This window comes from Lytechinus pictus, chromosome 12 (assembly GCF_037042905.1).
Source record: "Lytechinus pictus isolate F3 Inbred chromosome 12, Lp3.0, whole genome shotgun sequence".
Lineage (NCBI taxonomy): Eukaryota > Metazoa > Echinodermata > Echinoidea > Temnopleuroida > Toxopneustidae > Lytechinus > Lytechinus pictus.
In genome coordinates, this window is record NC_087256.1 from 7,746,794 (window position 1) to 7,818,882 (window position 72,089).

General features: G+C 34.7%; 1 protein-coding gene across 1 annotated transcript; it reads left to right on the forward strand.

Annotated features, from left to right (window-relative positions):
- The first annotated feature begins 868 nt into the window (after positions 1-868).
- On the forward strand, positions 869-38,605 carry LOC129273466 (lateral signaling target protein 2-like). The gene is made up of 12 exons (XM_064107395.1): positions 869-1,366; positions 9,307-9,460; positions 17,119-17,243; positions 17,686-17,835; positions 18,522-18,664; positions 28,188-28,277; positions 28,594-28,695; positions 29,258-30,733; positions 31,732-31,883; positions 32,263-32,610; positions 33,423-33,526; positions 34,713-38,605. The coding sequence occupies exons 1-12, from the start codon at positions 1,331-1,333 to the stop codon at positions 34,827-34,829; spliced, it is 2,997 nt and encodes a 998-aa protein (XP_063963465.1). The 5' UTR covers positions 869-1,330; the 3' UTR covers positions 34,830-38,605.
- The last annotated feature ends 33,484 nt before the right edge of the window (positions 38,606-72,089 follow it).

Consider the following 72,089-nt stretch of genomic DNA (forward strand, 5'->3'; position numbering starts at 1 on the left):
TTGATCATCATTATTTAATTTTTCTACCCTAAATTATTGGGGGGATGATAATACAGGCCACCCCCCCCCCACTTGAAATATTAGGGGGGATATATATCCCCCCATCCCCCCCCCCCCCCCCCCCGGTGATCGACACCCATGTCTTTGACAGTGAAATATGTGAAGAAGACTTTGAAAATGATATATTTACAAGTGCCCACAGTAAAATGTACCGTGATGTGATCCATTCACAAGAATGAGACTTTAATTACATTGTATGAGTCTAAATTTTCAATACCCATACTAAGACAAAATGCCTTTATGTAATTACATGTGTAGATGAAGAAGAATATAAAATATATCATTCAAACATGTACATTAATTGTTCCATCTGAGTAAAGTGGAAAAACTAGTCTGTATTGTTTTGAAGTTTGAAATTTGGTACATTAGCACCTTCTTTCATATATCATGATGGTAACATCATACCCACAGATTTAACCAAGATATGCACATAGAGTGAAATAACTATTATGCATGTAACAGTAATTTCCCAACAATGAAATGTCTATTTGTAGCCTTAAAAGTAATGAACTATCTTAAACTGTCGTATGATACATGTACATGTATTCACATCACATAGATCACGGACGCTCACGTCCCTGCGCTGCATAGATCTACTACATCAATCCCACGTGCACAATGTATGCACACAGCTGATAACGAGTGTGCAAAACGTAAACAACGTTGCACTGTTCGGCGCAGCGAGATTGACAAGTAACTCATGCATATTCATGAGCACTCGTCCGTTCCTTTGACCTCTGACGTCACCGCTGAGCAACTGATCTAGACGATATTTCCTCGGAGTACAGGTTCTCGGTTTTGCGCGCACACTCGGCTGGGCGTACGCACGGAATAGAACGTATATATCGGTGCAAATAAATTCGTTTAATATCGTCTAGAACTAGACTACGTGTATAATTGATTGGTACCGTACACACACACATTATCTGCATCAAGTCTGCGCTTCATGCGCATGCAATATACCGGTTCTGCTCATCACATGCACACCAAAGATACACACCAGGCCATAGATATGACACACACCTAGCCTAGCTAGCTAAGCTACCTATATAGCACTGCATGCACCGCTGATATTCATTAAATTTCATTCACGAATACGGTACCGGTGCATTGTGCGCTATCATTCTACTATATTTTATTTCTACTATTTCTACTGTAGCTGAGCTACTCGACTCAGCTCAGACGACAAATCAGGATAAAATTACACCGTCCAAGCCAAGGAAAGAGATTTATTCGACTTGCCTATCTTTATTCTATTTGATGAATCAGGATGCTTGCTTTACGAAAATGGTTTTATAAACCCAAGGTAAATGTACCGTAATGTAATTTTGCTAAATTAAATAGGGCCTATACCAGTTGACAGACCGTGATCTGACTGAGCTGACTTGAGAGCACTCACACGTATTGCTACCATGCAGTACATGTGACTGAGTTGGTGTTGTTGTTATTTTGAATAGAGGCAAACTAGTCTGTTTTGACTATTGAGTATTGATGCCTTGTTAATTTGCTTTCCTTTTTTTCAAAACAGAATAATTTCTTTGTTGAGTGTGTGTGTCTATTGAATTGAACTCAATCTTGAAAACTGAGTGAAACTAAAAGTAAAAGTGAAATGCAGTGGCTTGATCGACAGTGGCAGTAGCCATGGTAGCCAGGCGGCTTCTAACAAAGTTAGAGAGTAAAAATCATTTACTAACGTAAGGTCACTCTCATACGAAGCCAGGCCTTCTATCCCATAGACCCACACAATGGAAGCCAAAACCTGAATTTCTGAAACTTTCACCCCCGAGATTTCTACTTTCCTTCTAAAAGATCTAGCTCTAAATCATGTACATGGGATAAAACTTCATTTCCGACATTTCTACGCTCTCGTTGTTATTTTTAAAACAAGAATTCATCAAAAAAATGAAAAAATATTGTGAAAAGACGGAAGAGACTTGCCCGATGTTTACGCCGCCATCTTGTTTCTTATTGTACTTCCCCAACGTTACGCGACGCTCGCGTCCGTAACGTTGGGGAAGTACAATAAGAAACAAGATTGTTATATAAATGTCATTAGTGAATTTTCTTGATAGAGATTAGGGGCTCAAGTACATTATCTTCCTTTCCCATTTTCACCTTAGTCACCATAGCTTATTCAAAAGAGGGAATTGCCAGAATGCAAAGAAAAATATGTGGGTTTTTATTTTAATCGGGGACAAGATTTGAAATTTACTTTACTTTAATTTTAAATACAAAATATGTCAGTTTGAAGCAAACTTTAGTCTCTATCTGTTGCTGATGTTTCACTGAGACTGTGTTATTGTCATTTCCTACAAGTAAGCAATTTTATTAGAATTTTTCAAAGACATTTCTCTCTATATCTCTATTTCATATAATTGGGTATTTTCTCATGGTTTACCCTGAGTTGAAACATGTTCAACATCATCAAGCAAGTGGGGCTGGGGAGAGAGGGTTTTTTTCTTTGTATTGTAAGCACCGCTTTACCGATGGCGGCGCCAAACATTGAAATCGTAAAGGAAACCAAAACCCAAGAAGAGAAGCAATCTTATTGTAAAGAGTAAAATGAGAGGAACAATTAAAAAAAAGTTTCATCAAAATCAGTTAAGAAATGTTATGGACATTTAAAAAGTCTTGTTGTACTTTCTATGGAGATCCTCAAATTGGCAAACATGCTTCAAAATGGCTAATTTTGTGGACAACTCTCCATTTGTTTTGTACACAAATTTTCAGATTTTACCCTTTGTTTTACATATTTCACATTATCTCCTCCTGACCTTGACATATATGGTGTGAAATATATTTTCCCATGACATATGTTGTGCTCAGAAGGAGGCAAGATGCAATTTGAAAGATAATGAGGAAAATCTGAAAATTTGTGTACAAAACAAATAGAGAGTTGTCCTCAAAATCAGCCATTTTGAAGCACGTCTACCAATTTGAGGATCCCCATAGAAAGTACAACATATAACTTGCTTATTGCATAACCGATTTTGATGAAACTTGTTTTTAATTGTTCCTCTCATTTTACTTTTTCCAATATTTGCTTCTCTTCTTGAGTTTTGGTTTAATAACCAGAGGTTAAATTTTTTAAATGTCATCATAACGTTGAAAGTATATGGACTATATGGACCTAGTACACGTACTTGTAATGTAGTTCATAAAATTTGGACATAAGGTACATGTAATCATGGACCTATTACAATAGGTCCATGATGTAATCAAGTATTACTGACTGAGTTTCAGGTCACATGACCAAGGTCAAAGGTCAATAAGGGTCAATAAAAAAAATCTTAATCAAATCAAGGTACTTTGAAAGTACATATGAATCTACATGTAGTTCATGAAACTTGGACATAAGGATGATCAGTTATTTCTTAACATTCTGACTGAGTTTTAGGTCACATGACCAACGTCAAAGGTCATTTAGAGTCAATGACCATTTAGGTCAAAGAACTTTTGCCATGTTGTGGGTATATTTTGAACTGGCATCATACATGTACATGTACATGTAGCCTAACTTCGAAAGTAAATGGATCAACATGTACATGTATGTAGTTCATGAAATGTGGACATACATGTATTAAAGGGGAATCAAGTAATATTGATGATCGTCTTGCACAAGTCTTAGTTCACATGATCAAGGTCAAATGTAATTTATGGTCAATGAACATACTGTAGTATTTTATTATCATATGAATGGTGTTAATTGTGAATATACCTGTACATGTACCGTAATTAGAAATCAGCACTGCTGCTATATATTTGAATCACGTAAATGCAGGTAGGACTGCCAGAGGCTTTCCACTTGTTGTCTGACCGTACATTGTAGCTTAGCTTAGAGAGGCTTGAGGTCAACAAAGCTCAGGGTTTTGATCCATGGACTTAATTACATGGACCTCTCAGTCTCAGTTTTAACTTAGAACTCTGAACATGAACATTATATCTTCAGATTCTTTGATGACATGTATACAGTTTAGGCACTCAAAAGTAAATTACATGTTGAATTGAATCAGTCATTAATTTGAGATCTTTTACTATTAAATACTGTCAAAAAGTGACAATACGGTGCATCGAAAGGTATATTGTATCGCTGTGTTAGTCTGCAGGCACAGACCCTGATTGGAACTTTTATCAACAAGTGTGCCTCCACGCAAAGACTAGCACATACTACACTTGCTGTTCCAATACAGGAGCGAGAGAGCCTTCAGTACACAAGGCATGAGTAGGCTGCACATTCAGACCCTTAACTCGAGTGAAGGGTTTGCCCAGCAGACTATCGCTGTGTAGTGACAAGGCCTAGTGAACTACATGTATTTACAGGTATGATGTCACTATTGGTAAAATTCCACTTCTTACCAATGTTGACACAGTAGTTTTCTCTGTGAGAGCGAGAGGTCATGTTTCTAGGACAAAAATTTGGCATGGATGCAGACTTCTATAAGCTTCCTTTTCCTCCTTCTTGGGCCATTATGCAGTCTTTGCAATTTGGTTTTAGGTTTTATCATTTATTAAAGGTCAAGTCCACCCCAGAAAAATGTTGATTTGAATAAATAGAGAAATATCAAACTAGCATAACACTGAGAATTTCATAAAAATCGGATGTAAAATAAGAAAGTTATGGCATTTTTAAGTTTCGCTTATTTTTCACAAAACAGTGACATGCAAATGAGACAGTCGATGATGTCCCTCACTCACTATTTCTTTTGTTTTTTATTGTTTGAATTATACAATATTTCATTTTTTACAGACCACCATAGGGACCAACTTGACTGAATCATATAGTATTAAGCAATGCTAATATCACATGTTCAGGGAGGAATTGATCACTGTTTCACTTGACAATGGCATACCAGCCAGGATGTGCATATAACTGTTTTGTGAAATTAAGCGAAACTTTAAAATGTCATAACTTTCTTATTTTACATCCGATTTTGATGAAATTTTCAGTGTTGTGCTTGTTGGATTTTTCTCTTTTTAATCAAATCAATTTTTTGTTGGGGTGGACTTGTCCTTTAAAGAATCATTTTCTTTATTATTAAACTGTAGACCCTAGTTTTGGCCTAAGTTTGTATGCATGTAGTTGTGCATATTGTACTCTGGTATAGCTGAGTAAAAGGTGCCAGCAAATAAATTTCAATCTTGATTTTTGTTAGTTAATGACTGATGATCATTTCATGGAATGCTATTCAGTTGAATTTATTGTTTCTCATCTTTTTAAATCAAAACAATGATACACTGTATGCCAATTTTCTCATCATTTGCATGAATTTAATTTACGGTACATGTAGACCTACATCACATGTACATTCTGATGTCTTTGCCAATTAAATTCCTACTTGTCATCAGTATTTTTATTGAAGTAAATCATTTGATTATTCAGCTTTTGATAAGTCTATAATTCTACATGTACCAACACAATGTTTTGACAGTATATGAACCTGTCATTTTTCAAGGCTTGAAAAACACATTTTTTATAAAGTTGAATAATACTTGTAGGCCTATACATCAATACATGTATGTATAGTACATGTAGATGAAGAGATTGCTTCATGTTTGATTTCAGCAAGCATACAATATTTATTCTTCAAAATTACATCACAATACAGATGTGTATGAGTAAATTGTAGATCAGTAGACAAGATACTGTATGTTTGTATTGAACAGCCAAAAACTTGAAAGTTAAGGCCAATTTATTTACTAATAAAATTAAGCAACAAAGTCTCATACTTCATCATGGTGATTTAAAATTGTCACTACACATAAATTTATCAATTAATTTTACAATTTTAGCTACATTGTATGGTACAATGTACGTGTATGTATACATGTATTTTAATTATAGACCTTTTTTCCCTTAAAAAATTGTTTCTGGTAAACGAGCATCATGTGCAGGGATCAGTATACATGTAAATTATAATTATTAGTATTATTTTTTTATAGTATCAATGGTGATACATGTATGTAGTCATACATGAAAGAGGTTATTCTGGAAAGAAAAAAAGGAGAGAAAATATTGATGGTTTCTTGGATGGCAAGGCTGTGGTTCAAGGAAAAGGAGATAGATTTTTGACTGTATCAGCAGTATTCCATGAGTCAGAGGAACTGTGTTTCCGTAGAGTACCCCTTTATCAGCCAGCTTTTGCCAAGACCTACATGTAAAGCCAAGGTTAAAAAAAAATAATCAGGGTAATAAAACTAAAACTTAAAGTAATTGAATCAAGACTGTAATGTTGTACATGTAAAGGCCTACATCTAGTATGCACATGTACAGTATGTCTGAAGTTATTTCAATTTTATTTTGCATACAGATGTATCGCTTTGATATTCAACAAATCAATTATTGAAAAAATTTGGCATACAGAATTATTTGTCACCAAAGGTACATGTAACTTGCTGAGTGCTGACAGTTAAAAAAAGTTAGTCGAATCCCGCACAGTTTCAGATTTGCATCAGAAACTAAAAGCAGACTTTATGTATACACCTGCCTCATGAATGTGATAGCTACATGTACATTTTACTGTATTTTAGTTTGCACAATGTTCATGTACGTTGATGTTGTGCTAACCAAACTTATGTACAATGTATGTACTCTGTAGAGATGCTACAGAAATTTACAATGTAGGCCTACTTGTTCATCATGGGGCATACATGTATGTAGTTCTGTACCTGTAGTAAAGTGTACAAGCCCACATTTGAGAATAGAAACACCCACCAGCCTTGAGCAGCTAGGTTTTCATTAATATTAAATCACAATAGCCTAATAGGTGGTTTCAAACCGCCTCGATCACAAGAATCCCCGTTAAATTACGAGAACTTTTTTAGGCTGAAAAATACCCATTAATTATTCCTGCATTCACACCGCCCTGAAACATACCCTTCGGGATAAGTTCCTGAAGTTACGAGCATGCGCAGTATGGTCTGATAAGCAGCAAGGCGCGAAATTCAAAATCACTAGCCCAGCAGCAACCCATGCACGGCGCCGCACCCAACGACACGCTGGGCTAAAAGTTCCCGTAATTTGCTTTCAGACCGCCAAAATACCCACGACCTTGGAAAAATCCCCGCGAAAGTTCTCGTAATTTCGCCAAGTACCTATTATTTATCGGGTATTTTCTTTCGGGGATATTACGCGTAGTTTGCTTTCAGACCGCCAAAATACCTGGTATTTTCTGATCGGGGTAAATTTCCCGATCAGAGAATACCTGGAACTGGCGAACTTCGAGGCGGTCTGAAACCACCTAATGCTTGAGTATTCCACACCTCCATGAATGTTTATCCTTTATTATGGATTCATAAAGCCCACCGCTACCTGGCTTTGTAATTACATGGTTCGTTGCCTGCAGAGGCTGTTGGACTGGCTTCATATTGAAATTTGTGCTAGACCCTACATGTAGTAATGTAATTGCATTTTGAGATGAAATTCATTTGAATTTGAATTGTTTATGATCATTTAATATGGGTCAGCTACTCCAATGTTGCATTTATTATTTAATATTCAGATACTCAGATAAATTGTTGCATACATGTACATTACAATCCTCATGTACAGGGACTTGCACATGATACTGTACATGTACATGTACATTTAAATATTTCCAATTTATTTTTACATTTCCAATATATTCTTTTCTGAAATAAGTGTTAAATATATATCGATGGAGTTAATTGAACTAGCAAAACAAAATAAAATTTTAGATGAAGAAAGCAACTTTTTTTAAATCTGATAATCAAACTTTTAATCATAGGGTTTCACTTCTTTGATTTGATAAAATTCAAATTGTGTCATTTTCATACTGGAGTATTATGCATATACATGTACATGTAATATGGCCCTGAGGTACTGAACACATTTTTACAATGTCATTTGGTAATCGCTACTACATGTAAATGAGGGATCGTTCAGTTTGTCACCTTGTTGATTATCTCGCTAATCTGTGTGGACTCTATTTGACATAAATGACAAGATAATGTGGATTAAACTACTTTGATTATTAAATATAGCTACGTTTTTAACCATTGCACTGTGTAAGAATTTGTTGACCAGTCGAAAGTTATTTTAGTAATTAAAACTTGCACTATCCAGAGGTCATATTAAATTCTGTGACAATTCGAATTTGATATGGATGCCATTTTAAATTAAAGTGATTGCCAGTTTCTTATTCCATTGTTAGTTTATGAATACTTATTCGGAGCTTTAACTTGCATGTTGTTCTAGGGAAGGCAAGTAATTATAGCACAATTATGGCACAAATACATATAATGTAACAAGTTGAAAAAAAGATATCAACACAACTACACAAATGATGGATGGCTGAATATGATCCCGTTTGTGGCCTTCTCCATGTGCATAAAGTTCCTTCACTGAATAGTGAACTGATGTTAAAAACTAAAAATACCACATGTAAGTGTGCATAACTGTTATATGACCCTAAAAGGATGGGCTTGACGATCTCCCTGTCTCAGTTGTTATTATTGGGATGATTTTTCCTGTACACTTCACATGAAGGCTGAATATGTGTAAATGTACATGTGCAGAAAAGTGCAGATTTGCAGATCAGAGACGATTTGTAAATTATGAATGGCCACTGAATATTTCATTGAGGAAGGTCTGGCGAAGACAACAGGAGATAATACAGTGCCTTTGGTCATGCCGGACTTTGATCGGCTCAGTACACACACGCAGACACACATAACAGGGAAATTTCCATCTTATACACTGTTGGCATCTGTGTGATAGCCAACTTGAACTTTATTATGAGTGAAAGTCACTTTGAAATCATGGTTTATCTGTTTGTTGATTAATGGGAAATTGTATGATGATAATATCTTTGAGTGGGAAAAAGAAAGAGAGCAAATTAGCATTGGACGTTTTAACACTCTACATGCCATGATACCAGAAACAATGTACAATGTATTTATAATACATTTGCTATAATGGCCATACATATATATATCAGTATGATTTCCAACCATATTCTAAATCTACAAATGCCAGTATAAATTATTATACTGTACAGCTAGAACTTCTCTTAACAGTTGCAAGGGTGTACAAATGAAGCAATGATTGTATTGATAATGATGATGACGATGATGATAATGATAATGATAAAGGAAAATTATAATTCCACTCAAAATTGCATGAATTATGTGTACATACAGTAGTGCATATTGGGATGATTTCTCTTTACTATAAAGAATGGGGGTAAATAATTTAATCCTTATCTTTCTCCCTTTTTCATTTTACAGAAAAATGACAGTCAGCTACTAGCCCAGTTTTATTATGCCGATGAAGAGCTGAATGGTGTATCACATGAGCTTGATAGCTTTGATGGGAGGCAAGATCCAGACCGGTGTACTGTACTTGTTAACCAACTCAGGATATGTCAAGACAAAGTTCTTGGTCAGTATTCGCATTTTAAAACCCATTCCGGACAATTTGACCATAAATGAATTTTGATGCTAAGCCCTTAAAATCAAGTACATGTACGGTATACACTGAAATAAAGAGTTTGAAATTCTAGACAAACTGTGTCCATATTTATTGCATTCATTGTTCAATGTTTAATGTTATGGAACATACACATTAAAAATCTTAATAATTGGTAATGCATGTACATTCACAAAATATAAAAATCACACTTTTTTCAATACAAATTTGCAAAAATCTTGTAATAACTTGTAAAATACATCTTTTATCAATCTTTATATTTTGTGTATAATTCCATAGGCTTACAGTAATTTGTGATTACTGAAACAAAGTATTGTATTAAAATGTAGGCTTACATGTTTCATACAGAGAGACAAAACTTGTAAAAGCCATAGTATTCTAGTCACAGGTCCTTCTATACTGATGAGATTTGTCTGGTAAGAAACCTTATAAAGTAAGAGTTTGTTTACATACTATATTGCTTCGAGCAAAGATCCTACTTGCATATGTTGTACAGTTTAACTCGATCTGGAAAGAAAGAATTGTCCATTTACGTGACACCATATATAAATGTGAGCAGGCAGACAGTCAAGATGCGGATGATCAAAGTAGCTGTCTGTCCTCAAACCCGCCCACGCATTGCCTCTATGTATAGAACAGATTCTCGGAAAATTGGAATTTATGAACTGTAATATAACCACTGCATACATGTACATGGTTATACTCATTTTAGTGGGCATTCTTAGGGATTTTTTTTAGTAGGGAGCAAATGCTTCCAGTATACATGAACGTGTACATGTACCATTAAGGGGGGGAGTGGATTGTTTTGGTTTACTGGTAGTCGATTCTGTCTAGGTGTAGGGCTCATACATGGAGAAAATAGTGCGTACATGTCATTTGATGTACAAAAAATGCATGCATCGCTCCATATTGCAGTTTATTACTGTTCATTGACAGTGCAGAGTTGTCTGGTATGATTTACTTTACAGGCCTATTTCATATTAAATACATGTACACATATTGCTGATCTGAAAGATGATTTACATACATGTACATGTAGGCCTTCATGTAGTTTGATACAGTGGGTACAAGATACAGTAGTAGGAGACATCCTCTCTCATACAATACATGTACATGCATATAATGTCTTTGGATACTGCTTTACAAGGGGTACTCCAGGCTGAAAATGATATGATTTGAACAGATTAAGAAAACTCAGACAAACAAAACAATGACAATTTGATCAAAATCAGACAAGGAATATTTAAACAAAGTTATGGCATTTCAAGAGTTGCATTATTCGGGTGAAACAGTTCTAGGCATGTCTTCGTAAATATTCAATGAGCAAACTCATGTCATATTCCCACTTGTTCTTTTGTATTTTATTATATGAAATTAGGTTTATTCAAAAATGTTCCTTCAAGAACCAAAAATATTGGAAGAACATCCGATTAAAATTAGATATTCATCACTGCAACTTATTTCATTACAAGGGATACTGTACATATCATTCACACATGTGTGAAATAATGAAACAATCATCAGCCTATCAAATGAATATTCATGACGACCTGGATATATAACTGCTTTCAAAATATATTGCTAAACTTAAGAATTCAATAACTTTGCTATTTGTATAAATCAGTTTTGATGAAATTTTCAGCATTTTGCTCTGAATTTTGCTCTATTTCTTTAGATACACTGTATAATTATTTTCAGCCTGGACCATCCCTTTGAAACCTTTTTCATTACTCAACATGTGAGTGCCATGCTGAAACCAGACCTGCCTATTATTTTCTGAGAAAGAGCGGACTCTTTCAAACTCCGGATGACCTCACTTGAACCTTACTCCAAATGTGATTTCCACACATACTCATGTTTGTTATTTCAGACTTAAGAATTCACGCCTGATGTCACTAAATGATTTTCCTATGGATGAACATCTGGTGCTAGAACAAACAATCCAGCAGTATTGATAGGAAGTCATTTGATGCCACTCATGTTCCTGCTACACTCTTTGCTCAATACAGTTTTTCAAATTTCTCCTAGAGCTCCTTTACATGTATTCATTTCATTTAACTTTGTCTTTTTTTTCATACATGTATGTGCATGCTAATTTGATATTGGAATGTACATTTATGCCTGTTTGTTTAATATACTTCTTGAAAATAATCACTTTGTTTTATTCGTTTTCCTTCAATTTAACGTTACTTCAATTCTCCCCCAAGTTTATTTTTATTTTTGTCTGTCCCATATTTTTTCCCTCTCATTTTTATGGAATTAGGCCTACATGTAAATGCATGTATGTATCTTTATTTTGTTGCTTTCTTTGACTATTTCTGTATAAGGGCATAAATTAACTTTAAACTTGTAAAGTATACATTGCAAGCAAATATATCACAGGTAAAATGAGCTTTATTGCTCTTCGTTTTTTTCCTCAAAATTTGCTGGAACTCCACCCTTCCCTCAAGTCAGACCATGATTAAAAACAAATTAACTTTCACATGTACCTTAGATTACTGTACATGTGTAGGATAGTTTGAAAAAAAAAATCAAATTTGACTAAAATTTGGGTTACTGAATTATCACAATTGTATGGAATTCAGAGAAATATGTACAAAATAGTGACACTAAAATTCAAACAAATTCTGTATGTACATGTATACAGACAGGTGTTTTCATATTTTTTTTAATACACATTTTTTCTTGTATAAATGGGCCTTACAATTTTATTTTGAGATAAATGGAAAAGGGTTGGGTGAAACGAATTCCTAGGCATTTCTGAGAGAGTAAACTTTGATCACGAAGCCAGAGCATGGAAAGTGGAAAAAGTTGGACTACCACAGGAAACAGGGTCAAGAAATGCAGGAAACTTTACTTCTGCATTGATGGATTTACCAAATTAACAATTTCTAATAATAATGAGAATGGTGCCTGTATAAACTAATATTCACATTTTATTGTACATATTTTTAAAGTGTTTTATTATTATTAAACATAACGCCAGTTCCAGCAAGAGGTTCCAAGTATTCTACAAATTTACAGTGTATGTTATTACCACGGACACAACATGTACAGTACATGTATATAATTGTGTACATTGGGGTCTAGTTGGACCGGTACATGGTTGAACTTGTCATTCACATTGTTATACCGAGGTTTTTTACCTGACTGCTAAGAAAGCACGAATGCCTGTGAGCAAGCAACCAGGGGACCAACGGCTTAAGGTCCTCTCCGAGGGACCTGGTAATGAGGATAAATGCCTTACCAAAGGGCACTAGCGCACCAGCTGGGAATCGAACCCGGGTCACCGGAATCCAAAACCCCTGCTCTACCGACTGAGCTATCGCGCCTCCCTTGCAGGGGGGCGTTTCATAATACCAGGACAGCATTCTGTATTGCTCCTCATACACTGTATATTGCAGAGGAATTTATTTTAATTCCCTGTGACCCAATAAACATAAAATGAATTGATCGTACAATTAAATTCTATAATTTATTACCCATACATGTACACGTACACATGCGTGTACAAGTACAATAGTGGACAATAAATTTATCATAAAACAGTTTGAATGTGTGCTGAATTTTATGCAGAGTCCACAGTCCTTCATGTTTATAATTTCGTGGAGCTCAATAAATCGCTCTCCTTATTTTTTGAGGAGCTCAATTGAGCTTAACATCGTCTATATGCAATAGCTGTGTAGCTATTAATTAATCTGTGGTGAAATTAGGCCTGGGTCAATACGTTTACAAAATATCGCGCTCCTGCTTAAAACATTTTTTTTTTAAATACTGTACAAAAAAATTGCTAAAATTTCACATTTTACCTCTTTAAATCCATTTTACACTCGGTAAATATTGTAGTCCCTCATGTAGACTTCCATGGTGTTGCCATGAAAATCTACAAATGGGACTACAATATTTACCGAGTTTAAAATCAAATCAGAGTCGGGAAAGAGGTGAATATTCTTCATTTTTTCGGTAGTTTCCAACTAAATCAAAATAATTTTAAGGAATTATGGAAAACAGATGCCTATTTCGTGAATATAAAGAGGTAAAATGTGAAATTTCAGCAACTTTTTGTGAAGGCTTTTTTTTTTTTTTTAGGAGCGCGATTTTTTGTTCTTATTTTTTTTAAGGAGCGCCAGTGCGATCACGCTCATAAAAAATGAAGGTCTGAGTCCAGGGTAACATCTCTCTGAACAAGCTTTAAAGATAAATGCCAGTTGTGGTGATGATTTCAAAATGAGTTCGTACAGAATCCAATGAAATAACCACCAAAGTGTCTGTTTGTATTTATAAATAAAAAACATGTGCCAAAGGATTCTGGAAGAAATTGTGTAATTGCTGAGAAATTAGCAAATTAGCACGGGATCCGGGTCAAGCGTCAGGCCGACATTCAAAGCAATAATAATACACTGTCCCACGTGCGCTTATCTGTGTTGGTGATCTTGAGTGTGAACATTTTTCAGCGTAGATTTCAAGATTTCACAAAGTTTAGTTAATGTTACTGTACCAGATCTAGATCCTCGATGATATAGTGACAATTAAGCCTGGTTTTACTGACTTTCTCGTGAAATTGGTGTTTACTGCGCAACTACTTTAATTTATCTTTCATACAAGCAGTAGTTTTGAATCACCCATGCTGCTTGCCTTTCCCTATTAATTATTGAGCCCCCTTTTTAAACATAGGTCTACATATGTGCATGTACATATACATAACATGTAGCCTACACCTTACCCCTGTTGTTTCTTCTATAAAATAACCCATACCAGAACTATTGAAGCAACCATACAAACAGGTAGTTGTCTCTGTTTTGAAATCAATGATTTTGGGTAAACAACAATAGTACAGTATGTATACTAGTAATCAATGCATTTTGGAGCAAGGTCTCAGATTAAGAAGTAAAGCTTTACAATTGTCTGATTATTCCCAGAATATAAAAGAAAAGGGAATTCAGTGTTCCTTCATGAGTATCTGTCAAACGAAAGAACACCTTCAAGTGTTGAGAAGCTCTTATTTCATAATCTCACTATATACAATCTAAAAATGGTGAAATGTTCATCACAAACCTCATTCCAAAAAGGGGAAAATATCCTGACATGAAAATTAAGTAACCAAGATTAATCAAAGATCAATATCGAAAGAGCAATTTAGGGAGATCGGAAACGCCTGTACAAATAAAGAGTTTTTAGGGTGTCATTCCTGGAGGAAGAGTGTTGCCTGTCTGGAGGGTCTCCAGGAAGGACAGGTACTGCTCTTAATATCCTCTGGATACCAAGAGATATCATCAAGAGTCCAATCGCTGCCTGCTTATCGCCGGTGACAGACTCCCGGATCTACGATACCCTTTCCATCTTTCAGACTACAAAATTTTGCTTGTTCATACAGTACATGTACGTGTATGAAGGCAATCATTAGTACAAGGAAAATTATGCTCAGTACATGTATGTGGTAACATTTACACATGTAATGTAAAGATGAGGAGTCATACAATTTATGAAGAGACTTTCTAAAAGAAACTTTACATGGTTTTCTTCACATTTTCATTTTGTAAAAAAAAATCTTTTTGCATAAATTTTCTACAAACTTAAAGTGAACTATGCAAAAACTCAATCTTGTGAGAGAAAATGGAGGTAATAACTAATAGTTGATAATTGACTTTCTGCTGATTTGAATCCTTTTTAAACTAAAAGTGATTTATTATGATGTACATGTACACTGTACAGTGTAGGAATTGAATAGACCGGTTTTCCAATTTATTTATTATTTTGCACACATTTGAATTTCAAAGAAAACCCATGAATTTGAATTACTCTCTTTAAACAGGCTATTAATTAAAATGAAAAGTATGTAGTCTGAATGGAGGGGGGGGGGGTTGAGTTTTTGATCAAGGTTCTAATCTTCAGGTACTGTAACTGGGCCAAGTGCCCAGGGTTTTAGTATCATGACAAGCGGTAGTGACCTGTTTTTCTTAGATTAAGTTTCGATTTGGAAGTTCTTACGTCATGATGACCTTCCATTTTCAAATCACCGCATATTTCTTGAGAGATGATACAGGGTGGAAATATTTGCTTCTCCAGGCGCTGAGATGAAGTTCTGCTTTTGAGAGATGATTGAGATAATGTTGATTACTATGCATCTAATAATTACTTAAGTGTACAAATATTCCATAAGATTTTAGAATCAACAATTGATAATTGACATGATAATAGCTGTATTATTGACACTTGAGAGTGACATAATACTTGTGTGGTACACATAAATGCATACTATGGGAGTATATTGGACTCCAAACATTCATAACACTACAGTGGACATTTTGCTTAAATGTTTTTCCTACAGTGTAAGTGACAAGTACAAATTTGAAATTGCTCTGAAAGATTTCACTCCCTGCAACTTAAATGTAGCTTCCCCTTTAATTGCTACATTTATTATATTTTCTTCACTTTTCACATGATCCATGAAAATATTTAAAATTTAATCTAAAACCTTTATAAAGTTCTAACACCTGATTGAGCTCTGTGGAAGATAGCCAAGAAATTTGATATGTGCCGATAACAATTTGATCATTATCACACAAGCTTGCGTCAGAGGAGGATTAATTTTGTTTGTGCCAATGACATTGATAGAAATGATGTGAAAACAAGATCTGTTTCTCATCTGATTTTAAAAAGATTTTTTAGATGTCTACAGGAATTCCTCAATATGAAGATTGTCATCATGGTGTATTGATTTTTGCTATATTTCCTACATTATGTACATTGCAGTATTATATCAGATCAACAGAAATTCAAATGGCTATTTTCAGATGATATGCAGTTCAAACTTTAATACCTTGTCTGCCATTGTGTATTTTTCCATATGGACATACATGTCGTATAAAATTAAACTCTCAATTGATTTCCTGACTGCAATCTTTTTTTATTATTATTAGTTATGTTTGTTGTAATTGTAGCATAGTGTTTATTTATAGAAGTTTCCTGTCTTATAATTCTGCATGAATTTTTTTTCTTCAAAATGATAAAGTGAAATGATCACTGCACGAATATAGTTAAGTCTGATAATTTTGGCAAGGATTTTGGTTTTTACAGAGCAAACAGAAAAAAAAGTTTAGACCAATGCCCAAATTCACTAATTCAGTATTAATTTTAATTCATTAATAAAAGAAAGAACCTCTACATATTTAAAAATTATGATGTACTGTACATGTACAAGAGCATACAAATAAGAACATAAAACAATATGTAATAAAAGTAGATGGAAACACCAAAAGTAAGTTTGTTAAATTGCACACACCCAAACTGCATTGAACCATTTTATTTTTAATATACATGTAGGCTTCATTTTCTTCCTAGGCGTAGCAAGAGTTTTCTACATTTCCTTAATTTTCATTCATTTATTTTGTTAAAACAAATGTGCATAATTCATTGCGGATACATTTCAGCTGCGGAAAAAGGGAAATTAAAATAACAGCTCCCAGGTAGCGCCCCAACATTACTTTTTTTAGATATCTCTGAGTCTGATCTCAGTGATGGGCATTAATCATGAAGTTTATCGGTTACTTATAGATTTATTATTGTACTTTATTATAAACACAAATTCTTTATTTCTTTTCCATGAACAGGTATCATTGAGCAGTTGATGAATGAGGCCGTTGCTGAGGGTAGAGCCAGCCGTGACTTTAGGGCCAAGTTTCCTGATGATGTGCTTCAGGATAGCCTGGCCGGCCAGCTTTGGTTTGGAGCCGAGGTATGCATACATGTATCACTCAAGGTCAAATTATTGAATACAAAATTATTTCAGGGGAGTGTTTCATTATAATATGTGTCAGTGATTGTTTAGTGACCAATTTGGTCTTTAATAGCCAATCAGATTCAATGATTTCAGTAGTTTATAACAGCTGTAGTTGGAAATCATAGACAAAGTGCATCATAAAACGTTCCCTCAAATGGAGATTGATATTTTTGTTGTTCTTCAATGCCTCTGAGAATAATATATTATAGGCAAAAACTTGCGTGAATAGTTGAGTTTAAACAGCCAAAAATTTACTAAAATGCAATTTTGTAAAGTCTTAAATTTGTGTCACTTTGATGATATTACATTACCTGTTGATAACTAACATCATGCTTGATCTGATTTGGGTCTTGTACATGTACCTAGTTTAAATTGTTAACCTCTTTCACATTAACAGTGCTTGGCTGCAGGATCTACCATCATGAACAGGGAGATAGAGAGTGCAGCTCTGCGGCCCTTGGCTCGGTGCTTGACCAGAAGTCTGGACTGCTTGAGGGCTGTGCTGAGAGATCAGAGCTACAAAAATCTCAACTCTTACCCACAAAAAGTAAGATTTGAATTATTATGATGATAATGATTGCTACATAAAGTGTTTGCATCCATCACTTTGTGATGCCTGTGCTGCGTAGACATCGTTACCCTTGTCATAAGCTGCCAAATTAAATACTTCTATTTATCTATAGTTCATTTGGACCTGGGTGGTGGAGAGTGGCAAATGTATATAATTGTCTTATCAGATTATAATAATAATATTTTTAGATTTGAAAAGTCTTCTGGTATTCAAAAATTCATTCGAAATGTTTATTTTTAACTAAAAGAGCTTCCTAACAAGTTGACCACTTACACTAGCATTGTCGGACATACAGGTGTAGCAACAAATGATACATTCATATGGGATCCTAACGATTAAAGTTCATTACCTTGCCTCTATGGTGTAATGCATTGTTACCATGGCCTAATATGAGCGACACACATAGCAGATGCTTAAAATCAAAATATTTCTCTGAATATGCATATAGCAACTACAGTCATGTCTTTATATGAGTTAAGAGGTGTCTCATTTTAATACTTTGAACTATAAATATGAAGGACTGCTCACTTCAATGTGAGTTAAACTTGCAAACAAAATTGACCAACTTCAAGGATCAAACTTATTGAACTACCTTTAGAATACAACAATGATATACTGTATATATATTAAACTTGATACATGTATATCTTTTTTTTCTTCAGGTGAAAGAGGCTTTGAAGAAGTTTGACCATGTGTTTGCTGAGTTTGAGCTGAGCTATGTGAGTGCCATGGTTCCCGTGAAATCGGCCCTGGAGTATGATACTATGCAGGATGTCATTGTACTTTTTTGTGAGACTATTAACAGGTAAGCATCATTCTTAATCATTGATTTATTGATTAATGAATTTAATGAGATTAAACATGGTAAGGGTGTCGTGCAGAAGTAGCTACAGATACAGATGATATCAAGGTTGACATATTTAAGCATTTTTAATCTAACCCTTTAATACCTTTATGGAAATCACCTTTTATAGTTTCTCGCAAAGCTTGAGTGTGACACCCAAGCTCAATGTTCAGTGGTCTTATATTGGCAGTCAGCCTCTCAATATCTGGGGAGCATTTCATCTACATTTCTTGTCAGACAAGTTGTCAGATCAGACAGACAACTTTCCTTGAATTTGATTGGCTAAGAAGCACTGTTACTATGGTAACTATCAGTTAAATCAGGACTTGTCAGATAAATCATCCCACAAGTCCTTTCATGAAATGCTTGCCGGCACTCATTTCCCACAACACTTCTCACTTCCAAATTCATACGTGCATGAACTTTACTCAATGGCAGTGAAGAGAGTCAACAGGTGCATGATTTGTCTGCGTGGTATCCACCGTGAGAGCCAGACAGAACGTGTGAATCCAGTCATGTTTCTTGCTTTTCCTGTCAAGATCTTTTTCCCAGAGATTTGCTTTTGTTCTCGCTGGTAAAAAAATTGCCAGAGATACATATTCAATATTTAAACTCTTTATCAGGTTTGCTTTTGTTTAAAGATATTCTGTGACTATTTTAATCATAACTTGGGATCTGTCCAAGTTTTGGAAAGCTTGGTGCAGGATATATATGTGTATGTTCAATAGGAGTGGTAGCATCATGGTCTAGTGGTTCTAACTTGCCTGAAAGGTTGTGGGTTCAAATCCTAGCTGTGGGATAATTGCATTTCACAGGAAATTCATCTGCATTGTATTGCATTTAACCTTGGTGTAGTTGTTTCAAGGAATATTAATTGCTGAAAATGCTTGTTTGCCTGAATGGCAGACAGGTCATAGCTACATGTAGGGTAATAATGATTAGCACCCTGAGCAGTCTGCAAGGTGGGTATGAGCATTTATTATTATTATATGCTTTGGACTATACCTTTAATATAGAAAATGATGTCAAGTAGGTAGCCTGAGCTACAGTGCAATATTTCCAGTAAAAAATCAAACAAACATACAAATCTGTTATACGACACTTCAAATCAGAGTGTCCTTAGTCCCTCAAAACAGAAAATGTCAAGTGGCACAGTGTGTCTGGTTTTAGATCCATAAACCCTACCTAAACAACACTTTATGTACCCAGCTGCATGTAAACCAAGTACATTGTAAATATCATGTGCTCACAACCTCACATTTCGGGCAGTACATGTAATTTTAACTCAGTGGAACAATAATTAATGGGTGTAATGTTTCATTTTAAATCAAATTGTAAATTTCATGGCATACATGTACACTCTGGTGGTTGTGAATCATGAAGCTATTATGATACATGTATAGTTATATTTTTGAAACATTTATGTTAGAGCTATTAAAAATCATATATATACCTGAGATATATTATGGAAGGAAGTCTCAGTAGGACACCTGCTGTGTTTATAATCTGATATTAACATTTATTATATATAACTCCTTCATTTCCCTTACTATTTTGGTATGTCTTTCATATTTAATCAGTTATCAGTATAATTGATAGCGACAAGATATTTGCAGTGGTTGCTGGAACCCAGCCAAATCTGTGTGTAAACAGTGTCTTGGATTTCTAGACTGGATATTGATAAGGGGTTGTATCAAAACGTGAAGTGACACGATACACTCTTCCACCACTTATAAAATGCTATATTGAGCAAGTCCAAAGACAAACTTTCTGTCTTCATGAGTTTTATGCAACGCAATCAAAATTCTTTCAGAGGGGTAACTTGTTAGCCAGACCTTGTTCTTAATGATTAGGATGCAAGCCTGGAATTTTCCAGACGTAGCAAAAGATAATATTCCAAATGTTTTGTCTGTGTGTCAGTTGAAAAGTTAAATGAAATCTCAGAATGAATTGGAAAGAAAGTGTGGGCAAAGAATGTTGGTCATGACTCTTGAAAAAAATTGTTTGGGCATTCACTTCTCTATCCTTTTCTCTTTTTTATTCAAAGAGAGCATTGTGTCCAGTTACATGTACATTTAAACTGTATTTTATTGATCAACATTAGTATGCGAGGGGGGGGGGACAGAAGTGGTCCATATATTTTGTAGGTCCTTTCAAAATGAATCATTGTTTCTATTAATTTAGTATAATTCAAACCCTATTTTTCTTGCAGTATTACCATTTTTGGAGGGGTGGGGTGTACATATAGCTATTGTCTTGACATATTAACAATTAATATCTGGTAATTGATATGTGTAAATCCTGGAGAATTGCAACTTTGTCTTTTTTCTCCTTTGTGTATCTTGCTAGAGCTTAATTTCATAAGCCTCTTTCTTGAGTTCAATAAAATGAATCTCTTGAGTCCTATTAAAAAGTCTGAGGATTTATCATTCTTATTTTAACACACACACATTGAATACTGCATTGCCGAAGATTAATGACATCAGTTTACATGTGCTCTGGAAGATGTGCCAAATGACACGTCACAAAGTGGTTTAAGTTGGATCTAGTCACTTATGACTGTTTGTGGTGGGATTAGTCGTTCAGGATTTGGAATACCACAGTTCGTTTCCTTAATTCTTTAGTAAAGTTCAAGAATTGGTACAATGACTCAACCTATTGATCATGTTGATTGAGTGCCATATGAAATATTTTCAAGCCTGTATACTATAGCCATGTGGAACGCATTGAAATAACTTGAACTGTTGGAAGTGTTTTCACCTCTGTATTTTTGTCTGTATTAAAAGAACAAAAATCAAGGTTTTCATAGAATCTGTGCACACAAAAAGAAAATAAGCATGTGGTCATTTAACTCTCGGTCGTTGATGGAGCTGAAAAAAGGTGTTTTTTTTCAGGGAATTTAAAGTTTATATATTTTTGTGTGGTTAATTTGTCAAACAATGTTCAGTATCAAAGAAGGAAATAGGACTTGGCCAACTTCCTTTGATAAATTTAGAATTGAAAAACATTTTGATTGATAAATAATAGGGGTTTAATCTTCATGTTTAATTGATGAGTATTAGTGTCGGTTCAAATCACACAGTGACACTTCTTTTGACATTCTCAGAAAGTAATCCTCATTTACCAGTCTTCACCTAGGTGTACATGAGGAGTAATAGGAAATGGTTCGGTAATAAAAAATTCAGGGCTTTACAGAAAGAATAGAGCACAAAGAGGATGATGATGGTGACGACGATGATGACGGTGATGGCGGTGATGATGATGATGATGATGATGATGAATTATAATCATCACCATTAAAAAAAATGGTGATGTTGATGATGATAATGATGATTATGATGATGATGATGATGATGATAATGTTGTTGGTTCAACTTGTGCTTTTTGACTATTAAATGGGTACTACATGTACATGTCACAAAAGTATAAAATAATTATCATTATTTTGTTTAATTCTCATTATTATTAATATTGATTGAGAAAGTTTTGTTAATCAACTGCTTTTCATTTCATTGTAAATCTGTAAATTTAGGAAGAAAACAGGAAACACATGGCTGTGATAAGAGAAGGTCATGTGACAAATCACATGATTTGTATATGACCATGTGAGTAAGAAAGCCATAATCTATGAGGGTAACCCAATAATTTGTGTTTTTAACCACCCTGGAGCCATTGCAGGGTCATCAAACCCAATACAACCAAGCTAAAGCTGATTATTTCCTACTGTCCTCGATAATAAAATAAGCGGTGAGAATTTAGTCCTCGCTATTAAACAGCACATGAAACTTGCACCTGTAGGCCTACACTGTACATACCCAATATCAAAAGTGTCCCTTTTGTATAATAAATTTCAGGATATACTGCACATACCTTTCCCATCAGTTGCAATAGTTGCTTTGACAGCCCACAATTTTTATAGCATTGTCAAAAAAGCTTTCGTAGTATTACTGTAGCTTTCCCAAATCTGGGTAGTGGGAAAGACTTGCATTTGGTAGATTTTTAGAGGTTAAAATCTGTAGAGGTAATAGACTGCAAATAGTTACAATATCAGTGCTTTATTCTAGCTACCAAACTCACTAAACAGTAGGTCAAATGTGACACTCCTGGGCCAATAACTAGTTACTATAACCTTGGCCTAGGTTCCTTTCAGCCCAAAATAGACTGGTTACTGACCCCTTAATTGGCGGAAAAGTTCTATCATAAGACACCCCCAGAGATGGAAGTTGTTTTAGCTGGCCAGTAGATCTGTCGCCAGGTTTTTTGCCAAAATGTTTTGGAGACAAACATTCAGTATTATGAAAAATACAGTTATGTTTGGAGCAGATTCAATTTAAGCCTATTTGCAAACTTAATAGAACGTTACATGTACAAACTTGCTAAATATTTGAATGAAATCAAAGTTGTCCTAATTTTCAAACATATTTTACACAAAATTAGTATAAATTCAACTGCTAATGAGCCACATGTAGGCCTATTACATGTATCTGAAGGCTTGTCAAATGTAGAAACCAGTTTAAAGGAGACGAGCTGGATTTAATGTCATGAAAATCCTCAAAATTAAGATCCGCTTTACAAAATAGAAGAAACATTCTATTTTCAGTGTTCAAATCTGAGAGTGTTTCGTGAACTTGAAGCTGAATAATTAATGATTAAACATGATTCTCAATTTAATTATCACATTCCAATCCAAGTTGAAATGTGAAGATGGCTATTAAAATTTGCTATCACAGTAGACCTATTATTATGCAAAGAAAATTTGCCTGAATTCAAGTACATTCAAAATGCATTATTTTTCACATCAGAATAAGCTTTGCATTCACACTTAAAAAGTTCATATGTCATTGGGAAAGTCTTGCTCAACTTCGGAAAAAGCTTTTTGATCACAATCTTAAAACTTATACCCCTTTTACAAACCCATCCTCCAATTATCCGCCTAAGAGTAATGCGGATAATTCAATAAAAATTGCATTCACAAACTCCGAAAATAATCCGCACTATTTTTTTTACGAGCGCCTGACCTGAAAAAGGCGGATAATTGTCATGGCAACTGCACACGCCCCCTCCGATGGGGTTGTGTTGGAAAAGGGTGACCTTTGTGACCGCACCATGGCAATTATCCGCATTACTTTGGAAATGCGTTCATAAAGTCAAAATCTGATCCCGATGCCGCTATTATGCGGATAATTGCAGCATCAAAATAATGCGGATAACTCTGGTCCCGCTCCGATTTTACGACCAAATTATGCGGATATCCGCATAATTGGGTTTATGAAAGGGGTTTTAATGACCCTCAATACCCCAACCCCAGAGTCTGGGGTGCAGTTTTGAATTTTAACATATCAAGATCACACCTGTTGCATCATGAAATGTTGCTCTCAAAGCTTGACCTTCTCAAGTTACAGGGTCACATTCTGAAGATGTCACCAAGTTGGTTCAACCTCAAATTTTTTTGATGGAAGCTTCTGAATTGCTGTCACAATCAATGTTTTGAATGATCTTAAAACCAGAAAAAGGAATTGAATTGCTTATTCATCAAGTGGTTGTTCGCTGTCTGTATTGAATTGAATGTTTTTGATGCATAAAATTATGATATTGGCATATTATCAGAAGATTCGCATGTGATTATGTGTTATGTTTTTTAGGAGTCAAGTACAAATTTTCTGATTCATACAAAGGAAACAAATAAAAAGAAAACATACCATAAGTAGATTTATAAATTTATGATTGAATGAATAAGATAAAACAGAAAAAATACATATAGTAGATGAATAGATTATAGGCTTATTTTTAGACTCAAATAAACAACTAGTGTTTCACTATATTCAACACATTTGTGCTACATACATGTACAGTTGTAGTATGTATGTATGCTTCATGCTTTGCACTTTACATTTTATACAAATGCACTTAATACTTTTTCCCCTTTTGTTTTATAGTGGAAATGAAAATAATTATGCGTAGCTTGTGACCCACTCATACACTGTATGACTAATCACAAGTCAAATGCACTTAGCTATAAAGCCTGCTTGTCTGTCCGTCTGTCTTAGTAATAGTATACTAATGAATTACCTTATCATTCTCATCTCGGTTTAGAAAGTTGTTGATATCCTCCCTCTATCACCTGGCAATATGGCTGTCAAGGCATGCCACTGGCTATGTTCATATGGCATTGTCAAACATTTTATTTAACTTGAAGGGGCAAATAAAAAAATACATGCAGGCCTACTCCATAACAACAATTTTCATATTAAAGTCTAAAAGCGGAACCCAATTTTAATTTCATTAAAAAAATGAACCTGAGACAATCAGAGATGTTTTAGGAACCTTGAAAGTTTTAGAAAGTAGTGTTCAAACTTTTGATTTATATGTAGAAACTAAGATATTGTTGTCGATCTTAAAACAAAGTAAAGAACCAGTTGTGTGACCCTTGAAGTTTGGGGACTGTTTTACAAACATTACTTTAATGAAGATTATCTCTTGCAATATTTAAATTAAACCTAAATAACTGTCGTGGGAACTTTATTGCTTGTCATTTGGCTGTCAAGCATTGTCACTCTAATTTGCTTTGATCTATTATGATGGACCAGGCATGAAGAGTATAAATGTCATCAATATTAGATTGTAGTACATCCTTTGCTTCAAGTCATGAGTCTCGCACTCAAGTGGAGGCAAGCTATGTAATGTAAATTTCATGAAACTAAATTTAAAATGTAAATGCGAGTGCTGGAATATAACAATGACATCTTGCAACTAGATGGTTGCATGTTTACCTTTCGGGTGGTGTTTGTTCTTCTACAAGTCATGGTGCCATACTAGTCTGTATCCTCCTCCTCCTCATCAATACCACTACCATCATAACCACGACCCCAGTAACTACCACCATTATCATCATACATGTACCACAACCACCATCACCGTCACTGTCATTAACCTCATCATCATCAACAGCAGCATTGTCATCCCAAAATATACAAATCATTTCTTACTCATTAATTTGATTGTACTAGTAGTAGTTCTTGGTAAAATCAGGCTAAAAGTGCTATGCCTGTTGTTAAATCTGCGGTGAAGCAATGCATGATAGACCTGATCAAAAGTATTAACAATGAAATTGATTAAAAACCCCAAAACCACAAACCCACAGTGTCCATGTACCAATGCCGTTATAATCTGATAAAGTACTGGAGTACAAAACCAGTGAAAATATATATTTCCATTAGCCTGAAATGTATTCATTGGACTGATCAGTAATTGTGAAGAACACAAAACATTTCAGTTTTGGAATTTATTTTAATTAGCGCAAATGTATTACATTCTCCATGGCATGGGCATTTGATTATTTGGTTAGCATCACTGTGCTGAATGCGAGTACAGTACTTGCTGACTTATTGCTCATTTTAAAGTCTGTTTGAAGCTGAGATAACTTTGTGAAGCTTGAATTTGTATTACATAAAATTGCATGTACATGTACAGTGTATATTCAGGTGGGTCTAGTAATATACACAGAAAGAGCTGGGAATGTGAAGGTTTTGACATGATTGATAATTTGGTCCACTGAGCATGTGTACATGTAGGCTATATGTAAAAAAAAGTTTACCTTAAATTTGAATTTGATTGTGAAATCTCTACAGAATTGATTTTTTCATTAATTGATTATTAATTAATTAATTTATTTATTTATTATTCATTCATTTGTTATTATATTTTTGATGGGGTCTATTTTTACCAGAGTGGACTTTACCTCTACTTCATTTTAATGCACATTTCAATCTTTGCAGCAAAGGAAATCGATCTAGTTGATAGGTCTATAAATTTGTACTACTGTAGTTACAGAAATCCAAATCCATAGTTTTCTTTCGCACTTTAGATAATGAAAACAGATCGATAGCCAGCCTGTTCAGTCAAACAACTGAATATATTTTTCAGACAGATATGACATCACTTGATAACTTTGTTCTGACTTTGTTATTGATAGGAAGAGCTTACAACTGTTTCGGGCAGCTCGTACAATGAAGTGTTTTTTTCCAAAATATACCATGTGTTTGATTGCTACTGTTCTTGCCACAGACATGTGCTACAAGTGCTGTACAGCATGTGAATTGTCTCTAAAAATCTCTGGGGTATTCATAATTCAGATATGGAACTTACAAATAATTTATCTTCACTATTCAGAGTACATCTTGAAATTTCCAATCTTCCAATGTTTATAAATTAGATAAGGTAGAAGATCCCAATTAAATGATTTTTTTATATTTCAAAATGCAATGAATTATTTGCAATCAATTTCAACTCAATTTTGGGTCCCAAATATACATGTATATCACAAGTCTTGCATTTAATTGCAAATTTGTGCTCATTTGCTGGAATCAGGTAGGAAATTTTAGGGCCTATTTTTTCACACAAACAAGAATTCATAATTGATCAATTGTATACTCATCACATAAATTTGCAGTTGATTGCAAATAACTTCTTGCAACACCACATAAGTGAAACTTTGAAATAATTAAATTTCTTGTTTTGCATCCAACTTGTATTAAAATTTTCAGTGTTTTTGTTTGTTTTTCTCTTTTTATTTTATGTGAGGGTGGACTTGGTATTAAAGCATCACATCTTTGAGCATACCATTAATGATTATGGTTTGACAAAAAAAATGTAATTTCATATGTCATGATTACCAGATGTAAAAGAAATCACACTTGATAGTTTGAGATTTTTTAAAAGATGTTTCTCTTTTAGGTTTAATAGCTAGACCGAATCCAGTTTGGACCATTACCAAGCATACATGGATGGGTGTTATTGCCATCCATGCATTCATCCATACCCTGCCTTTCCTCATATTAATGACCTAAAGCGGTGATGCGGCCTGTGTTTGTAGGTCATACTTTGGCGCAAAGCACCGCTTATTATCCCTATCGTGTATATTATTACAGTCAGGATATCAGTGTAAAGTAATGGAAGCATTGATAATGTCATATCACTGTTCCATGTTGTTGACACTATCATAATTTATTAATGCTAATTTGAAAGACCACCCTACGCATGCATCCATGTTACTATGAATCCATATGCTATACTACATCTAAATATTGGTAACACAATAATGTACAGTGGACTGATCAATGTGTATGCTCAGTGTTTATGATATTGCTTTTGATTGTGATTTTATCATTAATTATTGTTCTTTCTCTTTCTTTTTCCCCTTAACCCCCCCCCTTCCTCTGGCCTGATGACAACCCCCCCCCCTCTCTCTCCCTCTCTCTCCCTCTCTCTCTTCTTTTTTCATCTGCACCATATGTTTTACACTACTCTGTCTTGTTTTGCTATCTCTGCAATTTTACATTCATCAATCTTCATTTCTTCTTCCATCCTCTCCTATTTGCACCTCTTCTCTCTGTCCATCTGTCTATCTCTTTAATTCTGTCCCATTCTCTCCTCTCTCCCTCTATCCATTCCTCTCTTCTCTGTTTTCATCCATCCATCTCTGCAGAGCTCTATCTAGGAAGTTATTTACCCAAGATCAGATAGATGATTATGATCCTGGATTGATGTTTACTATACCAAGGCTTGCCATTGTCAGGTAAATAATATTTCAAAATTAAAATATTAGGTGGTATTTTTGTCTTTAGTTAATAATATAGACCTCTTTTTATGGAATTCCATTTTCCAAATTCATACACCAATTACAGATTGTTTTAATCCTGCAGCACAAAGTGCCAATTACTTTGCTATGACAGGAGAAGAAAAAAACCATGAGTTTGAATTGAAATATTTTGATTTATTTTACATTGTCATTGTCATAAATATTGAATAAGGGAAATATGAAGTTTTACCTAGCATTGCTATTGGACATAGGACTTTAATAATTGGTTTACTTGCTTCCTGACTCCCCCCAGTGGGTTAGTGACATTCTCTGATGGTCCCCTCAACATGGCCAAGCCTGCTTCACAGATATCAGAACTCTTCAGACCCTTCCAGAATCTTCTTATCAAAATCAGGTATGTTCTCATTTGACTTGATTCACATACTGTACATGTATCTTATCAAAGCAGTTTTGTGAGAGTGGTTGCACTTGAATCCTTGTTCAAACGTGATGTGACAATGCTCAGCAACATTCTGTGTGCACAGTCAATGGAATATATGTAAGGTGTCAAAAAATGTCTTCGGCCTGCGCACTCTTGTCCATTCAGACCCCCATAAAGTTAGCATGAAATAGACACGTGTTGCTTAAGTTTTGCGGAAAAAGTCATGACATCATCGAACGTATTCATGACCTAACAATTAGCTTGTGCCATCATAATGAAGTCATTGTGATGTCATTTTTTTTTCTTCAAATTTTGATACTTGAAGTGTAATGATTAATATAGGTATTTGTCTGACTATGTGTGTAGGCTATTAAAAATATGGCTGAACTTTCTCTCTCCAGTCTGTTAGGATTTTGTCTAAAAGACATCGTGACAAGATAGAATGAGTAGTTAGAAGATGTTGAATAGCTATTAGTGTTAGAATAATCATTGAAGAATGACTTTTCTTTTCTCTCTTCATTGTCATGGCATACAGTGAGCTGCTACAAACTCTTTCAGAGGAGGAGCTTCACCTTCTAGAAAGGGGGCTGTGTAGCTCCAAGGAATCATGGGAAGACATCGAGCGAGAACTAGACCAGCTTTCATTCCGTGACCGACCCGTACATGCTACAGACAGTCACTACCACGACGAGGCTGCATGTAGACTATCACCTTGCAGTAGCTGTGTGACAGACTGTGATACCATGTGTAGTAGCATACTTTCACTCACACCAGAAGATGGAAGAGTTATGAGTGTGCGAAGAAAGGCCAGCGATTCCAGTCACCGATGTTCCATGGAGGATGCGATAGACATTCCAGGGGCAGTCAATACCGAGAGCTCAGGAGAGTTCAGGGCTGTCCGCATCAGGAAGTGTTCGCGAAATTCACTGGGGGTGACGTCGCCGAGGATGAGTCCCGATTCTTTGGATGGTTTTGCTGGGGGTGAGCCCCGTGAATGCATGAAGTGTAGGAGGAATTCAAGTCAGCCAAGTGATGCAGGGTTAGAGGACAGTGGGCAGTTTCATGATGCCTGTCTTGCATCACGTAGCGTTGATTCGTCTCCAAGAATGTCCAAAAGAACTTCAAGACATTGCAGGATGCCTCGCGAAAGAGCCGCATCGGACAATACCTCCATCTCCCCCAACAGGAGAGAAGGATTGTCTGAGAGTAATCCTAGAGTGTTGAAGCGAGAAGATAGTGGTCTTGGCTCAGCACCCAATGGAGATTTGATGGAGTTATACCTTCAAGAACTGCAGACTTCTTACCCTTTGAGTGACATTGCAACACCTTCAGCCAGTCCTATCCATGGATCAATAGCCAATTCCAAAGAAGAACTCAGCGATATCAGTGAGAATAATATGCTCATTGTTGAGATGCAACACAGTGAGCTCATTGTTCCCACCTCCAAAGAGAACAACCCCCTTAAAAGTGCCCATCAAAGCAATTCTTCCAGGATAGCCATGGACTTCAACACCAGTTTTCCCATGTTTGGAAAGGGTAAACCCAGCACTGAGCTCAATACGACAGGAATCGTTGGAAACTCCACCCAAAGGATACCCGGTGAGCCAGTGGAACCCACATCCCAAATCCCAGCGGTTGTGAGTCGTCACAGCGATTCAAGCATATCCATTGACCCGACGGTGCAGACCCCTACTGACCCTAGCATCCAGACGCATGTGACCGTCAGACCTTCTCGTAGCGAACCCTCATTCAGACTGCCGCTTTTTGGAGCACATCCTCAGACACCCCACTCTCATTCCGGAGACACTCTTCCCAGTGCCCTGAACCGTGTCACCGGCAGTAGAGGCATAGTTCGCCCTCCGGTGACGTCTGGATCAGATGGGGAAGACTCCAGTGATCTGTCTTCTTCACCTTCCTCTTCCTCCTCATGCTGTTCATCCTGTTGTTCCTCTGGACATGCTTTTGATGATGGAGACAGGGATACAGACTACAAATGGGAATCTGATGACAGGTAAGAGAACAATAACGCTTCAGAAATATTTGAAATGTCATCATCTTATATTTCTGTGGGTTATTTTGGTATGTAAATAGAAAAATGTAATGTTTAAAACTTTGAATAAATTTTACATGCCATTAAATTCAATTCAAAGTCTTCTTTATTCGCATAAAAATGCACATACAAATATTAAAAATATGTTTTCCAATTTACAAAACAAACATATTCAATATATAAAAAAATACACTTTAAAACATTCATTCAACAAAAAACAAAAAATAATAATAAAAAATCCCAAGGTGGGACCAGGAATTAATATACATGTAGGCACAGAAAGCCAAATCAGTTCCTTCAGTTCACTTCAGTTAAACAAGATACATCCCTTTCATCCCTCATTGTAATGAGTTCCCTAATTTGCTCAACCTTGCGATCCACATTAGCTAAGTTGCATTGAACCTTATTCCACTGCCTATTTACCTGTCTAGGGTCCATCATATATTTACTATTCAAGTATTTGATTCCCTCCAAGCACAGATAATAAACCAAACTGATTCATTTTTGTTATATATGATACTATAAAGTTATCAGCCTTAAGAGATGACAAGACAAAATTTAAGCATCTTCTATGAAACCACAATTTTATGCACATCGTTTTGGCCAAAAAAGGTAAGAACACATTGTGTGTTTGCCAAGGAACTTTCCACACTCTGCGAACAGCTATTCTCAAGTGTCTAAATAAAATATCCAAAGATCATCTCTACACAATAAAAATAGGTTCATAAAAAAGTTAACATATATATGGTCAGTTCAATGTGTCTACTCTTACCTGCCTGGTAAAGGAAAAATATTTATTTATTTATTCAAATTTCATGCATCCATGACAAGCTGTCTGTAAACATTTTTCCTTCAGTACTTATACATTTATGTGTTCCTTTCAGTATTTACTTACACCAATAGCTTTGAATTAACCCACAAATGATTCCTCTAATCTCTGTCACTGCTTTCATTAACAGTAGTGATACAAATTCGCTGATATCTGAGACCAATGATGAGCAGGAGATAAAAATGGCAATTCAAGCTGCAGAACTGGCTGCGAGGCAGAAGGTCAGGTCACAGTTCAGAAGTTCAAGTGATCTTGTACATAGACTCTTTGTCTGCATTGCAGGTAAGAAGCATTGGATCATTAAACTAAAGATCTAGGATGTGTCATCAAATTGCTAGCTCCAACAATTAAACTAACAACTCCAAACATACTTTGCTCTTATTTTGTCCTTATGTTGGCTATTTTTGTGCCACATAATTGGATATATATTACTGCATCATTCAGCTTTGAAAGAAAATGTTGGGAGACCAGTATTATCCTTGTGCACTTAATCGTTCTTGTGAACACCTGACATTCTTTTATTTGTAATTCATGAAATTTGACATGGTGTAGGGGCTTCATTTATGTAGTCATTGAGACAAAAAAGGTTGTTTCCCAAAAAAATTGAGAAACTAGGCCCTGCCACCCATTCCTAATGTATTATTTGACCTTTGACCTACAGGTGTTGCTGATCAGCTGCAGACCAACTTTGCCAGTGACCTTCGTAGCATCCTCAAGACAGTCTTTGAAGTGAGTGCCTGCAACCCCCTTGCTACAGAAGATTCTGTCTTTACATCTCCAACGCCATCAACCTCAACTGCTAACCCTGACGAACAGTTTGCTTCTCCCCCGACCTCAGCAAGCAACTCAGTGGCGTCAATGAGGCCAGACAGAGCGGGGAGCAGCAGTGGAAGTCATCGATCAGTCCGGATTGCAGAAGGCAGCAGACAGGGTCCAGGACCAGAGGGTCGCGAGAGGCACAGGCATAGGAGTAACTCCTCCAACAGGAGTAGGAGATCAAATTATGATGGTGAGTTGTACATGTATATCTCCTAAGAACTTGAACTGCATGTTTTTAACAATATTGCATTTTGCTACCCATCTGCAAAGCATTCATCCATGTAAACATTTCGATTTGATTAAGGTCATAGATATATAAAGCATCCGTCTAAGTACATAATTCTCATCATCAGTCTCAATTTTGCATATTTGTAAATCATTCATCATGTTAACATTTAAATTTGATTATGATCATAGAACAATAAGTACTGCCTGATGATTAATTCTCATTATTTTAATTATGCATGCATCAGATTATCATGTAATAAATTGTCATTGGGCAATAGGTTTGTCACTTGAGATGAATTAGGTGCAGCTGATGATATACGATCCCAACATAGTTCCTAAGCCCGCCTCACACTATGTTGATAAATTTAAGTATTTCGACCAATCATATCTACCTGATGCAGATTCCAATTAATACTGTAACACAAAGCTTAGCAATGATCGTAGAACAGATTCCATTTACTGCAATGTAAAATTAATCGTAAAAATCAAGCTTACGATTAATTGCTAACCTTTGTGTTACAGGACCCAGATTATGTAGTGCATGTGTTATACACCTCTTCTCAGTCAAATTTCTCCAAAGTCTAATTTCTCAGAAGTAGAACAGATTTCTATGGTCCCTATAGAGCTGACTTTGTTAGACAAAGTTACCTGTAGTAACTAAATCCATTTGATGGTATAGTGTGAGGCAAGGTCTGGACTTTAGGATGGATACCTGCACCTCTAAACAATAGGTTAGGATGTTTCTTACCAGGGATGTTTTACTTTCCTGATCAGACCCTCCTCTCTGGATGCCTGATGAGACCAGTGATGAGTGCCTAGCCTGTAGATCTTCCTTTACGGTGCTACGTAGGAAACATCACTGCAGGAATTGCGGTCAGGTAAGGAGAGTGTTGCCCAGTTCATCTCAACTCCTATCACGTTGATCATCATGTCATTTCAGTCTCTTTGCTGCCACAAATATTTTCACCACCAGCTCAGCTATCATATATCAGCAATCATTCCACTAACACAACTGCCACCACCACTTTGACAACTATCGCCACTCTGACTACACCATCACTGTTGCCTCAAAGTTTACCCCACTGCAATACCCAAATAACTACCACAGTCACTGACACCACTATGAAACAACTACAGCACTACCACAGCTCCCAATACCTGTGACTACACCATCAGTACTACAACTTCCATACTGTTACAACCAATTCATACCCCACTACATAAACAGTCACCTTTCCTCAATTACACTATTCTGTTTACCAACCACAACCATTCTAACCATACCACCAATATATACCTCTCTACAATAACCTCGATGCTGCCATAAAACCACCGACTAATTACAACTGCCTCACCCCTACCCCCAATTTTTTCCCCACAACAATAACTGTTGCCACTAGCACAGTGATAACTAATCACCACTTTCTCTTCATTCATCATTCTCCAACACAGCCTACATAATTAGAACAGTAGCCTTTATAACCAACACCATTGATCCTCACCAGTAAAACTTCCATCTCTATCACTGCCTCAACTGTACTACCACCAATGCTAATGTCAGCGCAAGTAATACCACTGATTATTTTTTCATCGTAATATCTGTCACAAACTCCTACATAAGTTTTTCATAGCCACTTCTCTTTGAAGAATCTTATTTTGTGCATTGATTTAGACATGACAAAATCTAGCTCTCCAGTATGCTTGTTGTTAGTTGACATCGTAAAATATTGTCAAAGGGTTCTCATTAATGACCAAAATATTGTTTTGTTGAGTAGGATATAGAAATATATAGATTTACAATGGATGATTTTAAGGTGTTGACCTTATGGTGTTGGGCTGTTTTTCACATCAGCACAGCACCAAACCAGAAATGAAGTTGGTCTTGGGATAAATTTCACTAGGTGTTGAATTTCCAATAATGTGATTTGAATCTATTTTGTGGGTGTGTTAATTCAGATTTGTTGTTGTGATGGCAATCTAAAATGGTGCTTAAAACACCAACATTGAACAGAGAAAGTCTTTATTTTGTTTTTACCATATCTTATTTCTTTTCTTTCTGTTCAGATATTTTGTGCTAGATGTTCAGCCAACTCTGTTCCCCTCCCCCGCTTCGGTCAGACCAAGCCAGTTAGAGTGTGTAATAGATGCTACATGTACCAGGTGACTCCATTTCAACATTGACCCTAGTCAGTGAAAGAGTTAGTCACCAGCGTTACATGCGCACCCATTTCGACACTGCCTCTAGTCACTCGAGCTAGTCAGAGTTAGGCTGATGTTACGTGCAAGTCCAAGTCAGAATGGATCATAGTCAACAAAGCTTAGTCATCGTTGCTGATACTGGATGTGACTCCATTTCAACATCGACCATAGTTACTCAAGCCAGACAGAATTCAGGTGACTCTTCACAGTCAACACTGATCATAGTCAACCAAAGTTTGCCAGAGGATGAACTACGTAACATTTGACTTCATTACGTAATTACAAGAGGTGATTGGAATTGGGAGTATATGTATGTCAACATTGCTTCTTGTTACTCTACTCTTTGTGGTCATGGTCAACACTGACTGTAGTCAACCAAGGGTAGACATTGTTGCAGGTACTGGATGCAAATTGATGTCATCAATAACTATCAAATTCAGGACTGTTGTTGAGAATGTTGAAGACTATTGTAAGACTTTCCTCTTTGTCATCCACAACCACAACCAATTGCTGCCATTTTGATAAACCATTCCTGGAGAAATGCTGTTTATAGGTCCACATCACAGAGTGCTCTTGGAAAGTGGCTTTTTAAGAGTGCATCCTGGATACCCTGATTTTCATTGAGGATTCACTAAGCTGTAATAGATATCCCATTATGGTGTGCCAAGAAAGTAGTGTTGCAGAATGCTCCTGAAAAGCAGCTGGTTCTGAAAGATTTTGAATCACCAAAAGCTTTTGCTAATGCTCACCAGCGAGTTGAAATGCTTAGAGAAGGCTTCCCGACGTCTAGTAGCCATTTTTTTTTATCCGGGTCACACTAAGGACAGTTTCAGTTATACATGGCATCTCTTTGGGTGTGTTTAGGCTTCCACTGTGTAGACAGAATCAGTGTCTTCAACGTCGTTTCAGAACGCCGATCGCAAACGTGGTTCTAGAGGTGCTGTTTATGCTTATTTTTTCAGAGGCAAAATTGCGGTCTGCAGCTGGCTTCGCATCGTAATTTTCGTTGAGCAGGAAAGCGAGGTCAAAAGGAAGCGTGGACGCAACCCTGTTTTGGACTAATCACGTATGAAAACTCTGATTCTGGACTGAAAAGTGGAAGCATAAACACAGCCTTTGGATGGTATGACCAACGCCCTATTGACCTCTGATATGACTGCATTGGTGTATCTTGATTTTGATTTATTGAACTTGATTGAAATTTGATCTTGTAAAGGATGGATTCCCTGCTTCTTGGCAGCCCTGTGCGGATTGTGAATCACTTCCTAAATCAAGTATTGATAGAGAGAGGAAAATTTTGTGAATCCAGCAACAATTGCTCCTATGGAACTCACCATGATCCATTTTGTGATAGAAAATGGACATCAAAGGAATGAGAGCAATTGCCCCAGGAGCAACTGATGGGTTACCAGAAGTGGAGGATGTTTGCAATACCATGTCAACTAGATATATGTCTCCGCTGTTAGTTGGTTTATCACAATCATTCTAAAGACATACTGCTAATCATTATGTACACAATCCAAATATTGAAGTGCAATGTATTTTACTTATTTGTACACAGAAAATGTATATATTTGACAATCTATATGTGGCGAAAATACCCTCTCAAAAAAGGCGTAGAGGCTGATACATAACCGACTTTAATTCTAGATATTCTATAATTGTAAGTAATGTGTGTAATATGTTCTAATGGAGTGTGGATGAGGTGGGGTGATAGTTATTCATTCATTACTCAGTGCCCATAATGAACTTCATATTTTGGTTACTATTATGATCCAATATTCTGCAACTCCCTGTCTCTGTAAGATATTTTCCCACTTTGTACTTAAGACAGTTTTTTATACATAGTTGTGGATCCTTCAAATCTTGAGCCAAATTTGCCAAAAGAAAAAGATTGTTAACGGAAACAATGCCACAAGAAAATTGTGTATTTTATGGATAGATGATATTTTTCAGTGACTAGATGAGATTAGATTAGATTATTTAGAGAAAAGGGCCTTCACTGCTGTATGATAATTGGACCAAATACTTAACATAAGCATACATTGTTTGGTATTGTTAGTGCATGGATTAAGCTAATCTTAATAGAGTATATTTTACGAGCTTACTCAGCAGGTTCTGATTAATTCTCGCTACCCCAAATAGCGATTTCACCGAGATCGGGGAAAATCCCTGTAACGCGCATTGCATTATGGGATAGCTTTTCGGTATTACAACTTCCTGATCGGAAGTCCAATGCACTGTTTTGCCATTCAGATCAACAGTGCCGTCATGCACAACAACACAACGTCGCTTTCGCTCGGAAAGTTCTTGATCACAACCCTCTCTTTCACATTTTCACGTGAAATATATTTTTTATTTCTATTTATAATTCAAATGGAATCAAAACTGACCAAATTAGATAAAAAGTATTATAATCTGTACATATTACGCTGGTGGTGGAAAACTCAGTATCGCGAACCTCGCGCGAGCATGACTCTGAACCGGAAGTGGTGATGACGACCCGACGGAGTGAAAATTATCTCGTCTCGCGCATTATGAGATTTTTGTTCCTATTTGGGGTAGCGAGAATTAATTCCTGCCGTGAAAATTTCAACCCCCTCCCCTTCTATTGATTTTGCGATCCATTCAGAATAACAAAGAAATAGGTGTATGAAAGAATTTCAATAAATTATTGGATTCAGTACCATCTGTTGCCATTGATATAGAAGATGAAAGCTAGCCTTCCGTAAAAGTGTGAACTAAAATGCTTGTTCAGTATTATACATGGGTAAACTTTAGAGATTAACACATGTTTCCTTTTTTACCACCTTCAATCTAGTGGAAGTGTTAAGTGTAACATTGTAGTTTGATCAATACATGCACTTGTATGCCAATGCCTTATCAAATTGACCTGACCTGGTATTTATGTGTGCAAGTAAAATTTATTGAATAAAAATCTTTGACAATTACTGACAACTCTAAGAAAATACATGAAAGACTTTATCATTCAGTTTACCTTTGTATATTATTGTGAAGAATACAAGTAAGATCCATGGTATTTTTTGTTTTTAATGTATAGTCATGGGTAAACCACGTTTAATTCGAAAACTAATCATGAAGCTAAACCTCGGTTGACACTTGCTCGCATAGTTTGCGCATTTATGTGATGATACTCCACTCAGACTCTTTATGTTTTTTTTTTTCTATTATTAATTTCCTCCCCCCATCCATTTTCATTGAATATACATTGTCATTTGTCGTATTTGTTTGTGCTCCTTTCATGTTGATAATACACCTTGCTTCATTTATGTATTAAAGAAACACACATTTCCATTCTGAAGTGTGCTACACACTGCATTTGCTGAATTTGTTTTGGTCATTGACACCCAGGATGCCAGGTTAGGTTTACTTCTTTGCATTTTAATGCCAAACATAGTTTCTAATGTGTTAATTTATCTTTTAAACCTTTTCTCTTTTTTTCTTTGCTGATGTTATGCTGAAGGGTAACTACCATTAGATATTTGAAATATTTTTATTTGAAACCTCCAGTCTTTTTTTTTTTAAACTAGACTTTTACTAGTATATACTAGATTTAGAATGAGTGTTAAAAAGCTAGCTGAATATTTTTTTTCCATTGACATACACACCTTGTATTCAGAAGTTTTCTTTGTTCTAAATCATGTTTGTTGGTTATAAATATTCTTTTGTGCTAAAAGTAATATAAGATGGAATGGAAAAAAAATATGGGGGTTAGGGGCGATTCACCCCACCCCCCCCCCCCCCAAAAAAAAAAAAAGACATACTGCTATATGCATGTTTCAGTAGCCCTCATCTGTTGCAAAAAAAAGTAAAATTTAAGTCAAATAGTTTACATGATTAGAATCAATAGTTGAAATAATAGCCCTTCTTTAGAAAAAAAATGTAACTTTTCTTCCATTATGATCACAATTTGAAGAGAAAGTGTAATAGATATTCAGAATGGTGGAATTTTTTCTCAGTTTGTATTCAACTTTTTAAGTTTTCCTTTGGAAGTCAGGAGGGTTTTAGAACTTAAATTTTTGTTCTCTTGAACCTTTTCAATTTGTCTCATAACTGCCATGAAAATAAAAATATTTTTTGTAAAATGTGTACTTTCTTTCTTCAATCAAAATTTATTTATCTGTTATTAATTGATTTAAATGTTCAAACTCTAAAGCTTTGTCTTCCCCAGGCCTTGGCCATATTTTGTTTCTGAGAATGTATTATTTGTTTAAGTATTGATGGAATTGATTGATTTATTGAATGAGGTTGTGGTCTTGTTGCAGGCAACATATGATGCTACAAAGAATAAATTCTTTAATTTTTAAATGACTTGCTCGATGGAGGTCAGAATGGAATATGTATAATACAAAACAAAGAAGTAATTGGCAGATTTTAATTAACTCAAATTAACTGAACCAATGTATTTTCTTTCTCTTGCTTCACATTCCTCACTATCATCATCAATATATTTGATAGGAATATGTTTCTTTTGAATATACAGGAAAGATCTCAAATTGATATATCCCAAATATTCTGCTTGGAATGATACTCGGTTATTGCATTTAATGTATGATTTTGAATGTCTTGACATGGACACATCATAGGCTGATAACTCTATATTTTCATTGATGTATATTTGAATGTCTCTTACTTAAAAGAAGATCAAAATGATATCTTGTTATTCAAATATTTTGCTTTGTCTTCTGCTTCGATCTTTGTACAGTATTAAGTTGCAATAAACTAATCATGATGAAAAACTAGAAACATCAAAGTATCTGTGATTCAATTTGAGTGTTTTCCTCTTTGAGAACTGATGGTAAATAAGTGAGAATTGAGAATGTGAGAGGAGGAAGGAATGATTATGTAATGATTCAGAGAAAAGGAGAGATGATGATAATGAAAGTGATGGTGATAGTGATGGTACTGATGGCAATGAGAGTAATGTCTGATAATGATGGTGGTGGTGTTGGTGATAATGGTGGTGGTGATGATAATTATTATCTTGGTAGTAAAGATAAGGATAATAGTGACATTGGCGAAGATGAAAAAGTGTTTTGGTGAACAATCGTAAAAAAATGCATTACTCTAATCATTGCAAGTCTTCCCTCCAGACATAATCTGGAGTTGTCTTTAGTTTTTGAGATTGAGATCTGGGATTCAGACATTAGATCACAAGATGATTATGTAGTAATTAAGAATAAAATGTGATTTCCCCCAACAGTTTGAAAAACAGTCTCCTAAGTGGCATCGCATCTGTCATGCACTGTTCCAACTTTCATCTTTGAAAATTCTTGAAAAGTTTCTGCATTATTATAACCTATACTGCAACCTATTACTAATTAGGCAATTATCTTGGGGCATTTGCAGGTTGCAACATAAAATTAACAACAAAACACAAAAAGAAAAGTGGGAAACGTATTTTGCACATCATAAAAAAGCATGATTTTAATTGAGAAGACTAAGACAACTAGCACCGTTATAGGAATTTTCATAAGTATGCATAACATTGTATATAAGTAGAAGAAAAATAGTCTATTACAGTCCAATCTCCAAGTTCTGTACCAAAACATTTGGCTATAACAGAACTGGTGCCTGTCTGTAAGTGATATGGCTAGATGTGACAGTATTTATAGAGAAGCACCATTTGCTATGGATATCTACAGGATACAGAGATCTTCATATTTATACTGTAAAACATCCATTACCTTCATGCCATCCCCAAAACATTTCATGACAAGAAAATAAAAGTGAATAAATGGAATAATCAAGACTTTTAGGCAAATTGGATAAGGACTAACAGAGGGAGGATGGGTGGGAGAAATTTTTTCCTTGTAAAAAGAAATAAAACTAGATTTTAATTCGTCATGCGGACGAATTAGGTGGTCTGTCGTATAGATAGATAAACAGGAAAAAAATATTTAAACAGATATTAGATTGAAAAATAGATAGACAAACAGATTTACATAATCAAACAGATACATACAAGAAAGATAATTATATTAGATGGATGGAGTGATGGATGGAGAGATAAATTATAGGTGGTTATATTAATAAAACATAGACATATATAGATAGATATAGAGAGACAGACATATAGATAGAGAGACAGACATATAGATAGATAGAGAGACAGACTTATAGATAGAGAGATAGATTGATAGATATATAGATATATAGATAGATAGAGAGATGATTGGTGGTTATATTAATAAAACATATATAAACATATAGATAGAAAGAGAGACAGACAGATAGATAGATAGACAGATATATAGACAGACATATATATAGATAGAGAGACAGACATATCATGAAGCTATTACGAGCTATCTCGTAATAGCTTCATGCTGCGTGGTCCTATCGCGTTATGTAAGCGGGCTCTAACTTTCGCCTGGCGGCTCGCCGATCGATGTTAGATATCGTTCCTTCGCCTCAAGGAAGCGATAACAAAGGATTAAGAGAGAAATTGGAAGATGGTTCTCCTTCTCGTGATAGCTTCATGGATAGATAGACAGATATATAGATAGACAGACATATAGATAGACAGAGAGACAGAAATATAGATAGATAGAGAGACAGACATATAGATAGATATATAGATAGATATATAGATAGATAGATAGATACTATCTATCTATCTATCTATATATCTATCTATAGACATATAGATAGATACAGAGACAGACATATAGATTGATAGAGAGACATAAACAGATAGAGAGACAGACATATAGATGAATAGAGAGACAGACATATAGATAGATAGATAGACAGATAGATAGATAGATATAGAGACAGACAGACAGACAGACAGATAGATAGATAGATAGATAGATAGAGACAGGCAGATGAATGGATAGATAGATAGACATATCTAAACAGATAGATACATATATATTAGACAGAGAGAGAGAGAGAGAGATAAACAGACAGATAGATATACAATGTAGGTAGATAGACAGACATATGGATAGATAGAGAGAGAGGGACATATTCAAACAGATAGATATATATTAGACAGAGAGATAGATATGTCATGTAGGTAGATAGACAGACAGATAAATATATATGATATAAAAAAGTAATTATAATCTGTGTTATTTTGCAATATTTTAGCTTTTATTTGTTAGAATTCTTATAATTGATCGTGGGCAAGATAGCTAAAAAAAAAAAAAAAAAAAAAAAAATCATGTTCACCCGCGGACTCGAACCCCTGCCTGCATGATGGAATGAGAAGTAAGTCTGACGCCTAACCGATTGAGCTAGAATATTTCCCATAGACTTAACACGTAAGCAAAACACCAGAATCTCAAATCCAATCTTGCAAGTGAATTACGGGCATGATCCCGACATCTGATCGGAAAATGAAGGAGACGCAACCGAAAGCTTAGAATCTCAGCTACAACATACTAAAAGCTCAGGGATAACTAGCAACAAAAATTGGAGATATGGCTTACGAAATAGAAGAATGTAGAATCTAGTTTTGAGAAAAAGTCATGTCCCATAGAGATTACACGCAAAATGAGTAAAAATGACATGCCATTATTATTTGCAATTTTTGAGGATGATTTGTCTATCAAAATGAAAAATAAAGGCAATAACTCAGAAAGAGTAAGAACTAAGCTACAACATATCAAAAATTGGGTGAAAATTGACCAATATTTACGGAGTTAGAGCAAGATTTGCATAATTATAATGACGTCATAATAGGCAAAATGGATTTTTTGAATTCCGACGCCATTTTGATGACGTCATAATATACTTGAGGGTCAAATGAGACATGAAATTATATCTCTAGTTCATACTCTATCAAAATATGAAAAAAAAATTGGGGGTCCCCATGCGTTCTGAAGAGCTACAGCGGATTTTCTATAGGCATGTTTTTGCCCATATATGGCCTATAGTGAGAGCTCGCGCGCACACGTGCTGCAAACTTTAACGGGTGTTAATTTCCTTATTAATGGTCGTAGAAGGTTGATCAAGGTATCAAATTGCTCAAAATTATATGATCAATGCAATGATATAAAAAAAAACGGTGTTTCTGAGTTGCATTGAGGCGTTACGCGCGGAAACGCGCGCGCATACGTTTGCGCGCGCAATTTTTTGAAATGCTTAAAATGACCTAAAACGTACTCTGTTTTGGTCAAAAAGTGATTTTTAGCATTTTAAAATTTTGACGCGCGCGTACGCGCGCGTCGTGACCTACAGGTGACCTTTGATGACATGACCTGATGACCCTTGATCTGAAGTTTATGTCATGTGAATTTGATCGATTTTTGATAATTGATAATGGAGATATGATTGATAATGTGATTTTACAAAATGGCGTCTAGATGACGTCATGATGACGTCATGACATTAAGATTCTTGCAGAATTGAGGTCTTAATGATATTGATATGTGGTGATATTTTGATGATTATTGAATATGAACTTTCTGAGATTTGCTGTCCACAAGAAATGGAGGAAATAAAAATAAGAAATAAACTAGATTTTAATTCGTCATGCGGACGAATTAGGTGGTCTGTCGTATAGATAGATAAACAGGAAAAAAATATTTAAACAGATATTAGATTGAAAAATAGATAGACAAACAGATTTACATAATCAAACAGATACATACAAGAAAGATAATTATATTAGATGGATGGAGTGATGGATGGAGAGATAAATTATAGGTGGTTATATTAATAAAATATAGACATATATAGATAGATATGGAGAGACAGACATATAGATAGAGAGACAGACATATAGATAGATAGAGAGACAGACTTATAGATAGAGAGATAGATAGATAGATAGATAGATAGATAGATAGACATATAGATAGATACAGAGACAGACATATAGATTGATAGAGATCGAGACAGAGATAGATAGAGAGACAGACATATAGATGAATAGAGAGACAGACATATAGATAGATAGATAGATAGATAGACAGATAGATAGATAGATAGAGAGACAGACAGACAGACAGATAGATAGATAGATATATAGATAGATAGATAGATAGAGACAGGCAGATGGATGGATAGATAGATAGACATATCTAAACAGATAGATACATATATATTAGACAGAGAGAGAGAGAGAGAGATAAACAGACAGATAGATATACAATGTAGGTAGATAGACAGACAGACATATGGATAGATAGAGAGAGAGGGACGTATTCAAACAGAAAGATATATATTAGACAGAGAGATAGATATGTCATGTAGGTAGATAGACAGACAGATAAATAGATATGATATAAAAAAGTAATTATAATCTGTTTTATTTTGCAATATTTTAGCTATTATTTGTTAGAATTCTTATAATTGATCGTGGGCAAGATAGCTATAAAAAAAAAAATAAAAAAAAAAATCGTGTTCACCCGCGGACTCGAACCCCTGCCTGCATGATGGAATGAGAAGTAAGTCTGACGCCTAACCGATTGAGCTAGAATATTTCCCATAGACTTAACACGTAAGCAAAACACCAGAATCTCAAATCCAATCTTGCAAGTGAATTACGGGCATGATCCCGACATCTGATCGGAAAATGAAGGAAACGCAACCGAAAGCTTAGAATCTCAGCTACAACATACTAAAAGCTCAGGGATAACTAGCAACAAAAATTGGAGATATGGCTTACGAAATAGAAGAATGTAGAATCTAGTTTTGAGAAAAAGTCATGTCCCATAGAGATTACACGCAAAATGAGTAAAAATGACATGCCATTATTATTTGCAATTTTTGAGGATGATTTGTCTATCAAAATGAAAAATAAAGGCAATAACTCAGAAAGAGTAAGAACTAAGCTACAACATATCAAAAATTGGGTGAAAATTGACCAATATTCACGGAGTTAGAGCAAGATTTGCATAATTATAATGACGTCATAATAGGCAAAATGGATTTTTTTAAATTCCGACGCCATTTTGATGACGTCATAATATAATTGAGGGTCAAATGAGACATGAAATTATATCTCTAGTTCATACTCTATCAAAATATGAAAAAAAAATTGGGGGTCCCAATGCGTTCTGAAGAGCTACAGCGGATTTTCTATAGGCATGTTTTTGCCCATATATGGCCTATAGTGAGAGCTCGCGCGCACACGTGCTGCAAACTTTAACGGGTGTTAATTTCCTTATTAATGGTCGTAGAAGGTTGATCAAGGTATCAAATTGCTCAAAATTATATGATCAATGCAATGAAATAAAAAAAAACGGTGTTTCTGAGTTGCATTGAGGCGTTACGCGCGGAAACGCGCGCGCATACGTTTGCGCGCGCAATTTTTTGAAATGCTTAAAATGACCTAAAACGTACTCTGTTTTGGTCAAAAAGTGATTTTGAGCATTTTAAAATTTTGACGCGCGCGTACGCGCGCGTCGTGACCTTCAGGTGACCTTTGATGACATGACCTGATGACCCTTGATCTGAAGTTTATGTCATGTGAATTTGATTTATTTTTGATAATTGATAATGGAGATATGATTGATAATGTGATTTTACAAAATGGCGTCTAGATGACGTCATGATGACGTCATGACATTAAGATTCTTGCAGAATTGAGGTCTTAATGATGTTGATATGTGGTGATATTTTGATGATTATTGAATATGAACTTTCTGAGATTTGCTGTCCACAAGAAATGGAGGAAATAAAAATAAGAAATAAACTAGATTTTAATTCGTCATGCGGACGAATTAGGTGGTCTGTCGTATAGATAGATAAACAGGAAAAAAATATTTAAACAGATATTAGATTGAAAAATAGATAGACAAACAGATTTACATAATCAAACAGATACATACAAGAAAGATAATTATATTAGATGGATGGAGTGATGGATGGAGAGATAAATTATAGGTGGTTATATTAATAAAACATAGACATATATAGATAGATATAGAGAGACAGACATATAGATAGAGAGACAGACATATAGATAGATAGAGAGACAGACTTATAGATAGAGAGATAGATTGATAGATATATAGATATATAGATAGATAGAGAGATGATTGGTGGTTATATTAATAAAACATATATAAACATATAGATAGAAAGAGAGACAGACAGATAGATAGATAGACAGATAGATAGACAGACATATATATAGATAGAGAGACAGACATATCATGAAGCTATTACGAGCTATCTCGTAATAGCTTCATGCTGCGTGGTCCTATCGCGTTATGTAAGCGGGCTCTAACTTTCGCCTGGCGGCTCGCCAATTGATGTTAGATATCGTTCCTTCGCCCGAAGGAAGCGATAACAAAGGATTAAGAGAGAAATTGGAAGATGGTTCTCCTTCTCGTGATAGCTTCATGGATAGATAGACAGACATATAGATAGACAAACATATAGATAGACAGAGAGACAGAAATATAGATAGATAGAGAGACAGACATATAGATAGATATATAGATAGATAGATAGATAGATAGATAGACATATAGATAGATACAGAGACAGACATATAGATTGATAGAGATCGAGACAGAGATAGATAGAGAGACAGACATATAGATGAATAGAGAGACAGACATATAGATAGATAGATAGATAGATAGACAGATAGATAGATAGATAGAGAGACAGACAGACAGATAGATAGATAGATATATAGATAGATAGATAGATAGAGACAGGCAGATGGATGGATAGATAGATAGACATATCTAAACAGATAGATACATATATATTAGACAGAGAGAGAGAGAGAGAGATAAACAGACAGATAGATATACAATGTAGGTAGATAGACAGACAGACATATGGATAGATAGAGAGAGAGGGACGTATTGAAACAGAAAGATATATATTAGACAGAGAGAGAGAGAGAGAGAGATAAACAGACAGATAGATATACAATGTAGGTAGATAGACAGACAGACATATGGATAGATAGAGAGAGAGGGACGTATTGAAACAGAAAGATATATATTAGACAGAGAGATAGATATGTCATGTAGGTAGATAGACAGACAGATAAATAGATATGATATAAAAAAGTAATTATAATCTGTTTTATTTTGCAATATTTTAGCTATTATTTGTTAGAATTCTTATAATTGATCGTGGGCAAGATTACGAAAGACCATTAGTGCCACGGAGAAAAAAAAACACTATTTCTACTAATCTGTTATAACAGATTACGGTATTTCTACTAATCTGTTTAAACAGATTATAATCTGTTATAACAGATTACGGTATTTCTACTAATCTGTTATAACAGATTACGGTATTTCTACTAATCTGTTATAACAGATTACAGTATTTCTACTAATCTGTTTAAACAGATTATAATCTGTTATAACAGATTACGGTATTTCTACTAATCTGTTATAACAGATTACGGTATTTCTACTAATCTGTTTAAACAGATTATAATCTGTTATAACAGATTACGGTATTTCTACTAATCTGTTATAACAGATTACGGTATTTCTACTAATCTGTTTAAACAGATTATAATCTGTTATAACAGATTACGGTATTTCTACTAATCTGTTATAACAGATTACGGTATTTCTACTAATCTGTTTAAACAGATTATAATCTGTTATAACAGATTAGTAGAAATACCGTAATCTGTTATAACAGATTAGTAGAAATACCGTAATCTGTTATAACAGATTATAATCTGTTTAAACAGATTAGTAGAAATACCGTAATCTGTTATAACAGATTAGTAGAAATAGTGTTTTTTTTTCTCCGTGGCACTAATGGTCTTTCGTACAAGATAGCTAAAAAAAAAAAAAAAAAAAAAAAATCATGTCCACCCGCGGACTCGAACCCCTGCCTGCATGATGGAATGAGAAGTAAGTCTGACGCCTAACCGATTGAGCTAGAATATTTCCCATAGACTTAACACGTAAGCAAAACACCAGAATCTCAAATCCAATCTTGCAAGTGAATTACGGGCATGATCCCGACATCTGATCGGAAAATGAAGGAGACGCAACCGAAAGCTTAGAATCTCAGCTACAACATACTAAAAGCTCAGGGATAACTAGCAACAAAAATTGGAGATATGGCTTACGAAATAGAAGAATGTAGAATCTAGTTTTGAGAAAAAGTCATGTCCCATAGAGATTACACGCAAAATGAGTAAAAATGACATGCCATTATTATTTGCAATTTTTGAGGATGATTTGTCTATCAAAATGAAAAATAAAGGCAATCACTCAGAAAGAGTAAGAACTAAGCTACAACATATCAAAAATTGGGTGAAAATTGACCAATATTCACGGAGTTAGAGCAAGATTTGCATAATTATAATGACGTCATAATAGGCAAAATGGATTTTTTGAATTCCGACGCCATTTTGATGACGTCATAATATACTTGAGGGTCAAATGAGACATGAAATTATATCTCTAGTTCATACTCTATCAAAATATGAAAAAAAAATTGGGGGTCCCCATGCGTTCTGAAGAGCTACAGCGGATTTTCTATAGGCATGTTTTTGCCCATATATGGCCTATAGTGAGAGCTCGCGCGCACACGTGCTGCAAACTTTAACGGGTGTTAATTTCCTTATTAATGGTCGTAGAAGGTTGATCAAGGTATCAAATTGCTCAAAATTATATGATCAATGCAATGAAATAAAAAAAACGGTGTTTCTGAGTTGCATTCAAGGCGTTACGCGCGGAAACGCGCGCGCATACGTTTGCGCGCGCAATTTTTTGAAATGCTTAAAATGACCTAAAACGTACTCTGTTTTGGTCAAAAAGTGATTTTGAGCATTTTAAAATTTTGACGCGCGCGTACGCGCGCGTCGTGACCTTCAGGTGACCTTTGATGACATGACCTGATGACCCTTGATCTGAAGTTTATGTCATGTGAATTTGATTTATTTTTGATAATTGATAATGGAGATATGATTGATAATGTGATTTTACAAAATGGCGTCTAGATGACGTCATGATGACGTCATGACATTAAGATTCTTGCAGAATTGAGGTCTTATTGATGTTGATATGTGGTGATATTTTGATGATTATTGAATATGAACTTTCTGAGATTTGCTGTCCACAAGAAATGGAGGAAATAAAAATAAGAAATAAACTAGATTTTAATTCGTCATGCGGACGAATTAGGTGGTCTGTCGTATAGATAGATAAACAGGAAAAAAATATTTAAACAGATATTAGATTGAAAAATAGATAGACAAACAGATTTACATAATCAAACAGATACATACAAGAAAGATAATTATATTAGATGGATGGAGTGATGGATGGAGAGATAAATTATAGGTGGTTATATTAATAAAACATAGACATATATAGATAGATATAGAGAGACAGACATATAGATAGAGAGACAGACATATAGATAGATAGAGAGACAGACTTATAGATAGAGAGATAGATTGATAGATATATAGATATATAGATAGATAGAGAGATGATTGGTGGTTATATTAATAAAACATATATAAACATATAGATAGAAAGAGAGACAGACAGATAGATAGATAGACAGATAGATAGACAGACATATATATAGATAGAGAGACAGACATATCATGAAGCTATTACGAGCTATCTCGTAATAGCTTCATGCTGCGTGGTCCTATCGCGTTATGTAACCGGGCTCTAACTTTCGCCTGGCGGCTCGCCAATTGATGTTAGATATCGTTCCTTCGCCCGAAGGAAGCGATAACAAAGGATTAAGAGAGAAATTGGAAGATGGTTCTCCTTCTCGTGATAGCTTCATGGATAGATAGACAGACATATAGATAGACAAACATATAGATAGACAGAGAGACAGAAATATAGATAGATAGAGAGACAGACATATAGATAGATATATAGATAGATAGATAGATAGATAGATAGATAGATAGATAGACATATAGATAGATACAGAGACAGACATATAGATTGATAGAGATCAAGACAGAGATAGATAGAGAGACAGACATATAGATGAATAGAGAGACAGACATATAGATAGATAGATAGATAGATAGACAGATAGATAGATAGATAGATAGAGAGACAGACAGACAGATAGATAGATAGATATATAGATAGATAGATAGATAGAGACAGGCAGATGGATGGATAGATAGATAGACATATCTAAACAGATAGATACATATATATTAGACAGAGAGAGAGAGAGAGAGAGATAAACAGACAGATAGATATACAATGTAGGTAGATAGACAGACAGACATATGGATAGATAGAGAGAGAGGGACGTATTCAAACAGAAAGATATATATTAGACAGAGAGATAGATATGTCATGTAGGTAGATAGACAGACAGATAAATAGATATGATATAAAAAAGTAATTATAATCTGTTTTATTTTGCAATATTTTAGCTATTATTTGTTAGAATTCTTATAATTGATCGTGGGCAAGATAGCTAAAAAAAAAAAAAAAAAAAAAAAAATCATGTTCACCCGCGGACTCGAACCCCTGCCTGCATGATGGAATGAGAAGTAAGTCTGACGCCTAACCGATTGAGCTAGAATATTTCCCATAGACTTAACACGTAAGCAAAACACCAGAATCTCAAATCCAATCTTGCAAGTGAATTACGGGCATGATCCCGACATCTGATCGGAAAATGAAGGAAACGCAACCGAAAGCTTAGAATCTCAGCTACAACATACTAAAAGCTCAGGGATAACTAGCAACAAAAATTGGAGATATGGCTTACGAAATAGAAAAATGTAGAATCTAGTTTTGAGAAAAAGTCATGTCCCATAGAGATTACACGCAAAATGAGTAAAAATGACATGCCATTATTATTTGCAATTTTTGAGGATGATCTGTTTATCAAAATGAAAAATAAAGGCAATTACTCAGAAAGAGTAAGAACTAAGCTACAACATATCAAAAATTGGGTGAAAATAGACCGATATTCACGGAGTTAGAGAAAGATTTGCATAATTATAATGACGTAATAATAGGCAAAATGGATTTTTTGACTTCCGACGCCATTTTCATAACGTCATAATATAATTGAGGGTCAAATGAGACATGAAATTATATCTCTAGTTCATACTCTATCAAAATATGAAAAAAAAATTGGGGGTCCCCACGCGTTCTGAAGAGCTACAGCGGATTTTCTATAGGCATGTTTTTGCCCATATATGGCCTATAGTGAGAGCTCGCGCGCACACGTGCTGCAAACTTTAACGGGTGTTAATTTCCTTATTAATGGTCGTAGAAGGTTGATCAAGGTATCAAATTGCTCAAAATTATATGATCAATGCAATGAAATAAAAAAAACGGTGTTTCTGAGTTGCATTCAAGGCGTTACGCGCGGAAACGCGCGCGCATACGTTTGCGCGCGCAATTTTTTGAAATGCTTAAAATGACCTAAAACGTACTCTGTTTTGGTCAAAAAGTGATTTTTAGCATTTTAAAATTTTGACGCGCGCGTACGCGCGCGTTGTGACCTTCAGGTGACCTTTGATGACATGACCTGATGACCCTTGATTTGAAGTTTATGTCATGTGAATTTGATTTATTTTTGATAATTGATAATGGAGATATGATTGATAATGTGATTTTACAAAATGGCGTCTAGATGACGTCATGATGACGTCATGACATTAAGATTCTTGCAGAATTGAGGTCTTATTGATGTTGATATGTGCTGATATTTTGATGATTATTGAATATGAACTTTCTGAGATTTGCTGTCCACAAGAAATGGAGGAAATAAAAATAAGAAATAAATAAAAACTAGATTTTAATTCGTCATGCGGACGAATTAGGTGGTCTGTCGTATAGATAGATAAACAGGAAAAAAATATTTAAACAGATATTAGATTGAAAAATAGATAGACAAACAGATTTACATAATCAAACAGATACATACAAGAAAGATAATTATATTAGATGGATGGAGTGATGGATGGAGAGATAAATTATAGGTGGTTATATTAATAAAACATAGACATATATAGATAGATATAGAGAGACAGACATATAGATAGAGAGACAGACATATAGATAGATAGAGAGACAGACTTATAGATAGAGAGATAGATTGATAGATATATAGATATATAGATAGATAGAGAGATGATTGGTGGTTATATTAATAAAACATATATAAACATATAGATAGAAAGAGAGACAGACAGATAGATAGATAGACAGATAGATAGACAGACATATATATAGATAGAGAGACAGACATATCATGAAGCTATTACGAGCTATCTCGTAATAGCTTCATGCTGCGTGGTCCTATCGCGTTATGTAAGCGGGCTCTAACTTTCGCCTGGCGGCTCGCCAATTGATGTTAGATATCGTTCCTTCGCCCGAAGGAAGCGATAACAAAGGATTAAGAGAGAAATTGGAAGATGGTTCTCCTTCTCGTGATAGCTTCATGGATAGATAGACAGACATATAGATAGACAAACATATAGATAGACAGAGAGACAGAAATATAGATAGATAGAGAGACAGACATATAGATAGATATATAGATAGATAGATAGATAGATAGATAGATAGACATATAGATAGATACAGAGACAGACATATAGATTGATAGAGATCGAGACAGAGATAGATAGAGAGACAGACATATAGATGAATAGAGAGACAGACATATAGATAGATAGATAGATAGATAGATAGATAGACAGATAGATAGATAGATAGAGAGACAGACAGACAGATAGATAGATAGATATATAGATAGATAGATAGAGACAGGCAGATGGATGGATAGATAGATAGACATATCTAAACAGATAGATACATATATATTAGACAGAGAGAGAGAGAGAGAGATAAACAGACAGATAGATATACAATGTAGGTAGATAGACAGACAGACATATGGATAGATAGAGAGAGAGGGACGTATTCAAACAGAAAGATATATATTAGACAGAGAGATAGATATGTCATGTACTAGATAGACAGACAGATAAATAGATATGATATAAAAAAGTAATTATAATCTGTTTTATTTTGCAATATTTTAGCTATTATTTGTTAGAATTCTTATAATTGATCGTGGGCAAGATAGCTAAAAAAAAAAAAAAAAAAAAAAAAATCATGTTCACCCGCGGACTCGAACCCCTGCCTGCATGATGGAATGAGAAGTAAGTCTGACGCCTAACCGATTGAGCTAGAATATTTCCCATAGACTTAACACGTAAGCAAAACACCAGAATCTCAAATCCAATCTTGCAAGTAAATTACGGGCATGATCCCGACATCTGATCGAAAAATGAAGGAAACGCAACCGAAAGCTTAGAATCTCAGCTACAACATACTAAAAGCTCAGGGATAACTAGCAACAAAAATTGGAGATATGGCTTACGAAATAGAAGAATGTAGAATCTAGTTTTGAGAAAAAGTCATGTCCCATAGAGATTACACGCAAAATGAGTAAAAATGACATGCCATTATTATTTGCAATTTTTGAGGATGATTTGTCTATCAAAATGAAAAATAAAGGCAATAACTCAGAAAGAGTAAGAACTAAGCTACAACATATCAAAAATTGGGTGAAAATTGACCAATATTCACGGAGTTAGAGCAAGATTTGCATAATTATAATGACGTCATAATAGGCAAAATGGATTTTTTGAATTCCGACGCCATTTTGATGACGTCATAATATAATTGAGGGTCAAATGAGACATGAAATTATATCTCTAGTTCATACTCTATCAAAATATGAAAAAAAAATTGGGGGTCCCCATGCGTTCTGAAGAGCTACAGCGGATTTTCTATAGGCATGTTTTTGCCCATATATGGCCTATAGTGAGAGCTCGCGCGCACACGTGCTGCAAACTTTAACGGGTGTTAATTTCCTTATTAATGGTCGTAGAAGGTTGATCAAGGTATCAAATTGCTCAAAATTATATGATCAATGCAATGAAATAAAAAAAACGGTGTTTCTGAGTTGCATTCAAGGCGTTACGCGCGGAAACGCGCGCGCATACGTTTGCGCGCGCAATTTTTTGAAATGCTTAAAATGACCTAAAACGTACTCTGTTTTGGTCAAAAAGTGATTTTTAGCATTTTAAAATTTTGACGCGCGCGTACGCGCGCGTCGTGACCTTCAGGTGACCTTTGATGACATGACCTGATGACCCTTGATCTGAAGTTTATGTCATGTGAATTTGATTTATTTTTGATAATTGATAATGGAGATATGATTGATAATGTGATTTTACAAAATGGCGTCTAGATGACGTCATGATGACGTCATGACATTAAGATTCTTGCAGAATTGAGGTCTTATTGATGTTGATATGTGGTGATATTTTGATGATTATTGAATATGAACTTTCTGAGATTTGCTGTCCACAAGAAATGGAGGAAATAAAAATAAGAAATAAAAATAAACTAGATTTTAATTCGTCATGCGGACGAATTAGGTGGTCTGTCGTATAGATAGATAAACAGGAAAAAAATATTTAAACAGATATTAGATTGAAAAATAGATAGACAAACAGATTTACATAATCAAACAGATACATACAAGAAAGATAATTATATTAGATGGATGGAGTGATGGATGGAGAGATAAATTATAGGTGGTTATATTAATAAAACATAGACATATATAGATAGATATAGAGAGACAGACATATAGATAGAGAGACAGACATATAGATAGATAGAGAGACAGACTTATAGATAGAGAGATAGATTGATAGATATATAGATATATAGATAGATAGAGAGATGATTGGTGGTTATATTAATAAAACATATATAAACATATAGATAGAAAGAGAGACAGACAGATAGATAGATAGACAGATAGATAGACAGACATATATATAGATAGAGAGACAGACATATCATGAAGCTATTACGAGCTATCTCGTAATAGCTTCATGCTGCGTGGTCCTATCGCGTTATGTAAGCGGGCTCTAACTTTCGCCTGGCGGCTCGCCAATTGATGTTAGATATCGTTCCTTCGCCCGAAGGAAGCGATAACAAAGGATTAAGAGAGAAATTGGAAGATGGTTCTCCTTCTCGTGATAGCTTCATGGATAGATAGACAGACATATAGATAGACAAACATATAGATAGACAGAGAGACAGAAATATAGATAGATAGAGAGACAGACATATAGATAGATATATAGATAGATAGATAGATAGATAGATAGATAGATAGACATATAGATAGATACAGAGACAGACATATAGATTGATAGAGATCGAGACAGAGATAGATAGAGAGACAGACATATAGATGAATAGAGAGACAGACATATAGATAGATAGATAGATAGATAGACAGATAGATAGATAGATAGATAGAGAGACAGACAGACAGATAGATAGATAGATATATAGATAGATAGATAGATAGAGACAGGCAGATGGATGGATAGATAGATAGACATATCTAAACAGATATATACATATATATTAGACAGAGAGAGAGAGAGAGAGATAAACAGACAGATAGATATACAATGTAGGTAGATAGACAGACAGACATATGGATAGATAGAGAGAGAGGGACGTATTCAAACAGAAAGATATATATTAGACAGAGAGATAGATATGTCATGTAGGTAGATAGACAGACAGATAAATAGATATGATATAAAAAAGTAATTATAATCTGTTTTATTTTGCAATATTTTAGCTATTATTTGTTAGAATTCTTATAATTGATCGTGGGCAAGATAGTACGAAAGACCATTAGTGCCACGGAGAAAAAAAAACACTATTTCTACTAATCTGTTATAACAGATTACGGTATTTCTACTAATCTGTTTAAACAGATTATAATCTGTTATAATAGATTACGGTATTTCTACTAATCTGTTATAACAGATTACGGTATTTCTACTAATCTGTTATAACAGATTACGGTATTTCTACTAATCTGTTTAAACAGATTATAATCTGTTATAACAGATTACGGTATTTCTACTAATCTGTTTAAACAGATTATAATCTGTTATAACAGATTACGGTATTTCTACTAATCTGTTATAACAGATTACGGTATTTCTACTAATCTGTTTAAACAGATTATAATCTGTTATAACAGATTACGGTATTTCTACTAATCTGTTATAACAGATTACGGTATTTCTACTAATCTGTTATAACAGATTATAATCTGTTTAAACAGATTAGTAGAAATACCGTAATCTGTTATAACAGATTAGTAGAAATACCGTAATCTGTTATAACAGATTAGTAGAAATACCGTAATCTGTTATAACAGATTATAATCTCTTTAAACAGATTAGTAGAAATACCGTAATCTGTTATAACAGATTATAATCTGTTTAAACAGATTAGTAGAAATACCGTAATCTGTTATAACAGATTAGTAGAAATACCGTAATATGTTATAACAGATTAGTAGAAATACCGTAATCTGTTATAACAGATTATAATCTGTTTAAACAGATTAGTAGAAATACCGTAATCTGTTATAACAGATTAGTAGAAATAGTTTTTTTTTTTTCTCCGTGGCACTAATGGTCTTTCGTAAGATAGCTAAAAAAAAAAAATTAAAAAAAAAATCATGTTCACCCGCGGACTCGAACCCCTGCCTGCATGATGGAATGAGAAGTAAGTCTGACGCCTAACCGATTGAGCTAGAATATTTCCCATAGACTTAACACGTAAGCAAAACACCAGAATCTCAAATCCAATCTTGCAAGTGAATTACGGGCATGATCCCGACATCTGATCGGAAAATGAAGGAAACGCAACCGAAAGCTTAGAATCTCAGCTACAACATACTAAAAGCTCAGGGATAACTAGCAACAAAAATTGGAGATATGGCTTACGAAATAGAAGAATGTAGAATCTAGTTTTGAGAAAAAGTCATGTCCCATAGAGATTACACGCAAAATGAGTAAAAATGACATGCCATTATTATTTGCAATTTTTGAGGATGATTTGTCTATCAAAATGAAAAATAAAGGCAATAACTCAGAAAGAGTAAGAACTAAGCTACAACATATCAAAAATTGGGTGAAAATTGACCAATATTCACGGAGTTAGAGCAAGATTTGCATAATTATAATGACGTCATAATAGGCAAAATGGATTTTTTGAATTCCGACGCCATTTTGATGACGTCATAATATAATTGAGGGTCAAATGAGACATGAAATTATATCTCTAGTTCATACTCTATCAAAATATGAAAAAAAAATTGGGGGTCCCCATGCGTTCTGAAGAGCTACAGCGGATTTTCTATAGGCATGTTTTTGCCCATATATGGCCTATAGTGAGAGCTCGCGCGCACACGTGCTGCAAATTTTAACGGGTGTTAATTTCCTTATTAATGGTCGTAGAAGGTTGATCAAGGTATCAAATTGCTCAAAATTATATGATCAATGCAATGAAATAAAAAAAAACGGTGTTTCTGAGTTGCATTGAGGCGTTACGCGCGGAAACGCGCGCGCATACGTTTGCGCGCGCAATTTTTTGAAATGCTTAAAATGACCTAAAACGTACTCTGTTTTGGTCAAAAAGTGATTTTTAGCATTTTAAAATTTTGACGCGCGCGTACGCGCGCGTCGTGACCTTCAGGTGACCTTTGATGACATAACCTGATGACCCTTGATCTGAAGTTTATGTCATGTGAATTTGATTGATTTTTGATAATTGATAATGGAGATATGATTGATAATGTGATTTTACAAAATGGCGTCTAGATGACGTCATGATGACGTCATGACATTAAGATTCTTGCAGAATTGAGGTCTTAATGATGTTGATATGTGGTGATATTTTGATGATTATTGAATATGAACTTTCTGAGATTTGCTGTCCACAAGAAATGGAGGAAATAAAAATAAGAAATAAACTAGATTTTAATTCGTCATGCGGACGAATTAGGTTGTCTGTCGTATAGATAGATAAACAGGAAAAAAATATTTAAACAGATATTAGATTGAAAAATAGATAGACAAACAGATTTACATAATCAAACAGATACATACAAGAAAGATAATTATATTAGATGGATGGAGTGATGGATGGAGAGATAAATTATAGGTTGTTATATTAATAAAACATAGACATATATAGATAGATATAGAGAGACAGACATATAGATAGAGAGACAGACATATAGATAGATAGAGAGACAGACTTATAGATAGAGAGATAGATTGATAGATATATAGATATATAGAGAGATAGAGAGATGATTGGTGGTTATATTAATAAAACATATATAAACATATAGATAGAAAGAGAGACAGACAGATAGATAGATAGACAGATAGATAGACAGACATTTATATAGATAGAGAGACAGACATATCATGAAGCTATTACGAGCTATCTCGTAATAGCTTCATGCTGCGTGGTCCTATCGCGTTATGTAAGCGGGCTCTAACTTTCGCCTGGCGGCTCGCCAATTGATGTTAGATATCGTTCCTTCGCCCGAAGGAAGCGATAACAAAGGATTAAGAGAGAAATTGGAAGATGGTTCCCCTTCTCGTGATAGCTTCATGGATAGATAGACAGACATATAGATAGACAAACATATAGATAGACAGAGAGACAGAAATATAGATAGATAGAGAGACAGACATATAGATAGATATATAGATAGATATATAGATAGATAGATAGATAGATAGACATATAGATAGATACAGAGACAGACATATAGATTGATAGAGATCGAGACAGAGATAGATAGAGAGACAGACATATAGATGAATAGAGAGACAGACATATAGATAGATAGATAGATAGATAGATAGACAGATAGATAGATAGATAGAGAGACAGAGAGACAGATAGATAGATAGATATATAGATAGATAGATAGATAGAGACAGGCAGATGGATGGATAGATAGATAGACATATCTAAACAGATAGATACATATATATTAGACAGAGAGAGAGAGAGAGAGATAAACAGACAGATAGATATACAATGTAGGTAGATAGACAGACAGACATATGGATAGATAGAGAGAGAGGGACGTATTCAAACAGAAAGATATATATTAGACAGAGAGATAGATATGTCATGTAGGTAGATAGACAGACAGATAAATAGATATGATATAAAAAAGTAATTATAATCTGTTTTATTTTGCAATATTTTAGCTATTATTTGTTAGAATTCTTATAATTGATCGTGGGCAAGATAGCTAAAAAAAAAAAAAAAAAAAAAAAAATCATGTTCACCCGCGGACTCGAACCCCTGCCTGCATGATGGAATGAGAAGTAAGTCTGACGCCTAACCGATTGAGCTAGAATATTTCCCATAGACTTAACACGTAAGCAAAACACCAGAATCTCAAATCCAATCTTGCAAGTGAATTACGGGCATGATCCCGACATCTGATCGGAAAATGAAGGAAACGCAACCGAAAGCTTAGAATCTCAGCTACAACATACTAAAAGCTCAGGGATAACTAGCAACAAAAATTGGAGATATGGCTTACGAAATAGAAGAATGTAGAATCTAGTTTTGAGAAAAAGTCATGTCCCATAGAGATTACACGCAAAATGAGTGAAAATGACATGCCATTATTATTTGCAATTTTTGAGGATGATTTGTCTGTCAAAATGAAAAATAAAGGCAATAACTCAGAAAGAGTAAGAACTAAGCTACAACATATCAAAAATTGGGTGAAAATTGACCAATATTCACGGAGTTAGAGCAAGATTTGCATAATTATAATGACGTCATAATAGGCAAAATGGATTTTTTGAATTCCGACGCCATTTTGATGACGTCATAATATAATTGAGGGTCAAATGAGACATGAAATTATATCTCTAGTTCATACTCTATCAAAATATGAAAAAAAAATTGGGGGTCCCCATGCGTTCTGAAGAGCTACAGCGGATTTTCTATAGGCATGTTTTTGCCCATATATGGCCTATAGTGAGAGCTCGCGCGCACACGTGCTGCAAACTTTAACGGGTGTTAATTTCCTTATTAATGGTCGTAGAAGGTTGATCAAGGTATCAAATTGCTCAAAATTATATGATCAATGCAATGAAATAAAAAAAACGGTGTTTCTGAGTTGCATTCAAGGCGTTACGCGCGGAAACGCGCGCGCATACGTTTGCGCGCGCAATTTTTTGAAATGCTTAAAATTACCTAAAACGTACTCTGTTTTGGTCAAAAAGTGATTTTTAGCATTTTAAAATTTTGACGCGCGCGTACGCGCGCGTCGTGACCTTCAGGTGACCTTTGATGACATGATTTGATGACTCTTGATCTGAAGTTTATGTCATGTGAATTTGATTGATTTTTGATAATTGATAATGGAGATATGATTGATAATGTGATTTTACAAAATGGCGTCTAGATGACGTCATGATGACGTCATGACATTAAGATTCTTGCAGAATTGAGGTCTTATTGATGTTGATATGTGGTGATATTTTGATGATTATTGAATATGAACTTTCTGAGATTTGCTGTCCACAAGAAATGGAGGAAATAAAAATAAGAAATAAAAATAAATAAATAAATAAATAAATAAAGAAAGAAAATTCGGACAAACATAAGAGGTGATCTGTCATAGACAGACCACCTAATAAAAACTAGATTTTAATTCGTCATGCGGACGAATTAGGTGGTCTGTCGTATAGATAGATAAACAGGAAAAAAATATTTAAACAGATATTAGATTGAAAAATAGATAGACAAACAGATTTACATAATCAAACAGATACATACAAGAAAGATAATTATATTAGATGGATGGAGTGATGGATGGAGAGATAAATTATAGGTGGTTATATTAATAAAACATAGACATATATAGATAGATATAGAGAGACAGACATATAGATAGAGAGACAGACATATAGATAGATAGAGAGACAGACTTATAGATAGAGAGATAGATTGATAGATATATAGATATATAGATAGATAGAGAGATGATTGGTGGTTATATTAATAAAACATATATAAACATATAGATAGAAAGAGAGACAGACAGATAGATAGATAGACAGATAGATAGACAGACATATATATAGATAGAGAGACAGACATATCATGAAGCTATTACGAGCTATCTCGTAATAGCTTCATGCTGCGTGGTCCTATCGCGTTATGTAAGCGGGCTCTAACTTTCGCCTGGCGGCTCGCCAATTGATGTTAGATATCGTTCCTTCGCCCGAAGGAAGCGATAACAAAGGATTAAGAGAGAAATTGGAAGATGGTTCTCCTTCTCGTGATAGCTTCATGGATAGATAGACAGACATATAGATAGACAAACATATAGATAGACAGAGAGACAGAAATATAGATAGATAGAGAGACAGACATATAGATAGATATATAGATAGATAGATAGATAGATAGATAGATAGATAGATAGACATATAGATAGATACAGAGACAGACATATAGATTGATAGAGATCGAGACAGAGATAGATAGAGAGACAGACATATAGATGAATAGAGAGACAGACATATAGATAGATAGATAGATAGATAGACAGATAGATAGATAGATAGAGAGACAGACAGACAGATAGATAGATAGATATATAGATAGATAGATAGATAGAGACAGGCAGATGGATGGATAGATAGATAGACATATCTAAACAGATAGATACATATATATTAGACAGAGAGAGAGAGAGAGAGATAAACAGACAGATAGATATACAATGTAGGTAGATAGACAGACAGACATATGGATAGATAGAGAGAGAGGGACGTATTCAAACAGAAAGATATATATTAGACAGAGAGATAGATATGTCATGTAGGTAGATAGACAGACAGATAAATAGATATGATATAAAAAAGTAATTATAATCTGTTTTATTTTGCAATATTTTAGCTATTATTTGTTAGAATTCTTATAATTGATCGTGGGCAAGATAGCTAAAAAAAAAAAAAAAAAAAAAAAAATCATGTTCACCCGCGGACTCGAACCCCTGCCTGCATGATGGAATGAGAAGTAAGTCTGACGCCTAACCGATTGAGCTAGAATATTTCCCATAGACTTAACACGTAAGCAAAACACCAGAATCTCAAATCCAATCTTGCAAGTAAATTACGGGCATGATCCCGACATCTGATCGAAAAATGAAGGAAACGCAACCGAAAGCTTAGAATCTCAGCTACAACATACTAAAAGCTCAGGGATAACTAGCAACAAAAATTGGAGATATGGCTTACGAAATAGAAGAATGTAGAATCTAGTTTTGAGAAAAAGTCATGTCCCATAGAGATTACACGCAAAATGAGTAAAAATGACATGCCATTATTATTTGCAATTTTTGAGGATGATTTGTCTATCAAAATGAAAAATAAAGGCAATAACTCAGAAAGAGTAAGAACTAAGCTACAACATATCAAAAATTGGGTGAAAATTGACCAATATTCACGGAGTTAGAGCAAGATTTGCATAATTATAATGACGTCATAATAGGCAAAATGGATTTTTTGAATTCCGACGCCATTTTGATGACGTCATAATATAATTGAGGGTCAAATGAGACATGAAATTATATCTCTAGTTCATACTCTATCAAAATATGAAAAAAAAATTGGGGGTCCCCATGCGTTCTGAAGAGCTACAGCGGATTTTCTATAGGCATGTTTTTGCCCATATATGGCCTATAGTGAGAGCTCGCGCGCACACGTGCTGCAAACTTTAACGGGTGTTAATTTCCTTATTAATGGTCGTAGAAGGTTGATCAAGGTATCAAATTGCTCAAAATTATATGATCAATGCAATGAAATAAAAAAAACGGTGTTTCTGAGTTGCATTCAAGGCGTTACGCGCGGAAACGCGCGCGCATACGTTTGCGCGCGCAATTTTTTGAAATGCTTAAAATGACCTAAAACGTACTCTGTTTTGGTCAAAAAGTGATTTTTAGCATTTTAAAATTTTGACGCGCGCGTACGCGCGCGTCGTGACCTTCAGGTGACCTTTGATGACATGACCTGATGACCCTTGATCTGAAGTTTATGTCATGTGAATTTGATTTATTTTTGATAATTGATAATGGAGATATGATTGATAATGTGATTTTACAAAATGGCGTCTAGATGACGTCATGATGACGTCATGACATTAAGATTCTTGCAGAATTGAGGTCTTATTGATGTTGATATGTGGTGATATTTTGATGATTATTGAATATGAACTTTCTGAGATTTGCTGTCCACAAGAAATGGAGGAAATAAAAATAAGAAATAAAAATAAACTAGATTTTAATTCGTCATGCGGACGAATTAGGTGGTCTGTCGTATAGATAGATAAACAGGAAAAAAATATTTAAACAGATATTAGATTGAAAAATAGATAGACAAACAGATTTACATAATCAAACAGATACATACAAGAAAGATAATTATATTAGATGGATGGAGTGATGGATGGAGAGATAAATTATAGGTGGTTATATTAATAAAACATAGACATATATAGATAGATATAGAGAGACAGACATATAGATAGAGAGACAGGCATATAGATAGATAGAGAGACAGACTTATAGATAGAGAGATAGATTGATAGATATATAGATATATAGATAGATAGAGAGATGATTGGTGGTTATATTAATAAAACATATATAAACATATAGATAGAAAGAGAGACAGACAGATAGATAGATAGATAGACAGATAGATAGACAGACATATATATAGATAGAGAGACAGACATATCATGAAGCTATTACGAGCTATCTCGTAATAGCTTCATGCTGCGTGGTCCTATCGCGTTATGTAAGCGGGCTCTAACTTTCGCCTGGCGGCTCGCCAATTGATGTTAGATATCGTTCCTTCGCCCGAAGGAAGCGATAACAAAGGATTAAGAGAGAAATTGGAAGATGGTTCTCCTTCTCGTGATAGCTTCATGGATAGATAGACAGACATATAGATAGACAAACATATAGATAGACAGAGAGACAGAAATATAGATAGATAGAGAGACAGACATATAGATAGATATATAGATAGATAGATAGATAGATAGATAGACATATAGATAGATACAGAGACAGACATATAGATTGATAGAGATCGAGACAGAGATAGATAGAGAGACAGACATATAGATGAATAGAGAGACAGACATATAGATAGATAGATAGATAGATAGACAGATAGATAGATAGATAGATAGAGAGACAGACAGACAGATAGATAGATAGATAGATAGATAGATAGATAGATAGATAGAGACAGCCAGATGGATGGATAGATAGATAGACATATCTAAACAGATAGATACATATATATTAGACAGAGAGAGAGAGAGAGAGATAAACAGACAGATAGATATACAATGTAGGTAGATAGACAGACAGACATATGGATAGATAGAGAGAGAGGGACGTATTCAAACAGAAAGATATATATTAGACAGAGAGATAGATATGTCATGTAGGTAGATAGACAGACAGATAAATAGATATGATATAAAAAAGTAATTATAATCTGTTTTATTTTGCAATATTTTAGCTATTATTTGTTAGAATTCTTATAATTGATCGTGGGCAAGATAGCTAAAAAAAAAAAAAAAAAAAAAAAATCATGTTCATCCGCGGACTCGAACCCCTGCCTGCATGATGGAATGAGAAGTAAGTCTGACGCCTAACCGATTGAGCTAGAATATTTCCCATAGACTTAACACGTAAGCAAAACACCAGAATCTCAAATCCAATCTTGCAAGTGAATTACGGGCATGATCCCGACATCTGATCGGAAAATGAAGGAAGCGCAACCGAAAGCTTAGAATCTCAGCTAAAACATACTAAAAGCTCAGGGATAACTAGCAACAAAAATTGGAGATATGGCTTACGAAATAGAAGAATGTAGAATCTAGTTTTGAGAAAAAGTCATGTCCCATAGAGATTACACGCAAAATGAGTGAAAATGACATGCCATTATTATTTGCAATTTTTGAGGATGATTTGTCTGTCAAAATGAAAAATAAAGGCAATAATTCAGAAAGAGTAAGAACTAAGCTACAACATATCAAAAATTGGGTGAAAATTGACCAATATTCACGGAGTTAGAGCAAGATTTGCATAATTATAATGACGTCATAATAGGCAAAATGGATTTTTTGAATTCCGACGCCATTTTGATGACGTCATAATATAATTGAGGGTCAAATGAGACATGAAATTATATCTCTAGTTCATACTCTATCAAAATATGAAAAAAAAATTGGGGGTCCCCATGCGTTCTGAAGAGCTACAGCGGATTTTCTATAGGCATGTTTTTGCCCATATATGGCCTATAGTGAGAGCTCGCGCGCACACGTGCTGCAAACTTTAACGGGTGTTAATTTCCTTATTAATGGTCGTAGAAGGTTGATCAAGGTATCAAATTGCTCAAAATTATATGATCAATGCAATGAAATAAAAAAAACGGTGTTTCTGAGTTGCATTCAAGGCGTTACGCGCGGAAACGCGCGCGCATACGTTTGCGCGCGCAATTTTTTGAAATGCTTAAAATTACCTAAAACGTACTCTGTTTTGGTCAAAAAGTGATTTTTAGCATTTTAAAATTTTGACGCGCGCGTACGCGCGCGTCGTGACCTTCAGGTGACCTTTGATGACATGATTTGATGACTCTTGATCTGAAGTTTATGTCATGTGAATTTGATTTATTTTTGATAATTGATAATGGAGATATGATTGATAATGTGATTTTACAAAATGGCGTCTAGATGACGTCATGATGACGTCATGACATTAAGATTCTTGCAGAATTGAGGTCTTATTGATGTTGATATGTGGTGATATTTTGATGATTATTGAATATGAACTTTCTGAGATTTGCTGTCCACAAGAAATGGAGGAAATAAAAATAAGAAATAAAAATAAATAAATAAATAAATAAATAAAGAAAGAAAATTCGGACAAACATAAGAGGTGATCTGTCATAGACAGACCACCTAACTAGATTTTAATTCGTCATGCGGACGAATTAGGTGGTCTGTCGTATAGATAGATAAACAGGAAAAAAATATTTAAACAGATATTAGATTGAAAAATAGATAGACAAACAGATTTACATAATCAAACAGATACATACAAGAAAGATATATAATTATAGTAGATGGATGGAGTGATGGATGGAGAGATCAATTATAGGTGGTTATATTAATAAAACATAGACATATAGATAGATAGAGACACAGACATATAGATAGATAGAGAGACAGACTTATAGATCGATAGATTGATTGATAGATATATAGATAGATAGAGAGAGAGAGAGATGATTGGTGGTTATATTAATAAAACATAGATAAACATATAGATAGAAAGAGAGACAGACAGATAGATAGATAGACAGATAGATCTAGACAGACATATAGATAGAGAGACAGACATATCATGAAGCTATTACGAGCTATCTCGTAAGAGACAGACATATAGATTGATAGAGAGACAGAGATAGATAGAGAGACAGACATATAGATGAATAGAGAGACAGACATATAGATAGATAGATAGATAGATAGACAGATAGATAGATAGATAGAGAGACAGACAGACAGATAGATAGATAGATATATAGATAGATAGATAGATAGATAGAGACAGGCAGATGGATGGATAGATAGATAGACATATCTAAACAGATAGATACATATATATTAGACAGAGAGAGAGAGAGAGAGATAAACAGACAGATAGATATACAATGTAGGTAGATAGACAGACAGACATATGGATAGATAGAGAGAGAGGGACGTATTCAAACAGAAAGATATATATTAGACAGAGAGATAGATATGTCATGTAGGTAGATAGACAGACAGATAAATAGATATGATATAAAAAAGTAATTATAATCTGTTTTATTTTGCAATATTTTAGCTATTATTTGTTAGAATTCTTATAATTGATCGTGGGCAAGATAGCTAAAAAAAAAAAAAAAAAAAAAAAAATCATGTTCACCCGCGGACTCGAACCCCTGCCTGCATGATGGAATGAGAAGTAAGTCTGACGCCTAACCGATTGAGCTAGAATATTTCCCATAGACTTAACACGTAAGCAAAACACCAGAATCTCAAATCCAATCTTGCAAGTGAATTACGGGCATGATCCCGACATCTGATCGGAAAATGAAGGAAACGCAACCGAAAGCTTAGAATCTCAGCTACAACATACTAAAAGCTCAGGGATAACTAGCAACAAAAATTGGAGATATGGCTTACGAAATAGAAGAATGTAGAATCTAGTTTTGAGAAAAAGTCATGTCCCATAGAGATTACACGCAAAATGAGTAAAAATGACATGCCATTATTATTTGCAATTTTTGAGGATGATTTGTCTATCAAAATGAAAAATAAAGGCAATAACACAGAAAGAGTAAGAACTAAGCTACAACATATCAAAAATTGGGTGAAAATTGACCAATATTCACGGAGTTAGAGCAAGATTTGCATAATTATAATGACGTCATAATAGGCAAAATGGATTTTTTGAATTCCGACGCCATTTTGATGACGTCATAATATAATTGAGGGTCAAATGAGACATGAAATTATATTTCTAGTTCATACTCTATCAAAATATGAAAAAAAAATTGGGGGTCCCCATGCGTTCTGAAGAGCTACAGCGGATTTTCTATAGGCATGTTTTTGCCCATATATGGCCTATAGTGAGAGCTCGCGCGCACACGTGCTGCAAACTTTAACGGGTGTTAATTTCCTTATTAATGGTCGTAGAAGGTTGATCAAGGTATCAAATTGCTCAAAATTATATGATCAATGCAATGAAATAAAAAAAACGGTGTTTCTGAGTTGCATTCAAGGCGTTACGCGCGGAAACGCGCGCGCATACGTTTGCGCGCGCAATTTTTTGAAATGCTTAAAATGACCTAAAACGTACTCTGTTTTGGTCAAAAAGTGATTTTTAGCATTTTAAAATTTTGACGCGCGCGTACGCGCGCGTCGTGACCTTCAGGTGACCTTTGATGACATGACCTGATGACCCTTGATCTGAAGTTTATGTCATGTGAATTTGATTTATTTTTGATATTTGATAATGGAGATATGATTGATAATGTGATTTTACAAAATGGCGTCTAGATGACGTCATGATGACGTCATGACATTAAGATTCTTGCAGAATTGAGGTCTTATTGATGTTGATATGTGCTGATATTTTGATGATTATTGAATATGAACTTTCTGAGATTTGCTGTCCACAAGAAATGGAGGAAATAAAAATAAGAAATAAGAAATAATAAATAACTAGATTTTAATTCGTCATGCGGACGAATTAGGTGGTCTGTCGTATAGATAGATAAACAGGAAAAAAATATTTAAACAGATATTAGATTGAAAAATAGATAGACAAACAGATTTACATAATCAAACAGATACATACAAGAAAGATAATTATATTAGATGGATGGAGTGATGGATGGAGAGATAAATTATAGGTGGTTATATTAATAAAACATAGACATATAAAGATAGATATAGAGAGACAGACATATAGATAGAGAGACAGACATATAGATAGATAGAGAGACAGACTTATAGATAGAGAGATAGATTGATAGATATATAGATATATAGATAGATAGAGAGATGATTGGTGGTTATATTAATAAAACATATATAAACATATAGATAGAAAGAGAGACAGACAGATAGATAGATAGACAGATAGATAGACAGACATATATATAGATAGAGAGACAGACATATCATGAAGCTATTACGAGCTATCTCGTAATAGCTTCATGCTGCGTGGTCCTATCGCGTTATGTAAGCGGGCTCTAACTTTCGCCTGGCGGCTCGCCAATTGATGTTAGATATCGTTCCTTCGCCCGAAGGAAGCGATAACAAAGGATTAAGAGAGAAATTGGAAGATGGTTCTCCTTCTCGTGATAGCTTCATGGATAGATAGACAGACATATAGATAGACAAACATATAGATAGACAGAGATACAGAAATATAGATAGATAGATAGAGAGACAGACATATAGATAGATATATAGATAGATAGATAGATAGATAGATAGACATATAGATAGATACAGAGACAGACATATAGATTGATAGAGATCGAGACAGAGATAGATAGAGAGACAGACATATAGATGAATAGAGAGACAGACATATAGATAGATAGATAGATAGATAGATAGACAGATAGATAGATAGATAGATAGAGAGACAGACAGACAGATAGATAGATAGATATATAGATAGATAGATAGATAGATAGAGACAGGCAGATGGATGGATAGATAGATAGACATATCTAAACAGATAGATACATATATATTAGACAGAGAGAGAGAGAGAGAGATAAACAGACAGATAGATATACAATGTAGGTAGATAGACAGACAGACATATGGATAGATAGAGAGAGAGGGACGTATTCAAACAGAAAGATATATATTAGACAGAGAGATAGATATGTCATGTAGGTAGATAGACAGACAGATAAATAGATATGATATAAAAAAGTAATTATAATCTGTTTTATTTTGCAATATTTTAGCTATTATTTGTTAGAATTCTTATAATTGATCGTGGGCAAGATAGCTAAAAAAAAAAAAAAAAAAAAAAAAATCATGTTCACCCGCGGACTCGAACCCCTGCCTGCATGATGGAATGAGAAGTAAGTCTGACGCCTAACCGATTGAGCTAGAATATTTCCCATAGACTTAACACGTAAGCAAAACACCAGAATCTCAAATCCAATCTTGCAAGTGAATTACGGGCATGATCCCGACATCTGATCGGAAAATGAAGGAAACGCAACCGAAAGCTTAGAATCTCAGCTACTACATACTAAAAGCTCAGGGATAACTAGCAACAAAAATTGGAGATATGGCTTACGAAATAGAAGAATGTAGAATCTAGTTTTGAGAAAAAGTCATGTCCCATAGAGATTACACGCAAAATGAGTAAAAATGACATGCCATTATTATTTGCAATTTTTGAGGATGATCTGTTTATCGAAATGAAAAATAAAGGCAATAACTCAGAAAGAGTAAGAACTAAGCTACAACATATCAAAAATTGGGTGAAAATAGACCGATATTCACGGAGTTAGAGCAAGATTTGCATAACTATAATGACGTCATAATAGGCAAAATGGATTTTTTGACTTCCGACGCCATTTTGATGACGTCATAATATAATTGAGGGTCAAATGAGACATGAAATTATATCTCTAGTTCATACTCTATCAAAATATGAAAAAAAAAATTGGGGGTCCCCACGCGTTCTGAAGAGCTACAGCGGATTTTCTATAGGCATGTTTTTGCCCATATATGGCCTATAGTGAGAGCTCGCGCGCACACGTGCTGCAAACTTTAACGGGTGTTAATTTCCTTATTAATGGTCGTAGAAGGTTGATCAAGGTATCAAATTGCTCAAAATTATATGATCAATGCAATGAAATAAAAAAAACGGTGTTTCTGAGTTGCATTCAAGGCGTTACGCGCGGAAACGCGCGCGCATACGTTTGCGCGCGCAATTTTTTGAAATGCTTAAAATGACCTAAAACGTACTCTGTTTTGGTCAAAAAGTGATTTTTAGCATTTTAAAATTTTGACGCGCGCGTACGCGCGCGTCGTGACCTTCAGGTGACCTTTGATGACATGACCTGATGACCCTTGATCTGAAGTTTATGTCATGTGAATTTGATTTATTTTTGATAATTGATAATGGAGATATGATTGATAATGTGATTTTACAAAATGGCGTCTAGATGACGTCATGATGACGTCATGACATTAAGATTCTTGCAGAATTGAGGTCTTATTGATGTTGATATGTGCTGATATTTTGATGATTATTGAATATGAACTTTCTGAGATTTGCTGTCCACAAGAAATGGAGGAAATAAAAATAATAAATAAAAATAAATAAATAAATAAAGAAAGAAAATTCGGACAAACATAAGAGGTGATCTGTCATAGACAGACCACCTAACTAGATTTTAATTCGTCATGCGGACGAATTAGGTGGTCTGTCGTATAGATAGATAAACAGGAAAAAAATATTTAAACAGATATTAGATTGAAAAATAGATAGACAAACAGATTTACATAATCAAACAGATACATACAAGAAAGATAATTATATTAGATGGATGGAGTGATGGATGGAGAGATAGATTATAGGTGGTTATATTAATAAAACATAGACATATATAGATAGATATGGAGAGACAGACATATAGATAGAGAGACAGACATATAGATAGATAGAGAGACAGACTTATAGATAGAGAGATAGATTGATAGATATATAGATATATAGATAGATAGAGAGATGATTGGTGGTTATATTAATAAAACATATATAAACATATAGATAGAAAGAGAGACAGACAGATAGATAGATAGACAGATAGATAGACAGACATATATATAGATAGAGAGACAGACATATCATGAAGCTATTACGAGCTATCTCGTAATAGCTTCATGCTGCGTGGTCCTATCGCGTTATGTAAGCGGGCTCTAACTTTCGCCTGGCGGCTCGCCAATTGATGTTAGATATCGTTCCTTCGCCCGAAGGAAGCGATAACAAAGGATTAAGAGAGAAATTGGAAGATGGTTCTCCTTCTCGTGATAGCTTCATGGATAGATAGACAGACATATAGATAGACAAACATATAGATAGACAGAGAGACAGAAATATAGATAGATAGAGAGACAGACATATAGATAGATATATAGATAGATAGATAGATAGATAGATAGATAGATAGACATATAGATAGATACAGAGACAGACATATAGATTGATAGAGATCGAGACAGAGATAGATAGAGAGACAGACATATAGATGAATAGAGAGACAGACATATAGATAGATAGATAGATAGATAGACAGATAGATAGATAGATAGAGAGACAGACAGACAGATAGATAGATAGATATATAGATAGATAGATAGATAGATAGAGACAGGCAGATGGATGGATAGATAGATAGACATATCTAAACAGATAGATACATATATATTAGACAGAGAGAGAGAGAGAGAGATAAACAGACAGATAGATATACAATGTAGGTAGATAGACAGACAGACATATGGATAGATAGAGAGAGAGGGACGTATTCAAACAGAAAGATATATATTAGACAGAGAGATAGATATGTCATGTAGGTAGATAGACAGACAGATAAATAGATATGATAGAAAAAAGTAATTATAATCTGTTTTATTTTGCAATATTTTAGCTATTATTTGTTAGAATTCTTATAATTGATCGTGGGCAAGATAGCTAAAAAAAAAAAAAAAAAAAAAAAAATCATGTTCACCC

What these genes read in the sequence shown, in the direction of transcription:
- LOC129273466 (XM_064107395.1), top strand. Translation starts at nt 1,331, where the DNA reads ATGCTTGCTTTACGAAAATGGTTTTATAAACCCAAG. An exon ending in AATGGTTTTATAAACCCAAG is followed by an intron (nt 1,367 to 9,306) that starts GTAAATGTACCG and finishes TTCATTTTACAG; the next exon opens with AAAAATGACAGTCAGCTACT. An exon ending in TCAACTCTTACCCACAAAAA is followed by an intron (nt 17,836 to 18,521) that starts GTAAGATTTGAA and finishes TTTTTTCTTCAG; the next exon opens with GTGAAAGAGGCTTTGAAGAA.